The sequence below is a fragment of the Paroedura picta genome, chromosome 1, assembly GCF_049243985.1.
Source record: "Paroedura picta isolate Pp20150507F chromosome 1, Ppicta_v3.0, whole genome shotgun sequence".
In the NCBI taxonomy this organism is placed as follows: Eukaryota; Metazoa; Chordata; class Lepidosauria; order Squamata; family Gekkonidae; genus Paroedura; species Paroedura picta.
The window spans coordinates 3,150,541-3,210,346 of NC_135369.1; the positions used below are offsets into that span (position 1 = coordinate 3,150,541).

General features: G+C 52.4%; 3 protein-coding genes across 5 annotated transcripts; 1 reads left to right on the forward strand and 2 right to left on the reverse strand.

The window, feature by feature from the left end:
* Window positions 1-814: 814 nt before the first annotated feature.
* Window positions 815-7,182, forward strand: LOC143829258 (cortexin-3-like). The gene is made up of 2 exons (XM_077319804.1): window positions 815-970; window positions 3,312-7,182. The coding sequence occupies exon 2, from the start codon at window positions 3,354-3,356 to the stop codon at window positions 3,585-3,587; it is 234 nt and encodes a 77-aa protein (XP_077175919.1). The 5' UTR covers window positions 815-970; window positions 3,312-3,353; the 3' UTR covers window positions 3,588-7,182.
* GABPB2 (GA binding protein transcription factor subunit beta 2) lies at window positions 7,172-28,898 on the reverse strand. Its single transcript, XM_077319791.1, has 9 exons — window positions 28,682-28,898; window positions 26,759-26,898; window positions 25,270-25,437; window positions 23,940-24,134; window positions 21,072-21,201; window positions 20,820-20,933; window positions 19,778-19,939; window positions 15,525-15,655; window positions 7,172-14,751 (listed from the first exon to the last, which is right to left on the reverse strand). The coding sequence occupies exons 2-9, from the start codon at window positions 26,864-26,866 to the stop codon at window positions 14,488-14,490; spliced, it is 1,272 nt and encodes a 423-aa protein (XP_077175906.1). The 5' UTR covers window positions 26,867-26,898; window positions 28,682-28,898; the 3' UTR covers window positions 7,172-14,487.
* Window positions 28,899-32,297: 3,399 nt separating this feature from the next.
* Window positions 32,298-48,236, reverse strand: MLLT11 (MLLT11 transcription factor 7 cofactor). 3 transcript variants are annotated; one of them, XR_013228068.1, is made up of 3 exons: window positions 48,046-48,236; window positions 38,767-39,111; window positions 32,298-38,620 (listed from the first exon to the last, which is right to left on the reverse strand). XR_013228068.1 is itself a non-coding variant. In XM_077319947.1 (2 exons), exon 2 carries the CDS (start codon window positions 39,103-39,105, stop codon window positions 38,833-38,835), a length of 273 nt encoding a protein of 90 aa, XP_077176062.1. In that variant the 5' UTR covers window positions 39,106-39,111; window positions 41,193-41,238; the 3' UTR covers window positions 38,647-38,832. The 3 variants fall into 3 exon arrangements, 2 of the variants coding, with proteins under 2 accessions (XP_077176062.1, XP_077176047.1); XM_077319947.1 differs by lacking the exons at window positions 32,298-38,620; window positions 48,046-48,236 and adding an exon at window positions 41,193-41,238 and having other exon boundaries at window positions 38,647-39,111; XM_077319932.1 differs by lacking the exon at window positions 32,298-38,620 and having other exon boundaries at window positions 38,651-39,111; window positions 48,046-48,235.
* Window positions 48,237-59,806: the final 11,570 nt, after the last annotated feature.

Below are 59,806 nucleotides of genomic sequence, written 5' to 3' on the forward strand. Positions count from 1 at the left end.
TGGCGTTTCTTCCAAATACTCCCCTCCAGCATCACGACAGGCTGAACTGGAGAGGATTCCTGCTCCTTTGGGCAAACCTCCCCCCTGCTTGCCTCCAGAACGGACAGAAGCCCAGAACAGTTAGACAGTCTGTTCCATCTCTTCTCGCTCCCCTTCCTATGCAAGGTTTGTTTCTATAGTTTTATTAAGCGGCTGGAGGGCTTCTTTGCCTATTCAAACTCTGCCCACACAACGAACTGCAATGTCGGGGGATCTCCAGGTCCAGCCTGGAGGTTGGCACCCCTCCCTCCAGGCTCCAGGGCAGAGGGCCTCTGATGGTCAGCAAGGGCCCCTGCCTGGACACTGTCGGGAACAGAGGGCTGGTCTAAACAGCCCTTCCGTCTGATCCAGCAGGACTCCTCTGCGGGTATTTTAAAATTCATTCCCCCCCTCCAGATTTGTTTCTTTAAAATTTAATTTATAAACCACCCATTCCCACAAAAGCGGGATCAGTATGTATCGCAGTTGAGATTCGAACCCAGGACAATGCCAGCCATCGACTCTGCTCCCCCCCCCTTTCACTGACAAGCGCTGTGGGCCTGAAGGACCCCCACGCACCTCCATCCCGCCCCAACGAAACAGCGGCACGGGTTTGCTCCAGGCGTCGCCATGGACACCGGTTGCTAGGGGCAACAGCTTTGCAGCATCTCTCTCTGGGTACCAACGCGGGCAAGGAGGAAGGACCAGCCCCTCCAAAAAAGCCCAATCCCCCTCCCAGTCTGGCTGGGGGGCAAGGAGGGGGCTCCCCTGCCTCAAAGAGGGCCCCTCCTGCACCTCCAGGCCCGACTCTCCTGACTGGAAACGCTTCTCTGCCCCACAAAGCCCAAAGAAGGGGGCAGCGGCTGTAGGGGGATCCTCCCCTCCACCAAATCAGGAGGCTTTCTGCTGCCCAGACACCCGTCTGCCTACTGCTTCAGTGGCTCCAGGGCAGGTGAGGCGTCCTCCGTCCCCCTTCCCAGGGTGGTGCCAGGGGCGAGGGAGCAGAAAAGGTGGGCGGTGGGCACTGAAGGGGGCAAACCCTATTAGCGAGGGGCTCCCACAGAAGTCGGATGCTCCCAAGTTCCGTACTGAGACTCTGAGCGTTGTGCTTGGGCATGCCTGGGGGAGAGCTGCCAACTCACTCCCTGGGGGTTATGGGTGGCGTCCGGGGGAGGGCAGGGGTGGGGGAGCAGAGGGGAGGGTCCTCAAGCAGCTTATGGGGTCCCAGAGGCCGCCCTCCAGAGCAGCCTCTTCTCCCGGGGACTCAAGCTCTGCAGTCAGGAGGCCAATTGTAATTCAGGGAGGTCTCCAGGCCCCATCTGGAGGTTGGCAAATGTATGGAGAGGGAGTGATTCCACTGACCTGGGCTGCCAACTCTGGGGTCAGAAATTCCTGCAGATTGGGAGCAGAGCCTGGGGAGGGGACAGACCTTTGCGGGGCCCAAGGCCAGACAGTCCTCCCCCCCCTCCAAAGCAGCCATTTTATCCCGGGGACCTGATCTCTGTATAGTTACTTTTTATTTATGATTTCATTTATAGCCCGCTACTCCGGTTCAGGACGGCTCATGGCCGGTAATGGGAACAAACCCCACAAGAAAGCAGTAATAACCCCATTACAGCAACCCATCCCAATGGCGGCCTCCCTGCTCAACAGGCCGCATTCTGCATGGGGGGCTTAGGAGGGGCATCCCCATGTACCAGCTGGCTCACCCAAAGACCTGGTGGAAAAGTCCGTGTTGCGGTACTGTGACAGCTCCATCAGGGCCCGCAGCTCTCCCGGGAGCTCATCCCACCAGGTTGGGACCAGGACCGGAAAGGCCCTGGCCCTGGTCACAGCCAGATAACCCTCCCTCAGGCCAGGGATCTAGAGTCAGCTGTCGTTCCAGGAGAGAGCCAAGCTAGCAACCGTATTAAGGGCCTCCCTCAGGAACCTTTCCCTGCCTTCCTCCAAGTGACAAACTTTCAAATACTTAGAAAGAGCCACCCTGTCCCCTCTCCGCCTCCTCTTCTCCAGGCTGAACCTTTCCAGTCCCTCCGCCCTTCCTCACAGGGCTTGGTCCCCAGGCCCTGGCTCATCCTTATCACTCTCCTCTGCCCCCTCTCCGTTTTGCCCACGTCCTTTTGGAAGGGAGGCCTCCAGAACTGCACCTGGGACTCCAGGTGGGCCTGACCAATGCAGTATACAGCACAGGGAGTGTGACATCTTGTGATTTGGATGTGCAGCCTCTGCTGAGACAGCCCAAAACTGCATTGGCCTTCTTTACCGCCGTCTGAGAGCCAGTTTGGTGTAGTGGTTAGGAGTGTGGACTTCTAATCTGGCATGCCAGGTTCGATTCTGCGCTCCCCCACATGCAACCAGCTGGGTGACCTTGGGCTCGCCACGGCACTGATAAAACTGTTCAGACCGGGCAGTGATATCAGTGCTCTCTCAGCCTCACCCACCCCACAGGGTGTCTGTTGTGGGGAGAGGAAAGGGAAGGCGAATGGAAGCCGCTTTGAGACTCCTTTGGGGAGAGAAAAGCGGCATATAAGAACCAACTCTTCTTCTTCTTCTTCAGTAATCTCAGGGCTCTCTTGGCCTCCCCTCCCTCACAGGGTGTCTGTTGTGGGGAGAGGAATAGGAAGGCGACTGTAAGCCGTTTTGAGCCTCCTTCGGGTAGAGAAAAGCGGCATCTAAGAACCAACTCTTCTTCTTCTTCTTCTGCCCCTATTTAGCTTCCGATCCACAAGGACCCCTAGATCTCCTTCACACCCCCTGCCACCTAGAAGTGCATCTCCCACCTAGCATGCCTGCTTCTCACTTGTGTGTTCCAGATGCAGGACTCTGCCCTTCTCCTTATGGGATGGCATCTTGTTCTCACTGGTCCCCTTTCCCAGCATGTTCAGACCTTGTGGAACCTTCTACCTCTGTCCTCTGGGGTGTTTCCTACTTCTCTTTTTAAAGAAAGGCTCCCTCCACCCCTTCGTCCAGGCCACTGATCAAACCGCTGAAAAGTACTGGACTCCCTCTCCTGTCGACTGAGTTTGAACTGGATCTATTGGCCAATATAAGGAGATTTACTGACGGCGTCCAGGATCACACTTCTAGGCCTGGCCAAACTCTCCTTTCTTAGCCAAATATCCCCAAAGCTCTCGGGCACAAAGAAGCCCTTTCCTCCAGGGGAACTGACCCCCTGTAGCCTGGAGGTGAGCTGTCATTCCAGGGAATCCCCAGGCCTCCCCTGGAGTCTGGCATCCCTATGACCACGGGGTGGGAGTGCTCTTTGCTCTAACCAGCCGCTTCTCTCATTGCAGGCCCCCCTCCCACGTAGGAAGACCCCCGTGTCCTCAGCAGCCATGGCAGAAGGTCCCATCGGCTCATTGCCCCCGCTGGCCACTGCCCTGCTGCCCAGCCCGGCCTGGAGCCTGGAGCAGAGGGCTGCCGTGGCCTTCGTCTTCCTCCTCTTCGTCGCCCTGGGCCTGCTGATCGTCCGCTGCTTCCGCATCCTGCTGGACCCCTACCGGAGCACCCCGACCTCCATGTGGACCGACTACATGGAGAAAGACGCCTTCGGGTACCGGCTGGCCTGACGGGCGGGGAGAGGCCTCCAGGCGGAGGGACGGCGGGCCAAAGCTGCTCCGGGGCCTGGGGGGCTAGCTGCAAACAGTGACGTTTTGGGGGGGGGACCACCGAGGAGCAGCCTCAAGGAAGAGGGCCCAGGTGGATTCAGGGACTGAGCCGTAAGGCCCGATCCGCAGGGGGGACGGCAAAGCTGCAACGTGCAGGGTTAGTCTCGGAATTGGGTCGATTAAATATTATATTCCATTATTGATTGACTTCCCTTCTGCCCCGCCTTTCTCCTCAGCGGGGAACCAAACTGCCCTCGTCCTCCCCCCTCACAGCACTCCTGGGGGGTAGATGAGTGCGGGACGGCCACAAGCTCGCCCAGCAATTTTCCGTGGTGGAGTGGGGATTCGAACCTGGGTCTGACACTCTAAGCACGAAGCCACATGACACCACCCCAAGCGGCAGGAGTGTTTATGCAGTTCTGGCCCTGCTGGTGGACCTCTTAGGGGCCCCTGGGTTTGAGACGGAGTGTCGGACTGGAGGGGCCACTGGCCTGATCCAACATGGCTTCTCTTACGTTCTTGGTGTTTGGGAGACAAGAGTGGGAGGGCTTGGAGTCTTGGCCCTGCTGGGGAACCTCCTGATGGCAACTGGGTTTGGGTTGCTACATGTCACCAAGGGCTGGACTGGGTGGGCTACTGGCCTGATCTGGCTTCCCTTACTGTACCGTCCTCCCTTCTAAGAGAGCCAGCCTGGTGTAGTGGTTCTGAGTGCGCACTTCTGGTGAGCCGGGTTTGATGCCGTGCTCCTCCACATGCAGCCAGCTGGGTGACCTTGGGCCAGTCACAGCACTGATCAAGCTGTTCTGACAGCAGTTCTTCTCAGAGCTCTCTCAGCTCCACCTCCCTCACAGGCTGTCTGTTGCGGGGAGAGGAAAGGCAAGGTGATTGGAAGTCGCTTAGAGACTCCTTTGGGTAGAGAAAACAGCATATAAGAACCAACTCTTCTTCTTCCTCAGTAATATCATGAGTCTCTCAGCCTCCCCTCCCCTCCCTCACAGGGTGTCTCTTGTGCAGAGAGGAAAGGGAAGGCGACTGTTAGCCGCTTTGAGACTCCTTTGGGTAGAGAAAAGCGGCATCTAAGAACCAACTTTCTTCTTCAGTAATCTCAGGGCTCTCTCAGCCTCCCCTCCCTCACAGGGTGTCAGTTGTGGGGAGAGGAAGGGAAGGAGAATGTAAGCCGCTTTCAGCCTCCTTCGGGTAGAGAAAAGCGGCATATGAGAACCAACTCTTCTTCTTCTTCAGTAATCTCAGGGCTCTCTCAGCCTCCCCTCCCTCCCAGGGTGTCTGTTGTGGGGAGAGGAAAGGGAAGGGGATAAGGCACAACTCTTCTTCTTCTAAGCAGAACGGTCTAGTCTGCAGGTTATCCCAGCCCATCTCCAGGCCCCATCTGGGGACTGGCAACCCTGTGGCCGAGACGGAAAAGCTGTCCCGGAGCAGGGGCCTGTCCAGAGGGGGAGAGTGGGGCTGAGGGGGGAATTGGCAGCGAGCAAGCATGGCCAGCCCCCTCCCACCCACCCACCCACCCCGCCCGCCTCCCCCTTTTTGACATCTGTCGGCTGTTCTTTTGGAAACGGGATCTGAGACTCCTGCCTCGCCTGCCGGCTGTTTTCTCCGGCTCCTTGAAGCTTTTGCTGGGGAAAAACTAATTACTTCTGCAGTCAGGAGCCCACTAAGCCGTTATAAATCAAAGCCGCGCTCAGCCCGGCAAATCATAACCAACGGCACAAAGTTAGTTATTAGTCAGCGTTTGACGGCGAGGACCGCGACACCCCTGGAATGCTAAAGGAGGCCGCTTAAAAGGGCCCAGCCGAGCCCGGCCTCCACGCACGGGGGGCCAATCGGCAGAGAAAACCATAATTATTTGCACCAGCGCAGAGCAGGGGGGGGGGCATTCTGTCGACTCCCGGAAAGCAATCCCGTTTTCGGCAGAGCTGATCTGCTCCTGGGGTTTCTTCTCTCTCCGCGGGATCTACTGATATCCGAGGCAAGCGGTAATTTTTGCTTAGACCGAGTTCGCCCCTGAACTTGAAAGAAGATCCAGTCTTGCCTTCTCCTCGGCAACCCGTTCAGGGACTCTTGCAGGGTTGCAACAGGAAGCCTCCTCTGGATCTCTTTTTTCAGGGCGCTGCCAGGGCAATGAATGAACGGAGAGTGGAGCGCTTCTGTGCCTGGGCAGAGAACAAGGCAGAAGGCAGGCAAAGTCCTGATGGTTAGTTCTTCAACTTAAAAAACTGAGGCAGTGAAGAAACAGCCCCTGCCATACAACACAGCCTGTCCTAGAGAGGAGACAAATGTCACCACCAAGGACTTCTCCAACTGTGCTTCTTCCCGAAGAGGTGATCTTTGAAATGTTCTGCAACAGTGGGTGAGGGGAACCTCCGTGTTCAGAGGCAGATAGATCACCACTTAATACCCAAGCCAGGAGGCAACATCAGAAGGCCTTGGCCCCTCTGCCCTGTTATTGGCCTCTGGGTGAGACAGGAGGCTGGACTGGAGGGACCCTCCCTGGCCTGACCCAGCAGGGCTCTTCGGAGGGTCTTCTCAGGGGAAGGGCTCGGCCTCTCTGCCCTGTGGCTGGCCCTGCAGAGGAACTGGCTGGCCCCTGGGTGAGACGGGAGTCTGGACTGGAGGGACCCTCCCTGGCCTGACCCAGATGGGAGGCTGGACTGGAGGGACCCTCCCGGGCCTGACCCAGCAGGGCTCTTCTGAGGGTCTTCTCAGGGGAAGGCCTCGGCCTCTCTGCCCTGTGGCTGGCCCTGCAGAGGAACTGGCTGGCCCCTGGGTGAGACAGGAGGCTGGACTGGAGGGACCCTCCCTGGCCTGACCCAGATGGGAGGCTGGACTGGAGGGACCCTCCCGGGCCTGACCCAGCAGGGCTCTTCTGAGGGTCTTCTCAGGGGAAGGCCTCGGCCTCTCTGCCCTGTGGCTGGCCCTGCAGAGGAACTGGCTGGCCCCTGGGTGAGACGGGAGGCTGGACTAGATCCCTTCCTGGACTGATCCTTCCTTGGCCTCCATGTTCTGTTGGATGACGACAAACCCGATATAACCCCAGCTGCCCCTCACCTGCCCTTCCTGAGGATAATCATAGAATCACCGAGTGGGAAGGGACCTCCTGGGTCATCCTCTCTATGACGACTTTCATCCCCATAGAATCAGTTGGAAGGGACCTCCTGGGTCATCTAGTCCAACCCCCTGCACTATGCAGGACACTCACATCCCATTCGCTCATCCACTGTCACCTACCACCCCCTTGAGCCTTCACAGAATCAGCCTCTAGGTCAGATGGCTATTCAGCCTCTGTTTAAAAATCTCCAAAGATGGAGAACCCACCACCTCCCGTGGAAGCCTGTTCCACTGAGGAACCGCTCTAATTGTCAGGAACTTCTTCCGGATGTTGAGACGGAATTTCCTTTGAATTAATTTCATCCCATTCGTTCTGATCTGTCCCTCCGGGGTAGTTTGCTGGTTGAGATATGATTACCAGCATGTTTCTGTCTGAGCCGGGGGGGGGGGGAGACACGGGAGTTACAAAGAACACCATCACAACCATTGACTTTGGTATCTTATTAACCAAACAACAGACGAAAAACCGCACACATCATTGTAAACTGAACATTTTTGGACAAGAAGCCTGGAAATATAAAATATACTTTTAAAAAAGTAACGGGCCTGTCTGCACATAGAGCTCTTTTCTTTTAAAGGACACTTGAAAAGCCAGAGCGTTTTGCTGGATTTGACACGTGCCGTCTTCTCGGTTACCGAAACATGGCATCGAACCTGTGAGGTTGCGGATAAAGAGAAAGGAGGCAGTAGAGAAGGCTGTCCCCCTTTCTTTCCAGGAACAGCTAAGGAGGGGGTGGACAACCCATGGTGCTGGCAGGGGCTTATGGTAATTGTAGTCCATGGACATCTGGCTGCCCCTGCACCAAGGCGAGAGCGAGAGACAGGAGAAGGCACGATTTTGGTTACAAAATGCAGGGAGAGTTTTCAAAAAGGCGATTGCACATTAAATAAAGCAGAGGTATAATTTCTCAAAAGGCTTGTACTTTCTCTTGTCTGGCAGGTGGAAGAGGTCTAAACCAGGGGTAGTCAAAACTGTGGCCCTCCAGAAGTCCATGGACTACAATTCCCAGGAGCCCCTGCCAGCGAATGCTGGCAGGGGCTCCTGGGAATTGTAGTCCATGGACATCTGGAGGGCCGCAGTTTGACTACCTCTGGTCTAAACAAACAAGACAAACAAAATGACGGTCTCCGTGATCAATTCCCGGTGGGGGCTTCTCTGTTTGGCCCCGGATGGGCATCTATCTGCATACACCCCCCGCAAACACGGAGGCCCGTAGCTTGTGCGAGAGATATGCCCGAGCTTTGGCGCACGTCCGGACCTCTCGGTTGGAGCCGTGGCGGAGGGCCCTGTCCGTAATGTGACAAGACACATTTCACAAAATGCACAATCCTTTTAGTGCTCTCCATAGTGTTAATTCCAGGCGGACAGTCGAGTGAGGCAGCTGCGGCAACAGCTAACAGGGGTCTTGGGGAACTTCAGAGACGAACGGTGTTTTATTGCAGCAGGAGCTTTTGTGGATGGAGCCCCATCTACACCCCCCATTTATTTACCTGAATCTCATCCAATTCCCCTCCTTGTGACAGCCGCCATCCACATGGCTTTTGTTCCCAGGCTTCTGATGCAATGAAGTGAGCTTTAAGCCTGGAATGCCACAAAAGCCACGCGAAGGAGCCGGACACTGGAGCAAGACATCAGGGCCTTGAGATTGGAACTGTCTACTCTGCCTGCAGCAGCTCTCCAAGGACTCAGGCAGAAAGGTCTTCCCCATCCCCTCCTGCCTGGTCCTTTCAGCTGGAGATGCTGCCTGGGATTGAACCGGGGACCTCCTGCCTGCCCAGCAGAGGCTCTGCCCCTGAGCTCTGGCCCCTCCCCAGGGCTCTCCAGGGTCTCAGGCAGAGAAAGGTCTTCCCCATCCCCTCCTGCCTGGTCCTTTCAGCTGGAGAAGCTGCCTGGGATTGAACCGGGGACCTCCTGCCTGCCCAGCAGAGGCTCTGCCCCTGAGCTCTGGCCCCTCCCCAGGGCTCTCCGGGGTCTCAGGCAGAGAAAGGTCTTCCCCATCCCCTCCTGCCTGGTCCCTTCAGCTGGAGATGCTGCCTGGGATTGAACCGGGGACCTCCTGCCTGCCAAGCAGAGGCTCTGCCCCTGAGCTCTGGCCCCTCCCCAGGGCTCTCCAGGGTCTCAGGCAGAGAAAGGTCTTCCCCATCCCCTCCTGCCTGGTCCTTTCAGCTGGAGATGCTGCCTGGGATTGAACCAGGGATCTTTTGCATACAAAGCAGATGCTCTTCCAGGGAGCCACACCCCTCCCCGCTGTTTTATTTTAGGGCTGTGATATTCCTTGGAGTAGATAAAACAGGAGTTCTGCAAACATTAAATTTCTTATCAACAAAGTGTTGGCTTCATCAGCACCTTCCAAAACCAACAAGATGTTCAGGTGAAGATGGGTAGCTATGTTAGTATGTAGCAGAGAGTTCAGTAGCACCTTAAAAGACTACAAAAAAATTGTTCGGGTGTGCAGCTGTGCTGGTTTGGAACAGCAGATCAAAGTTTAAGACCAAGCAAGTTTCATTCGAGGTCAAACTCTTGCTGGTCTTCAAGGTGTCACTGGCTTCAAACTCTGTTCTAACTGGGTTTATGGCAGGGCAGGAGCTTTTGGGAGCCTCTGCTCACGTGTTCAGAGTCCAGGAGCACCTGGCAAGACTGACGTTTGTGGCAGGGGTCATGGCTCACTTCTTCCGACTGATGAAATTTTCAGGGTGCTTTTGAGAAAAAGGTACCCAACATATAGAGCTTGGGCTCCAGAATGCTCCTTCCCTGAAAATTCAGAAAACCAGAGGACAGCTGGTCACTTCTCAAGGAAGCTTAGCCCTCTGGGCATCTGCTCTTACTGCTTAGCCAAGAACTGTTTGGATTTAGCACTTCAACCCTGCTGGTCTGGTCCGACCTTCTGGGGCAACAGAAGAGAACTATGCTCCATCCTCTCTATGACGACTTTCATCCCCATAGAATCAGTTGGAAGGGACCTCCTGGGTCATCTAGTCTCTGGCTCTCCAGCCTCTGTTTAGAAATCTCCAAAAATGGAGAACCCACCACCTCCCGAGGAAGCCCGTTCCACTGAGGAACCACTCTGACTGTCAGGAACTTCTTCCGGAGGTTTAGACGGAATTTTGAATCATAGAGTTGGGAGGGACCTCCAGGGTCATCTAGAACAGTGGTCTCCAACCTTTTTATCACTGGGGACCAGTCAACGCTTGACAATTTTACTGAGGCCCGGGGGGGGGGTAGTCTTTTGCTAAGGGACGTCACTGCTGCTGCCTGAGCCCCTGCTCTGCTTGCTTTCCCGCCGGTGCCCCTGACTTCCCACCGCCGGCTGGGGGGTGCTGCCAGTAGCAGCTGTGCAGTGCCACGCCGAGGCGGAGCCCCAGCCATGGTGGCCGGTGGAGAGCACCAAAGATGAGCTGGCGGCAGAGTGGCAGGGCAGCCCCCGAGGCAGCAGCCGGGGAGGAGCCGCGGCCCGGTACCGACTGATCCACGGATCGGCACCGGTCCCCGGACCAGGGGTTGTGGACCACTGATCTAGAACAACGCCCCACACAATGCAGGAACTTACAACTACCTGTCCACCCACAGTGATCCCAATTTCATGCCCAAGTGATCCCTCCACCGAAAATCTCCAGAATGCAGCCCGGCCTGCAGGAAATTCACCTCCCATCCCACAGTGGTGTTCAGCAATTCCCTGGGTCTGCAAGAAACGGCCACAAGAGACAAACCCTGGCACATCCCTTCCTGCCCATCCCCTCCCTATCTGCCTAAGCTCATAAAATCAGCATTTCTGTCAGATGACTATCTATCCTCTGCTTAAAAACTTCCAAAGAAGGAGAACCCAGCATCTCCCGAGGAAGCCTGTTCCACTGAGGAACCACTCTAACCGTCAGGAACTTCTTCCGGAGGTTGAGACGGAATTCCCTTTGCATTAATTTCAACCCACTGGTTCTGGTCCGACCCTCGGGGGCAACAGAAAACAACTCAGCTCAATCTTCTCTCTGACAGCCCTTCAAGTATTTGGTTATCCTATCACTTCTTAGTCGGCTTCTCTCCAGGCTAAACAGACCAAACTTCCTCAACCTTTCCTCGTATGACGTGGTCTCCAAACCCCTCACAGACATGTCACAAAATGCAGAAGACAAGGCCAGGGTTGGTGGGACTAAACCAGATTAAAATATTTTACTCTTTACTCTTCTTTGAAGAACTACTGAAACATGAACAGAATTCTCCAATGAAGCTTCTTGGCAAAATACGTAAGGAATTTTTGGAGACTTAAGCAAGTAGTGAAATATTTTTATCTTATCTTGCACCATCTTTTATTTTATATTGGGCTTGTTTTTTCTGTTCTTACAGACAGATCCACGGAGGATACGCAATGGCTACTGGCCAAGGTGATTGAGGGGAACCTCCGCGTTCAGAGGCACTAGATCTCTCAATCCCAGAGCCTAGGAACCCACATTAGGGGAAAGCCTCAGATGGGCCCTCCCTAGTCTGACCCAGCAGGGCTCATATCATAAACACCTTGGCCTCTGTGCAGTCTTATTGGTCCTCAAAGGAATTGGCTGGCCCCTGTGTGAGACTGGACTGGGAGGCTGGACTGGAGGGACCCTCCCTGGCCTGACCCAGCAGGGCTCTTTTGAGGATCTTCTCAGGGGAAGGCCTCGGCCTCCCTGCCCTGTGGCTGGCCCTGCAGAGGAACTGGCTGGCCCCTGGGGGAGACGGGAGGCTGGACTGGAGGGACCCTCCCTGGCCTGACCCAGCAGGGCTCTTCTGAGGGTCTTCTCAGGGGAAAGCCTCGGCCTCTCTGCCCTGTGGCTGGCCCTGCAGAGGAACTGGCTGGCCCCTGGGGGAGACGGGAGGCTGGACTGGAGGGTCCCTCCCTGGCCTGACCCAGCAGGGCTCTTCTGAGGGTCTTCTCAGGGGAAGGCCTCGGCCTCTCTGCCCTGTGGCTGGCCCTGCAGAGGAACTGGCTGGCCCCTGGGTGAGACGGGAGGCTGGACTGGAGGGACCCTCCCTGGCCTGACCCAGCAGGGCTCTTCTGAGGGTCTTCTCAGGGGAAGGCCTCGGCCTCTCTGCCCTGTGGCTGGCCCTGCAGAGGAACTGGCTGGCCCCTGGGTGAGACAGGAGGCTGGACTGGAGGGACCAGTGGCCTGATCCAGCAAGGGCTCTTCTGGTATTCCTATGACTTCTGACCCGGATCCCTCCCCAGAAAGAGGCGTGAAAGAAATTGGCTTCTGCACACCGGCTAATAACCCCCTAACAGTGCCTCATTTCCCATTCCACCAGTCCCAATCGCGCAGAGCTGCCTGGAGAGCCACCCCTACTTAGAGGAAGGACATGAGCCAGATCCGAGGGGGGACGATGGACAACTTAAAGAACGGGGATCTCGAGGATGCCACGTGCAGAACGGGGATGACCCAGAATGCCAAAAACCCCAACGCAGACCAGATTAAGTACTGTGACTGTCTCACAGCAGCCTCCGTGACTCGCAGAGAGGGTAATTTAACAGCAGGAAGGGATGGAGGAGATTCTCCCCTGGATTCAGGCCCCGGCGAATAAAAGGGCGCCTGACTGTATCGCTCAATATCCGAAATGAGCTTTTCTCGCTCCCAACAGGTGTCAAATTAACAGCCTCTCCTCAGCTTAGTTCCGCTGGCACTGAGCGCGCCCGGCAGCTGACGGCCACTGTTCACCTTGAACGCTTTTCGGCTTGGCGGAGAAAGGCCGCCAGAGAGATCTGTCATGTTTTGCCAGCTTTCAACTTCACCCCAGGGCGTCTTGTCCCCCCTGGCTACGGATGACGTCCTCGCCGTGCCTGTGGAATCCAGCTCCTCTACGGCATGGATGCTCTGTCTTCTTGGTGCCAGGGGAGGCAAGGGGGGCATTCTGGAATTGTGGCCCTGCTGGTGGACCTCCTGATGGCCCCTAGGCTTTGGCTGCTTTGTGGCACAGAATTGAGACAGGATTGGCCGTTGGCCTCATCCCACATGGCTTCTCTTGTGTTCTGGAGTGGTGACAGCCTGTCTTCTGGGTGCTTGGGGGCCAAGAGTGGGAGGACTTCTGGAGTCCTGGCCCTCCTGGTGGGCCCCCTGGGGGTCCCTCGGTTTGGGCCACTGTGTGACCCAGAGTATTGGACTGGAGGGGCCACTGGCCTGACCCAACGTGGCTTCTCTTATGTTCTTATGCCTGGGGCAGGGATGTGCTGTCTCCTTGGTACGTAGGGGGCAACTGTGGGAAGGCTACTGGAGTCCTGGCCCTCCAGGTGGACCTCCTGGGGGGCCCTGGGTTTGGGCTACTATGTGACCCAGAATGTGGGACTGGAGGGGCCACTGGCCTGCCGCTCGCAATGAGGGCAAGCAGGGGAAAGTGAAACCTTGCAGGCCTCTGACAACTCCCACGTCCCTTGGCTGAGGAGCTGATAAGAATCTGGGTTGCAAAAGAGGTTTTCTGGCTTTTAAGGGTTCCAAGCTTTTGGAGCAGCCGCAAACAGCCAGCCAGAGGAAGTGCCCTGTGGTGAAGTGGGCAGAGTTTTGAACTAGGACTCTGGGAGACATCGGATCAAATCCCCACTTCTGCCTCTCCCTGCGTGATCTTGGGCCCCTTGCAAATTCCCAACCTGGCCCTACCCCGCAGGGTGGTGTAGTGAAAACAGAGGGGTGAACAGTATCCTAGAGCCATATACATAAATAAATGCAAAGACACATTCCAGGAGCCCCGGAAACTTCTCGAGATGGTTGCCTAGCGACGAGGTGCCGGCGAAAGGCTTCCTCCCGCCCTGAAGGGCTCCAGGAATGACCGTGAGTCGGAATTAATTGATGGGCATAAGGTGCTTCTTTTTGGTGGCCAACTAGAGGGTGGCCTGCAAACATCCCTTCCACCCCTTAGCCCCTTGTGAGGGCCGCAACCACCAATGACCCCCGACCAGGACTCCAGCCCCGGAATGAGGACAGACGCACACCCTGGCAGTATCTGAAGAAGTGAGCTGCAACGCACAAAAGCACACCCCGTGTCACAGAAGGCTTTCCTGAATTCTGGCTCTTTTCTCCTATACTAGAAAAGAATCCGCGTTCCGCTCAGCCCCTAAAAAGCAGATCTGCAAAAACAAAGAGCGGAATGCAAACCTCAAATCCGCCTCCCTTCCTGCACCGACAAACCAGAAGGCGTTCAGTCAAAGGAACTTTTTAAGAATCAGACCTGGACTCTCCTCTGAGCTCTGCTCGAAGATCTCCAGGACGATCGGTATCCACGGCGGCACTGAGGGAGAGGACCCCCCGGCCCTCGACGGCCCGTTTTTAAGGCACAGCTAACTAAATTGTCCGGACCGCCTCCCCCTGCACCCATTTCTGCTGGCATAACACTTTTGGTGCATCGGCAAGGCACTGCTGGTATCCTCCGCAGAGATCCGGTTCAGCGCCTATGAGCAGAGAGCCACCCGTCTCCAGAGAAGGCCGACAGAGGCTCCTCGTCTTACGAAGAAGGGCTTCCACGTTCCCTGCTGGCTCTCCTGAAGGCACCTGGCATCTCCGTTTACAAAAATATCTCTCTGAATGGGGCACGGTTATAACAATCGGGGCCTGTCCTGCTTCAGAGCCACGTTCGGAAAGGCGAAGTGAAGTGGTGGGCCACGAACGGTGCGCAAACAGGACCTGGGGTTCCACCGGCGCTGGCCCACGTGAGAGCTCTGCTGGCCCCTGGGTGTCGCTCGAGCCCACGAGCGTCATTCGGTTTCTCTCGTTTCTTCCCCCCACTCGGAGGTCACAACGTCACCGTCTCTGCTACGAGGCCGGCCGACGGTGCTGCTTCCGCCGGGGATGCTTCTCCCGAAGACGCCTCGGCCGGACCTGCCTCTGCTCCCTCCTCGGCCTCCGAACCGCTGGCCTGCTGCCCGGCCATCGCTTCCAGCTTCTGCCGGCACGCCTCGGCCTCCCGCTCCTTCGTCAGGAGCCGCCTGCGGTACTCCTGGGCTTTGCGGTTGGCCTCCTGGAGCTGCAGCTGCAAGAACTCTCGGGCGCTGTCGTCCTGCGGAGATAAAGACGCCTCTGTCACTGGGGGCAGCCGGGGGGGGGAGAGAAGGGAGTACCTTTCTTGTGCCCTGCAGCCAGCTGGAAGTGACGACTGAGGAGTGACACAACAGAGGCTTACACAACTGGGCCTGGGAGAGAGAAGGCAGGGACGTGAGGGCTTCTCTCCCTTTCCCACAATCCTCGTGGGCACTCCATGATACGAATGAGCAGGAGGCTGAGAGCAGATCCAAGGAAATCCTTCCTACAGCCAAAGAGTCGTTCACAGGTGAGATTCTGAAGGAGAGGGGGGGGGGTTGACACTCAACGCCCAAAGGGGCTTCCAATCGCCTTCCTTTCCTCTCCCCCCAACAGACGCCTGGTAAGGTTGGTGATATATAAATAAAATGGACAGAAGGATGGATGGATGGATGGATGGATGGATGGATGGATGGATGGACAAAGAGAGAGAGAGAGACAGAGACAGAGAGAGAGACAGAGAGAGAGAGACAGAGAGAGAGAGAGACAGAGAGAGAGAGAGAGAGAGAGACGGAGATGGAGACAAAGAGAGAGACAGAGAGACACAGAGAGAGAGACAGAGAGAGACAGACAGACAGACAGACAGACGAATGCAAGATTAGCCTCGTGGAGCTGCTCTGTGGGAGGAGCCATGCCTGAGTCAGGGGTTTTGTGCACAGAAAGGCCACGGATCCTTCACCTCCCATGTTGGCAGAGCCTCATCTCTGCTGGAGACCCTGCTGAGCCAGGCAGATCTGCCCTCCTGTTTTTTACCTGGCTTTCCTCAGAGTCTTCCATTTTTATTCTCTTGGCCGGGGGCTCTTCTTCCGCTGCTATGTGATTCTCTTCGCTTTGCTCCTCGACAACCATCTCCTCTGCCACCTGGCCAGCAGGTACAGTAAGAACTGTCAGGGAAGGAAAAGGGGGCATTAAGTAGAAGAAGAGTTCGGTTTTATATCCCACTTTTCACTGCCTGGAGGTGTTTCAACACGGCTTCCAATGGCCTTCCCTTCCTCTCCCCACCACAGACACCCTGTGAGGGAGGGGAGGCAGAGAGAGCTCTGAGATTACTGAAGAAGAAGAGTTTGTTCTTATATGCCGCTTTTCTCTACTCGGAGGCTCAAAGGGGCTTACAGTCGCCTTCCCATTCCTCTCCCCACAACAGACACCCTGTGAGGGAGAGGAGGCTGAGGGAGCCCTGATTAGAAGTCCACACTCCTAACCACTACACCAAACTGACAAGCAACCCCATAGGGTTGTCAAGGCAAGAAGAAGAAGAAAAGCTGGCTTGTTATACCTGCCTTTTCCCTACCCAAAGTGGTCCCAAAGTGGCTTACAAATCCCTTTCCCTTCCTCTCTCCTGCAAGGTGGGTGGGGCTGAGAAAGCTCTAAGGGAACTGCTCGAGAGAACTGTGACTAGCCCAAGGTCATATCGCTGGCTGCAGGTGGAAGAGTGGGGAATCCACCGGTCCCAACAGCTACACCCGGCTGGTGAACAGAGGTAAATAAAGCCAGAGTGGTGGTGGGGGGGGGGGGGGGGTTAAGAGCAACGAAGTCTAGTCTGCAGATGCAGCCAGCTGGGCGACCTTGGGTCAGCCACAGTCCCCTTAGAGCTGTCCTCCTTACAGCACTTCAGAGCTCTCTCAGCCTTGCCTGCTTCATTGGGTGTCTGTTGCGGGGAGAGGAAGGGAAAGGAGCTCGTAAGTCGCTATGGGAAAAGCAGGGCTCAAAAAACAGCTCTTCTTCATAGGATCATAGACTCCCAGAATCCTAGAGTGGGAAGGGGCCATACAGGTCATCTAGTCCAACCCCCTGCTCAATGCAGGATCAGCCAAAGGCATCCTAAAGCTTCTTCCTCCGACAACCAGAGACGTGGGTTAAGCCGGAACTGGTCCAAGGTAACCCTGCAAGCTTCCATGGCAGAGTGGGGATTTGAACTCAGTACTTTCAGACCTTCATCCGACTAGATCATACTCTGACCCAGGATTTCTCAACCGGGGGGGTCATGAAACTTCATGGCCCTGGAAAGGTTTCCAGGAAGGGTGGGGAGTTAAAGGATTTTTAATATTTTTTAAAACTTGCTAAACATTGATTGTGCCATGACCCTATATGGTCGTGCTGACCCACTCATCCACCCCCCCTCACACAATGGCAGATGAGGGGCCTGGAGGGGGTGGCAAGGGGAGGGGCCTGGAGGGCGTGGCAAGGGGAGGGGCCCTGGGTGGGCGTGTCCACAGCTCTGCTTCCCAGCCCTATTCTGCACGATCTGCCATTTCTGGGTTTTCTGGAAGCCTGAGGAATGTTTCAGGGGTTTCTCAACGGTAAACAGGTTGAGACCAACACTCCATACTGGATCTCATTTCTCCTGCATCGCCTTCCCCACCCCTCTTGGCTTTTCCTTTCCCTTCTTCTTAGCAGCCCCTGATCTCTCTTTTCCCGGCTTCCTTCTCTCCTCCCTCCCGTCACCCGACCTTCCGCAGTCTTCTCTCACGCTCACAAGCCTCTCCCCTGCAGCCTCTCCCCCTTTCTCCCCTGCCCATTCCTGCTTCCCCCATCAGTTTCAAACCCCCCTTCCCCTTTTCCTCTGCTGATTTACCTGTTTTTCAGTCTCTCCCACACACACACATTCACAAAAGGACACACACTGAGGAACAGAAGCAGATACCTAGCAACCCCAAATCCCCAAAACAGCCACCGAGATCTCATTACAATGTCTCATGAGATTGCAGTGCTGATCTTGGTAAATTGTGACCGGGGACAGGAGGGTCATCTCCAATTTCTTTGCTTTTCTTTCAGTCTGGGTTTTTTCTACAAACCAGGGACCTCCTCCACGTTTGTTCAGAAATCCCCCCTATCAGTTCCTGGCCCTCTGGTATGGATTTTATTCTCCAGTTCAGAATTAGATATTATATAAACGAAAACACAGCAGCTGGCAAGGATCCTGACCGAAAGCTAGTGGTCAAGATGTCACAGTTCCACGTCTGGAGGACTGAGTGTCGTTTAGGAGGCCTCGTTACAGAAAGGAGGTGGGCAGAATGGGACAGGGCGACGAAGGCATTTGGGGGCCTGGAGATCAAGCCCTGCAGAGAAAGGCCAAGGGACTTGGGAACACTTGGTCTGGAGGAGGCTGAAGGGGGACACGATGGGTCTCTAGAAGCCTTTGAAAGGCCGTCAGAGGAGGAACCAAAATGTCATTGTTTACATTTTTTTGTTTACATTTTTTGCCTCACATGGAAGTCTCTCGGAGGGCAGGGAGTGGATCCTGCTGGCAGCAGAGGACTCACAGTAAGGGCTTCAAATGAAGGGTGGAACTGGTATTAGGGGAAAGAATTTACACACTTGGAGTACTTCAGCATTGGAATGGGCTGCCTAAGGAGATGGGGAGCTACCCTTCACTGGCTGTCTTCAAGCAGCGGCTGGACAGATCATAGAATCATAGAGTTGGAAGGGGCCATACAGGCCATCTAGTCCAACCCCCTGCTCAACGCAGGATCAGCCCAAAGCATCCTAAAGCAAAGATCCTAAGATCCTTCTCCTGGATGCTTGAGACTGATCCTGCACTGAGCAGGGGATGGACTGGATGGCCTGCATGGCCCCTTCCCCCTCTAGGATTCTAGGAGTCTAGTTAAGCAGTGGAAGGGGCTGCCTAAGGAGGTGGGGAGCTCCCCCTCACTGGCCGTCTTCAAGCAGTGGCTGGACAGATCCTTCTCCTGGATGCTTGAGGCTGATCCTGCATTGAGCAGGGGGTGGGTCTAGATGGCCTGCATGGCTCCTTCCCAATCCAGGATTCTAGGAGTCTAGTTCAACAGTGGGATGAGCTGCCTGAGGAGGTGGGGAGCTCCCCCTCACTGGCTGTCTTCAAGCAGAGGCTGGACAGAGACTTATTGATTGATTTCCCACCACTCTCAACATGCAGCTCTTGGGGGGTTACAAAACCGATGCCCAATTACAATGTAACCCCCAATAAAATCGATGCTTGAGGCTGATCCTGCATTGAGCAGGGGGTGGGACTAGATGGCCTCTTCAAACCAGTGTGGTGTCGCAGTTAAGAGCGATGGGCTCTAATCTGGGGGGCTGGTTTGGATTCCCCATGCCTCCGCCTGCAGCCAATTGGGTGACCTTGGGCTAGTCACAGTCCTGTTAGAGCTGTTCTCACAGAGCAGTTCTGTCAGCGCTCTCTTAAATGTATAAAAAACAAAATTTAAAATCACAGATTCAGGAGTGCTAGTAATGTATTTTGTTTGTTTGTTTGTTTGTTTCCTGCTGCTATCAGAAACCATCTTCAGCAGGTTGCAGTCATAATGCATAAAACCCACGTAATTTAATCAAATTCATCATAAGTTGGATAAGGCGATTCCCCACCCCCACTCCATCAGGACTCCTAGCCAGGAAACCTGAAACCCTTGTCAGTGTTGGGTGTGCCATGACCAGCGGGAGAGGACCAGGTAGGAGGAGAGGAAGAGTTGGTATTTACGCCCTGCTTTCCCCTACCTGAAAGAGTCTCAAAGTGGCTTATAATCCTCTCCCCACAACAGACCATCTGTGAGGTAAGTGGGGCTGAGAGAGTTCTAGAAGAACTGCTCTGTGAGAACAGCACTATCAGGCCTGTGACTAGCCCAAGGTCACCCAGCTGGCTACATGTGAGGGAGCAGGGAATCAAACCTGGCTCACCAGATTAGAAGCTGCTGTTCTAAACCATTGAACAAACCTGGCAGAGAGGCCAAGGCCTTCCCCGGGTGTTTCCTCCTGCCACAGGATATGACGTCCTCTAAATATGTAGGTACCCTTTATTTAAGGTGGCTATCAGCCACAGACAGACCTCTGGGAATCGACCTTTTCTCCTTTGCCTGCCCCTGCTAGTGTTTTACAAGAAGGTGGAAAAGCCCTCTTTGTCCACCCTCTTCACAGACAATACAAGGCCTCACCAGAAGCCCCACTTGCAAGCAGGGCAGCCCCAGGGAGGGATGCAGTCCAGCTCCGTGCCCCCTTCCAGCCAGAGAAGAGGAGAGAGGCTCTGGCCGCCCTACCTTGCTGCCCGTTTGGCATGGTGATGAGGAACTGCTGGGTGTGGCCGCTGGCCGGGATGGCCATCCGGAGGCTGTTCGGTAGGACGCCCTCCGTCACAATGGTGATCACCCGCTGCAGGGGAGAATCCGCTGGATGGGCCTCCGCTCTTTCCCCGGAGACGGCTGCAGAATTCAACGGAAAGGTGTGTTTAAAAAAAAATGGGTTGCAGGGGGAGAGAAAGGGCTGAATCAGGAGGCACAAGGACCGAAGGGTGGTGGAACAGAGCATTTGCTTCCTACGAAGAGCTGGTTCTTCGCCCAAGCAAAGGATAACCTTCCTCTATCTTTCCTCCATGAGCCTCTTGTGGCGCAGGGTGGTAAGGCAGCTGACATGCTGTCTGAAGCTGTCTGCCCATGAGGCTGGGAGTTCGGTCCCAGCAGCCAGCTCAAGGTCGACTCAGCCTTCCATCCTTCCGAGGTCGGTAAAATGAGTACCCAGCTTGCTGGGGGGTAAACGGTAATGACTGGGGAAGGCCCTGGCAAACCACCCTGTATTGAGTCTGCCATGAAAACGCTGGAGGGCGTCACCCCGAGGGTCAGACATGACTCGGTGCTTGCACAGGGGATACCTTTACCTTTTACCTTATCATGCCTCCACCCAGAGGAACTGGTCAGCCACTGTGTGAGACGGGAGATGGAGCCCCAAACTGATCCAACAGGGCTCTTCTGAGGTTCTTCTCAGGGGACGGCCTTGGCCTCTATGCCAAGGCCAACCAGTGGCCAACCGGTTCCTCTGGGTGGCCAAGAAGGTTTCTGTTTATACCCCATCTTTCTCCACGAGAAAACTGCTCCACTGCTCACCTCCCACAACGAAAGCACAGAGGACTAGGACTCCTCCCATGAGCCAGTCAAGGGTCCATCGTCTTGATCAAACCCCAAATTGGGATCCTGATAGAGGTGCTGGACAGCAAACCCCGGGAACAGGAGGAGGAGGAGGAGATCAGCCCGAGCATGTGCAGGAGATGATCCCGGCTGGCCAGGGTCAAGATCCCACCTGACTTACCTGGAGGCCTGTTTGAACTGGAAAGGGGCCCAGAGGCTTCTGCGATGGCTGCCAGCGTGGCCAGAACGGAGGTGGTGGAGTTGGGAAACCTCACAGCGGAGATGTGGGAATCACCTGTTCGGGGGGGGGGGGAGCATTACGGAGGGTCCCTCTGGAGGAGGCTGATGCATCCCACACCTCCCCCAGCATCATCGACAGACAGAAATCAGAAGACGGAGGGAATACCGAGGCTTTGTGTGCCCAGCTTCCTACCTGGGGTCGTTTTGGTGGGGGCGGAAGAGACGATGCTGGCTAAGGTCAGGACTTCTCCTGAGGTCAAGAGAAAGGGCTGGCCCACCTTGACGGAGCCCGGGTGGGGGCTGGCCTGGCTTCCCATCGCCTCCTGGGGAAAAGAACATCGTTACTCAGACAGAAAGTGGAGCACAGCTTCTCAGGGTCTGGATGGAACCATTATGTGCCCTTGCTACTGTTGGCAAGATCAGGGGGCAGGGGATGCATCTGCAAATTTCATGGAGCTGATACCTCATTAATTAATTAATTAATTAATTAATTAATTCATTCATTCATAGAATCATAGAGTTGGAAGGGGCCATACAGGCCATCTAGTCCAACCCCCTGCTCAACGCAGGATCAGCCCTAAGCATCCTAAAGCATCCAAGAAAAATGTGTATCCAGCCTTTGCTTGAAGACTGCCAGTGAGGGGGAGCTCACCACCTCCTTAGGCAGCCTATTCCACTGCTGAACTACTCTGACTGTGGAAAAATTTTTCCTGATATCTAGCCTATATCGTTGTACTTGAAGTTTAAACCCATTATTGCGTGTCCTCTCCTCTGCAGCCAGCAGAAACAGCATCCTGCCCTCCTCCAAGTGACAACCTTTCAAATACTTAAAGAGGGCTATCATGTCCCCTCTCAACCTCCTTTTCTCCAGGCTGAACATTCCCAAGTCCCTCAACCTATCTTCATAGGGCTTGGTCCCTTGGCCCCAGATCATCCTCGTCGCTCTCCTCTGTACCCTTTCAATTTTATCGACGTCCTTCTTGAAGTGAGGCCTCCAGAACTGCACACAGTACTCCAGGTGTGGTCTGACCAGTGCCGTATACAATGGGACTATGACATCTTGTGATTTTGATGTGATGCCTCTGTCATGTACAGCTTGGAAATGGCATTCGTTCGTTCGTTCGTTCGTTCGTTCATTCAACCAACCGCCCTGAGCCTCAGGGGAGGGCGTTATATACATATAATATATATAAAATTCATTCATTCATTCATTCATTCATTCATTCAACTGCCCTAAAATACAGGGGAGGGCGGTACATAAATATAATAATTAAATAAAATTCATTCATTCAGTAATGGGTTTAAACTTCAAGTACAACGATATAGGCTAGATATCAGGAAAAAGTTTTTCACAATCAGAGTAGTTCAGCAGTGGAATAGGCTGCCTAAGGAGGTGGTGAGCTCCCCCTCACTGGCCGTCTTCAAGCAAAGGTTGGATACACACTTTTCTTGGATGCTTTAAGATGCTTAGGGCTGATCCTGTGTTGAGCAGGGGGTTGGACTAGATGGCCTCTATGACCCCTTCCAACTCTATGATTCTATGATTCAATTCATACACTGAACATCACTGCGATGTCTCAGGGCCGTCGACCTTCCTCAGCTTTTGAAATGCTGATGTGCTGGAGGCAGAGCAAGCTACGGAACTTCTGTAGTGACTTACCTTCGTCACATAGCGAAAACCCTTGGACTGTAGAGGCAACTGCTTCTGAAGCAACTTTTTAAATAAGCCTGCCCAGCCAATCAGATGTGCCAATCAGAAGTCCTGCCAGGCGAGAGCCCTCCCTGGCCCCACCCACTTGCTAACGAAACTTGGCGGGGGCCAGGAAAAGTGACGCCGGACGCCGTGGGGCTCATGGGCACCGTGATGGGGAACCCCCAGTGTGGCGCTGAGGATGTCTGCCTGGGAGCTGGAAGACCTGAATTCAGATCGCCCGTGGTGCCCTCGAGCCAGTCATGTGCTCTCACCCTAACTAACCTTGTAAGAGGGTAAAGTTGGTGCAAGGCTGCGAGGGAGGGCCAAGCTGTTGGAATGTGCAAAATGTGCCCCGTGCAGAATTCAAAACATATATGAAGAATGTCCTAACGGGGCACCAGTGGAGATTTGGAGATACCATCTTTAGATTAGGAACTCCCTGATGATTTCCAGATCATCTCCCCCTGTGTCCTGATTGGCTCTGAGGAGTCTTCCTGCTCCTCAGAGCACACTTCTTCCCTGACTGCCTCCAGAAGAACAGTTAGACAGTTAGGACTGTCTCTCTCCTCTCTTTCTTTTTCTGCTATCCTGAGCACCTTGGGAGTTAAAAATGTGTGTGAGAGAGGAGGAAGGGAGCTGAGTCTTATTCAGGGCTGAAAAGATAATGTTGACTCTCATTAACCTCATGCCCCAGAAACCTCCTTGGTCTCTAAAGCTGCTACCGGCCTCGAATCCGGTTGAGGCAAAGAGGCTCCTTCAAGCCCCTCTTACTGCAAAAGGTGCAAAAGGAAGTCTCTGCTCGGGGAATCTGAATAGGGTGATGATCCCTGGCCTGCGGGAGTGCACCTGGCCTCGGCCTGGCCCCAACCTGGTGGAAAGAACTCCCGGAAGAGCTCAGGGCCCTGTCGGAGCTGACTCCGTTCTGCATGGCCTGCAAGATGGAGCTCTTCCACCAGGCATTTGGTTGAGGCCAGGGCAAAGAAGATCAGATGGGTCCCTCCTCCGAGCACCCCAAGGCGTCCACTGAGTCAATCGGGGGGAGAATTGTCGTTGAGGAGGGTTTACAGGGACTGTCAGGGCTTTATTGTATTTTATTTTAACTTGTTGTAAACTGCCGCAAGCCGGCCGGACTGAGAATGGCAGACAATAAATATAATACCTATAATTAATTGATAAAGTCAGCTTGAGTGGAGTGTAGGTAAATACACTGCAACTGCCCGAGCTGCTGACCTAGACCCCCAGGAGGAAGAAGAAGAGAGAGCCTGACAGCGCCAGCAGCTCATTCTGGCTTTTAGAATCATAGAACCATAGAATTAGAATTTTGGCAGGCCGGGAGACCGCAGGCAAGATGTGAAGAGCCTGCCTCACCTGCAGCACCGTCAGGGTTTCCGGGTTGTTCTTCTCCAAGGCGATGTCGAAGGCGGACTTATCGAACTTGCTGAAGGCGTGGACGTCGGCTCCGTGTTTGAGCAGCAACTCGATGACGTCCCGGTGGCTGTGCTCCGTCGCCCAGTGCAGGGCGGTCATCTTCAGCATGTCCTTTGCGTTGATGTCGGCACCATTCTGAGGACAGAAAAACGAAAGGATGGTAGAAACTCAACCCCTCCATGGTACAAAGGAAGAGAGACGGAGAGAGAGGGAGAGAGGGAGGGAGGGAGGGAGGTGTGGTTTTTTCATCCCCCGCTTTTCACTACCTGAAAGAGTCTCAAAGTGGCTGACAATCGCCTTCCCTTTCCTCTCCCCACAACAGACAACCTGTGAGGGAGGGGAGGCTGAGAGAGCCCTGAGATTACTGAAGAAGAAGAAGAAGAGTTGGTTCTTAGATGCTGCTTTTCTCTACCCGAAGGAGTCTCAAAGTGGCTTACAATCGCCTTCCCTTTCCTCTCCCCACAACAGACACCCTGTGAGGGAGGGGAGGCTGAGAGAGCCCTGAGATTACTGAAGAAGAAGAAGAGTTGGTTCTTATATGCCGCTTTTCCCTACACGAAGGAGGCTCAAAGCAGCTTCCAGTCGCCTTCCCTTTCCTCTCCCCACAACAGACCCCCTGTGAGGGAGGGGAGGCTGAGAGAGCCCTGAGATTACTGAAGAAGAAGAAGAATTGGTTCTTAGATGCCGCTTTTCTCTACCCGAAGGAGACTCAAGGCGGCTTACAATCGCCTTCCCTTTCCTCTCCCCACAACAGACACCCTGTGAGGGAGGGGAGGCTGAGAGAGCCCTGAGGTTACTGAAGAAGAAGAAGAAGAGTTGTTTCTTAGATGCCGCTTTTCTCTCCCCGAAGGAGTCTCAAAGCGGCTTCCAGTCGCCTTCCCTTTCCTCTCCCCACAACAGACACCCTGTGAGGTGGGTGAGGCTGAGAGAGCCCTGATATCACTGCCCGGTCAGAACAGTTTTATCAGTGCCGTGGTGAGCCCAAGGTCACCCAGCTGGCTGCATGTGGCGGAGCGCAGAATCGAAGCTGGCATGCCAGAATAGAAGTCCACACTCCTAACCACTACACCAAACATAACCAGCATTCAGTACAGTAAAATTCGTGACAATAACAACTGACAATAAAATTTAACACTTAACAGGCTCTTCTTCGGGCCTGCTCAGGGGAAGGCCTCAGCCTCCACCCCACCCCCACCCCACCCCCGTCCTCACCCAGCAGGGCTCTTCTCGCATCCTTAAGCAGCCCCCTTCCCAACAGAGCCTGGCGTACCCTGATCAGCAGCTCGACGATGTGCGGGTGTCCGTCGGCAGCCGCCATGTGCAGCGGGGTCCTGTCTACTTTGGTCCGAGCGTCCCGGCTCACCCCGGCCCGGAGCAGAACTTCCGCGGTGGAATAATGGCCATGCTGAGCCGCGAGGTGAAGGGGGGATGTTCCCAGCTGCCAAGCGGTTAAGCAGAAAAAGTCAGTTGCTGAAAACGTGTCGAAGCTCTTGGCTCAAAATCCCGAGAAAAGTTCAGGAAGAGGAGAACTGCAAGCATTCAATCGCCATGGAAACCTTTGCACATTTTAAAAGAAAAGTTCTACCAAAAACCAAAGCATTCTGCAACAGCCACAACACACAACAGTAACCCCCCCCTCAATAAAAGCAGAGAGGAAAGCAAAAACTAGAATAACAAGCAGAAGGAATCCCTCCTTCCCGCGCTCAGCTTTCACTGTGATTTATGTACATGTGTATTAGAGTCTGCAATATTTATTTATTTAGCGATTTAGGTAAAGTGTGAGGACGAAATTAACATAAAGCATCATAAAGTTAGATTCAAGTGGGTCGCTGTGTTGGTCCGAAGCAGCACAACAAAACAAAATCAGAGTCCAGGGGCACCTTTAAGACCAACAAAGATTTAATCAAGGCATGAACTTTCGAGTGCTTGCACAGGGCTTGTAAGCTGCCAAGCTTCTGGATGAGGCCAGGATAAGTGGACATAGAATCATAGAGTTGGAAGGGTCCTCCGGGGTCATCTAGTCCAACCCCCTGCACAATGCAGGACACTCACAACCCTCTCACTCACCCCCTTGAGCCTTCCCAGAATCAGCCTCTCCGTCAGATGGCTCTCCAGCCTCTGCTTAAAAACCTCCAAAGATGGAGAACCCACCACCTCCCGAGGAAGCCTGTTCCACTGAGGAACCGCTCTGCCTGTCAGGAACTTCTTCCAGAGGTTTAGATGGAATTTAGAATCACAGAGTTGGAAGGGACCTCCCGGGTCATCTAGTCCAACCCCCTGCACAATGCAGGACACTCACAACCCTCTCGCTCATCCACTGCCACCTGCCACCCCCTTGAGCCTTCACAGAATCAGCCTCTCCATCAGATGGCTCTCCAGCCTCTGTTTTAAAATCTCCAAAGATGGAGAACCCACCACGTCCTGAGAAAGCCTGTTCCACTGAGGAACCGCTCTAACTGTCAGGAACTTCTTCCGGATGTTTAGACGTAATTTCTAAATCTTGGGTCCCTCCTCTAATGTCCCCCTATGTCCCCATTTGGGTAATATCTACTTCCAGCTGGGTGTTCGCAGCTGGGGGATTCTAGGGGTGGGGGAATCTTATGTTATTTTTACGGTATTATATCTTGGTTAGTAACTTTTCAACTTTGTATTTCAGATATGTGGTCAACCACCACAAGTCTATAAATGTGATGTAATCAAATAAACAACTGTACGTCAGTCGGCCATTTCCTGTGCCATTTTCCCTGCTCGGCACGTACCCAATCCGTGGTGAAGGGCGCTCCGTTCGCCATTAGCATTCTTACTTCGTCATCTTGGCCTCTGCGAGCCGCTTCCAGCAGCCTCTTCCCCAGATCCACCAAGGACATCTTCAGACATGGGAATGGAGCGATTTGAAAAGCTGGGTTTTGGAGAAGAAAGGGAGAAAGGGAGGAAAAATGAGCTGAACCTCCTGGTTGGATGGGAAGGTGGGTCAAACTCTGTATTGTTTGGGTCTCCAGGGGTCACACACAATCCATGTGTGTGGCATTTCATAGAATCATAGAGTTGGAAGGGACCTCCTGGGTCATCTAGTCCAACCCCCTACACTGTGCAGGACACTCACAACTCTGTTGCTCATCCACTGTTGCCTGCCACCCCCTGGAAATGACCCCTGGAGGTAGTTGTGAATTTCCTGCATTGTGGAAGGGGTTGGACTAGATGACCCTTGAGGAACCCTTCCAGAATTCCCCAGCCAGGATGTTGACTGAGGTGGGGCACAGGGGCCATATAATTCCAATCTTGCCCCACATATACTCAAGTCTTTCTGGAGGGAGGAGAGCTGAGTAACAAAGGTTTGTTTTTAGGTTGCCAACTTGGGAAATCCCTGGAGATTTGCAGGACGGAGCCCAGGGAAGGTGGGGCCTGAGACAGGCAGGGACCTCAGTGAGGCCCAAGGCCATCTAGTTCCCCTTGCAAAGCTGCCATTTACTCCAGTGGGACTGATCTCTGTCAACAGCAGTAGTGGAAGATCTCCAGGTGCCACCTGGAGTTTGGCAATTGTAAGCACGGTGTAAAATGATGTGACGCATTTGTGGGCATCAGATCGTAGAGCTGGAAGGGACCTCCAGGGTCATCTAGTCCAAAGCCCTGCACAATGAAGGAAACTCAAAATCATCTCCCCCCCACCAGTGACTTCAATTCCATGTCCAGATGATGCCGTCTCCCCAAATCAGTATGAAAGCTCTTATTTGAACAAACATCATTGTTAGTCTTGTTTTTGTGTGAGGAGAGACAATTGCAGGTGATGAACCAGCCCTTGCCACCCCAATACACAGCTCACCAAATGCATAAGATCAGAAGACCCCTGCGAGGGTCCCTCCAGTCCAGCCTCAGTCTCACCCAGTGGCAAACCAGCTCCTCTGCAGGGCCAGCCACAGGGCAGAGAGGCCAATCCCCCCACCCCACTCCTGATGTTGCCCCCTGGCTCTGGGGCTGAGAGCATTCGTGGATCTACATGCAGAGGTTCCTTTTAGTCACCATTGCATCCTCTTTTCTGGCCTTCACTCCACCTCCTCCTGGCAGCACATCCCACATTTTCATCACTGTTAAGGTGACCGGATTTTAACATTGGTAAAGCGGGACACCATTGACCAGGGGGGTTCTTGATTTAAAATTTGGTCTATATGGAGCAACAAAAAGTTTCATAGAACGCATAGAACGCAAAAATTGCATTGTAATATATATATAATTTCAACATAAGTGCAATTTGCCAGGTACCCCCAGACATCCCTCCAAAAGCGAGACAATCTGGTCACCTTATGTAAAGTGGTCTTTCCTTCCACCCATCCTGAACCTACTGCCCATTCGCTCCTTTTTGCATAGGGAGGGTGGAAATCCTCCTTCCCCAATTCCTGCACACCAGGCACCCTTTTAACAACCTCCCCCCTGTCCCAAACGTGTGTGTGTGTGTGGGGGGGGGTTATCAACCCTCTTCCTCGTCGCTAATCAAAGGGGGGGGGGCTGCCAAAATTTTGCACTTCCAAATCTCTTCATCCCCCCCCCAAATCCCAGGGGAGCAATCTGATGCCTCCCCCTCCCAAGCCCCCTGAATCCCTCCCACAATTGCAAGCCCCCCCTCCATGACCCCCCCTCCATCCCCCCCTCCCCCACAGCCAGCCCCTCCCCCACAGCCCCAGACTCACCCCTGGGAGGCGGAGGGAGTGGCCGACGGGGGCGGCGCCAGCTTGGGTTTAAGGGGGGGGGGCTTCCTTGGTTCCTCTTATTGGTTAACACGAAGGCCGTCCGGGCCCCTGCTGGGATTATGATTCCTTTTTATTTATGTGTATCTTTATTATTGGAGGTGATTTAATGGGTGGCGCCCCTCCCCCCTTCACTCAGCCCAAGCGGAAGGAGGGAAACAAAATGGCGGAGCCGGAAGTGCAGGAGCGCCGGGCACCATCGAGGGAGGTAGAGGGGCCCCCCTCTCTAGGCCTCTTTCAGCGACTTCCGGTCTGAAACGGAAGCGATTTCCCCCCTCGTTTCCGGGGTCTGTTTACAGTGAGGCTAGAGAGGAAGGACTCTGTGGTACCGCAAGGGATTGTGGGTAATGGCCGCTTTCTTTTTTATTTTGCCGGAAGTTGGGGATCTGTTTGCATCGCTCTTCAGCGCCTCGGGAGGCGGAGGGGTTCGCGGGGAAGGCGAGCGGTGATGCGGCTCGTGAGGCTGCGCGCTGCAGGGACGTATCACGTCTTTCTCTTTTTTTGCTTCCTCCGCTTGTTGGGGCAAGAGAAATAGTGTCCACCCTGCTGGCCTAGAAAAAAAAATTAATTATAAGGAAAAGTTTAATGAGTTAGGAGGGTCCTTTTCACATATAATATACTAAGTAAATGCAATAGGTGTTTGGTATAAAGGGAAAGAGTTTTTAAAAATGGATAACTAGTTATTTTTCTCAGTATATGGCTCCTTGGGTGGGTTTTTATTTATTATTTATGTTATAATTCTTTTTTAATATTTTCATAGAATAAAATGAACAGGAAAAAGAGAAAGCCATAGATCATGAACACCATAAACATCGCCATACAACTTCTTAAAAATATCACCTAATCTACTACAAATAAAAAATTCTACTTAATATAATGGATGAGCGAGAGGGTTATGAGTGTCCTGCATACTGCAGGGGGTTGGACTAGATGACCCAGGAGGTCCCTCCCAACTCTTGTGATTCTAAGATTCTAAATTCCGTCTAAACATCCGGAAAAAGTTCCTGGCAGTCAGAGCGGTTCCTCAGTGGAACAGGCTTCCTCGGGAGGTGGTGGGTTCTCCATCTTTGGAAATTTTTAAGCAGAGGCTGGATAGCCATCTGACGAAGAGGCTGATTCTGAAGGCTCAAGGGGGTGGCAGGTGACAGTGGGTGAGCGAGAGGGATGTGAGTGTCCTGCATAGTGCAGGGGGTTGGACTAGATGACCCAGGAGGTCCCTCCCAACTCTTGTGATTCTAAGATTCTAAATTCCGTCTAAACCTCTGGAAGAAGTTCCTGAGGGTTAGAGCGGTTTCTCAGTGGAACAGGCTTCCTCGGGAGGTGGTGGGTTCTCCATCTTTGGAAAATTTTAAACAGAGGCTGGAGAGCCACCTGTCAGAATCCTGTGGTTTCTGCCGTTATTTAGGGCAGGGGTCCCCAACCTTTTGGCACACGGGGGCCACATTAGTGTGCCCAATGCCTACAGAGGGCCACATCTTAAACCAAAACGTAACACAATTATTAACCTACCTATTTCGATCAAAAGTAAACATTCAAAGGTCAATGAAGAAATGTGAACTTTAATGCAATCCACTTGGCCTTCCTTATGTACATACATAGCTTCAACAGGGTAATTCATGGTGAGGGGGAGTTAAAAAGTTGAGTGGGATGGGTGCCTGAGCTTTGCTGGCTAGCAAAACACCTAGAATGGCCAAAATGCTACTATACTGAGGATAAGAACAAGAGGAGGCTGACAGAAGGAGCCAGGGAGACCAGAACAAACCATGTTCACAAGATGTCACAGTCCCATTGTATACGGCACTGGTCAGACCACACCTGGAGTACTGTGTGCAGTTCTGGAGGCCTCACTTCAAGAAGGACGTAGATAATATTGAAAGGGTACAGAGGAGAGCGACGAAGATGATCTGGGGCCAAGGGACCAAGCCCTATGAAGATAGGTTGAGGGACTTGGGAATGTTCAGCCTGGAGAAAAGGAGGTTGAGAGGGGACGTGATAGCCCTCTTTAAGTATTTGAAAGGTTGTCACTTGGAGGAGGGCAGGATGCTGTTCCCATTGGCTGCAGAGGAGAGGACACGCAGTAATGGGTTTAAACTTCAAGTACAACGATATAGGCTAGATATCAGGAAAAAGTTTTTCACAGTCAGAGTAGTTCAGCAGTGGAATAGGCTGCCTAAGGAGGTGGTGAGCTCCCCCTCACTGGAAGTCTTCAAGCAAAGGTTGGATGCACTCTTTTCTTGGATGCTTTAGGATGCTTAGGGCTGATCCTGCGTTGAGCAGGGGGTGGGACTAGATGGCCTGGATGGCCCCTTCCCACTCTAGGATTCTAGGAGTCTAGTTCAGCAGTGGAAGGGGCTGCCTGAGGAGGTGGGGAGCTCCCCCCCACTGGCCGTCTTCAAGCAGCGGCTGGACAGATCCTTCTCCTGGATGCCTGAGGCTGATCCTGCCCTGAGCAGGGGGTGGGACTAGATGGCCTGCATGGCCCCTTCCCACTCTAGGATTCTAGGAGTCTAGTTCAGCAGTGGAATAGGCTGCCTAAGGAGGTGGTGAGCTCCCCCTCACTGGCCGTCTTCAAGCAAAACCACCTCACAGAAATGCTGATTTGATGAACCTAGGCAGATGGAGAGTGGGTGGGAAGGAGGGATCGTGTCCCTGCTTGGCTTTTGTGGCCCTTCCTTGCAGACCCAGGGAAATGCGGATGGCCACTGTGGGATAATAAGTGACTTTCCTCCAGGCGAAGGCTGGATTGTAGAGATTTTTGGTGGGGTGGGAGGATCACTTGGGCATGAAATTGGAGTCACTGTGGGTGGGCAGGTAGTTGTGGTTTCCTGCATTTTGCAGAGGGTTGGACTACATGACCCTGGAGGTCCCCTTTTCGTCCGTCTTAATTCACAAGAGAAATTGAGGCTCACCAGAAAAGGCAATCAACGGTGGTTCTGTCGTGTTTGTATACTATTTGTTTTATTATCTTGACTGGTTTTTAATGATCATTTTTATATTGTGCTTTATGACATTGTTTCATTTTTTAATTCGTTTGATTTTTTAGGTCACCCCCTCACCCAAAGTGCCTGGCAGTTACTTACAGAATTAAAGGCAAAGGTAAAAATCTGTGAACGTGCCCACCTGTGTCCCCTCCCCTTCCCACCCTCTCCAGGCCCCTGATTGGCATGGCATTTCATAGAATCACAGAGTGGGAAGGGACCTCCTGGGTCATCTAGTCCAACCCCCTGCACTATGCAGGACGCTCACAACGCTCTCGCTCCTCCAGTGTCACCTGCCACACCCTTGAACGTGAACCTTCACAGAACCTGGTTTTCATGAAATCCCGGTTGACAAAGCCTGCTCTAAATTAATGCTCACTTCTGGCTTCCCGTGTCCCTATAAATTAACGTACTTCCAAATATCCACTTGGAAGCAGGGTCCAGGGAGAGCAAATCTCAGTTAGGTCTGTACAAGTGCCTACCCAAAGATCTGGAACGACAAGGGGTGGAAGGAAAACATACCACAGAGTTCTGTCGAGTTCTCTCCCAGAGCGGTCTGATGGATGTTAACTGAAGCACGCTTTTATGTTTTGAAATTCTTTATTCACATGTATTCCAGGACTATTCCAATCAAGCAGCAGTGACAACAAACAGCGTGATCAGCGGATCGTACAATTTTATGGGTTTTTAAAATATTCACCAAAGAAACACCCATGGGTTTTGCCGGTTTTGGAATTGGAATCGGTACACGGAGGCAGTGCAGCCGCTGAACCGACAAGGCTATCAAGGCACCCTCTTTCGAACAAAGCAGCCGATTGCGAGGTCTCCCCCCCCCCGGCGGGATTTGCATCCTACAAAGTATAAATGCTTAACAACATTGCGTGATAAACCATCGTAATATCCCCACTTGGCTCTCTCTCGGAGAGATCTGTACATAATGGAATTCTCAGGCGGTTAAGGTCTGATTCCAGAGAACAGAAGACACACACAAATTGCCGTGTAGTTTAATTTCTCAGCAGGGTAAATTATGCAACATTAAATTATCTTTCAGTTACGGATCCCTCTGACTTTGACCTTCCCCCCCCCCCCACACCCGAACAGATCTGTTCCAACAATGACTGTGCTGTCCTCAGCCTTCCCTTAACACAAAAGATCCCTGCCCCATGCCTATGCCTACAGCACCTAAACATTGGGAAGGAAACCAGTGTTCAGTGCCACCTTCCCTTTTTTCTCCACATTCTTGTGTATCTCTGTTGCTTGGTAGAGTGGCGCTTGTTCCTTTTCTGCGCATTTGTTCCCTCTAGTGGTTGATTCAAGAGTACATCACTGTATGCCCAGCATAAATGCTATGTCTTGCTCCCTCTAGTGGTTGATTCAAGAGTACATCAATGTATGCCCAGCATAAATGCTATGTCTTGCTCCCTCTAGTGGTTGATTCAAGAGTACATCAATGTATGCCCAGCATAAATGATATATTTTGCACCCTCTAGTGGTGGATTCAGTAGAACATGAGATGCTTGACATACTGCAATATTAGACCGGTACTGCACTGACTCCCAGTTGAGTTCTGGGTTCGCTTCAAAGTTTTGGCTCTTACCTTTAAGGCCATACGTGGTTGAGGCCTTGATTATCTAAGAGACCACCTATCGGAATCTGTCCCCCAGAAGGCATCCCACCCCGCGGCTGCAAATTGCCTGGTAATCCCCAGTCCAAAAGAGGTCCAACTGACCTCAACCAGGCCCTGGCCTGGTGGAATGAGCTCCACGATGACAGCAGGGCCCTAATGGAACTCATGCAGTTCTGCTGGGCCTGCAAGATGGAGCTCTTCAACTGGTCTTATGATTGAGACCAGTTCCGACGGATAAAACAATACAGCCCTGCCGTACTGCAACCTAATAGCTCATTGCCTGCTCCAGTCAGAAGAACTATGGGGGATCACCAATCGCCTGGTAAATTAACTGGCTACTCTAATAACCTGCTTTAACTGAGTTTAACGGTATTGCAATTTAACTGTATTGTATTTTAACATTATTGTAAACAGCCCCAAGACAACTGTGCTGGTAGGGGCGGCCTAGAAATGTAAGAATAAATGAACAAATAAATAAAATGAACAAATCAACAAACAAATAAATAATATACGATCAAATCAACCACTAGGGGAAGGGAACCGGTTTGGAAGGTTCGGAAACACAGGAATCTTAGAGACCACATTCAATTTGTCTCCTTCTCTAATGTCTGTTCTCAGTGACCAACCAGGGTTTGCTTGTCACAAAATTGTTGGGCCAGCCCAGGGAGAGAATGGAGATATTTTAACGTCTGCTTGGAGAGTACCTTGGATCGCTCCCCACGGCGTAGCTGATAGCCTTGGAAGTTTGCTCCCCTTTGCCTCTGATCGTCTGATTCGTAACCTCACCTTCCTCACTTCTTTAAGGCACTTGGGCTGAATGTTAAGCGATTTGGCCTAGGACAAGAGTTCTGCTATGCCTGGTGCTCACAGGTTTAGATAGTCGAAGATGTGAAGCTCTGGATCTGTCGGTTGTGTCTCCAGTTCTCAAAGAGAACTAGTTTTTGGCCAGGCAAACAGAATCATAGAATCAGAGAGTTGAAAGGGAACTCCGGGGTCATCTAGTCCAACCCCCTGCAGAAGGCAGGAAATTCACACCAACCTACCCACCCACAGTGACCCGAATTCCACAGCGAACCCAACCACTTTTTTCTGCCCGCCTTCTCCTCGCAGTTTCTGTTCCTGGTATCCCCAAATTGTGAAGGAAGATGACTGAACATCTCATGAGCATGGGTCAATGAGGGAGTGGGGGGTAGATGAGAATATCTTGCATTGTTCATGGGGTTGGACTACATGACCTTTGGGGTATCTTCTGGCTTTACGTTCCAATCAATCACGGTACGGGGGGATACGCAGCACACCACTTTCTGTTCTCCAGGATGACTTCTTTCCCTTAGCGGTAGAAAATTTGGACATAGTAGAAAAGAGCCAGAGTCCAGGAGCACCTTGAAGACTAACACAATTTGTGGCAGGGAAGGAGCTTTCGGGAGTCACAGCACCCTTCTTTAGGTGCCATTGGGCTACAGACCGGACAGCGTGGCTACCCACCTTGAACATCTGGATGCAGATTGGATTCCTACATGAGCCCCTTCCAGTCTGCTATGAGGGGCCAGGGAAATCCCTGAAGCCTTGGGGGTGGATCATGTAGATGAGGGAAATCTGGGAATGAATTTCACCTAGAATCAATGATATACCATAGAGCAGGGGTGGCCAAACTGTGCCTCTCCAGATGTCCATGGACTACAATTCCCAATTCCTGCACAGCTGCAGTTTGCTCCAGATCCCTGCTCTCTGCAATCTGGCTCTCAGTTGCATTTCCAGAACTTTGGGCCCTACCTGGAGGTTGGCAGCCAGGCTACTCTACGCAGCAAAAGCAGTCTTTCGACCTCCGTCCTGCAAATCTGTAGACAGTCATAACATTCCCCAAAGTGTCTGGTAGCCTGGGAGAGACAGAATCATCTGAAGTCCAGAAGGACCTTGCAGCCCAAGAAGGTTATCGAGATCTAAGCTTTTGAAACTCAGAAGAGCCCTGCTGGATCAGACCAGTGAGGGTCCATCCAGTTCCTCTGCAGGGCCAGCAACAGGGCAGGGAGGCCGAGGCCTTCCCCTGAGAAGACCCTACTGGGTCAGACCAGTAAAGGTCAATTCAGTATCACACAGTACCCAGCCTGTTTCTTTTCAGGGCCACCAACAGGGCAGAGAGGCTGAGGCCTTCAAAAGACCATCACTAGAGTCCTGCTGGATCAGACCAGTGTAGGTTCATCTAGTTCAGCCTCTTGTCTCACACACTGGCCAACTGGTTCCTCTGGAGAGTCAACAACAGGGCAGAGAGGCCGAGGCCTTCCCCTGTTAAGAACCTCAGAAGAGCCCTCATGGGTCAGACCAGGGAGGGTCCATCTAGACCAGCATAACCTGTCCTATTCTGTGGCCAACCAGTTCCCCTGGAGGGCCAGCAACAGGGCAAAGAGGCCTCAGCCTTCAGAAGAACCTCAGAAGAGCCCTGCTGGATCACACCAGTGAGGGCCCATCTCGTCTAGCCTCTTGTCTCGCATACTGGCCAACCAGTTCCTCTGGAGGGCCAACAACAGGGCAGACAAGCCAAGGCCGTCCCCTGCCGTTGCCTCCTAGTTCTGGGATTCAGAAGATCAGTGCCTCTGAACATGGAGCTTCCCCTCAACCACCGTGGCCAGCAACCACTGAGAGACTTATCCTCCACTCCCCTGTTCAAGCTTCCTGTGGCCATCACTACCTCCTCTGGTAGCGAAGTCCCTACCTGAATCCCTCTCCGTGTCAATTTGTCTTTCGTTTTGTCCCTCACCAGCCCTTCTCCTTTACAAGCCTCGCTCTTGGCTGTTTCCCTGGGCCCTTCGATAAAGGGGAGGGGAGTTGGCCAGTTCCTAGCAGGCGCTATGAACCGCTCAGCTTGTTCCAACATTGAAGGGCACCTGGTCTCGATCCGAGGCAGGGCCTTCTCTGCCCCGGCTCCAGCCTGGAGGGATGAGATGCCAGCAGAGATGGTCAAAGGCCTGGGTGGTGAAATCCAAGCCACCTGGCCCCAGGTCGTGGTGACGGAGAATGTTCTGAGAGGGTTATTTTAACAGATATGATCTTAAATGGAAATGGTTCTATTCTGATACGAAATTTTAAACTTGGGGCTTGCCCAAGGCTGCTTCTGCAGGGGAGCAGCCTAGAAATATAAACATCAACAAACTCCCTTCTTCAGATCACCCCGAACACACACAGACCTCCCAATCAAGGGCAGACTGGCGACCTGGCTTAGGGGGAAGATTCCCCACTAGACCCACCCTCTGGAGGGCTGTGACACCAAACATAGCGGGGCTGGAGTAAGAAGAGTTTGATTTTATACCCTGCTTTTCACTCCCCGAAGGAGTCTCAAAAGCAGCTTCCAATCGCCTTCCCTTCCTCTCCCCACAACAGACACCCTGTGAGGGGAAGGGAGGCCGAGAGAGCTCTGAGAGAACAGCTCTAACAAGACTGTGACTGGCCCAAGATCACCCTGCTGCCTGCACGCGGAGGAGGAGCGAGGAATCAAACCCGGCTCGCCAGATTCGAGGCCGCCCTTCTTAACCGCTACAACCATGCCTGCTCTGCTCCATAATGTTTCATGCTATTGTTCTATTGCGTTTTAAAAAGTCGTTCCCCGGCCCGAGCCCCAGGGGAAGGGCAGACGATAAATTACATTTCATTATTATTCGTCCTCTGGCTGGCTTGTCCCCAAGCCGTTTGGGCTTCCCAGCGGGAAGAAGATCCAAAGCTCGGCTCTTGTGGCCCTTCCTTACACGGCCAGGGCAATGCCGTTTGCCTCTTTGGGGCCTGGAAGAAATTTTCCTCCGCTGGATTAGCCCCAAGGGTCCGGGAAGGGTTTTCTTCCCCTTCCTCTGAGCACAGGCGAGAACCAAAAAGGTTAGGGATGAAATCAGTTACAGAAAAAGAAGATAAACCATGTATTATCAGAGCTCAAATGTTTAAAAACATAAAAGAGTATCTATTTGGCACACACAAAACATTTACGGGAGTACACAAGTAAAGACAAAAGGGACAGACGTTGTCCTAATGCATTTCCGTCTTACAGATCTCCATCTGAGGTCCAGTATGCAGATGCACAAATAAAAAACTTATTTGGACCTTTCCTCAGAGAAACACACAGGGGGATTCTCCAATACCCAGCGGGGAATAAGAATTATTTGCTGGCTGAGGATTCTGCTAACATGAACACCTTGTAGGACCGGAACTGGCCAGAACAGACCGGATCATTTCCCCCCCCACACACACCCCTGTGAAAATTGTAAAAAAAATTAATTTACATCTGTGCACATCTGTATAATTGACCTCTTATGAAGATCTGTAAGATATGTTTTCTTTTGTGCTTTTAAACATTTGAGCTCTAATAATTAATGGTTTATATTTTACTACAATTGTGATTTTATCCCTAAACCTTTTGGTTCTCGCCTGCTTCTCAGGTTGGGTTTTTGTTTCCTTTTATGTTCCTTGTTCCTCTGAGCACAGACCAGAGATTCCTGCGGGAGTGACGGGGGGGGGGAGAGTGTTGTGATTTTTCTGCATTATGTTAGGGGGGCTGGACTAGATGACCATTGAGGTCCCTCCTGGCTCCAGGTGTCTTTGCCCACAGCTGCTTCTTTGCAACTCCACATTCCGAAACAGACCTTGGAAGAACCCTGCTGCGGCCCTGCTTTCCCTAAATTTTTGTCTCTCTCGCTGTATTTGTCGTGTATGTTGTGTATGTGTGTGTGTGGGGGGGGGTCGCTCTTCTGATAAGATCAGACTAGCCTGGTCAAGGCAAGAGACATCCAGAGGTGGCATGCCGTCCCCTGCCTCTGCACAGCCACCCTGGACTTCCTTTGGTGGTCTCCCGTCCACAAACACCAACCCTCCGCTGCAGTCCAACCAGGCAGTTCCAGCCGCATCCCAGGGACGAGCAGGGACGGACAACCGTGTGCTCCTGGCCTCTTCCGGCCCTGGGAGCTGGCGGCACGGGCCAGGATGGTGGTCCTCCATCAGCTGCGTGTTCCTAGGCCCCCCTCTTGTCGACCGTGCTGGTTCACGGTTCCCCGGCTGGCAGTAGTGACAGAACCTTGAGTGAGGAGCGAGACGGTGCGTGAAGAAGACAACAGAACATCTCAGGAGCTGTGGTAGGATAAATAAGTGTGATCATGCTGCTTGAGAAGAAGACACCACCAAGGAGAACAAACTGAGCACAGACGGGCGGACGGATGGACGAACGGACGGACGGAAGGAAGGAAGGAAGGAAGGAAGGAAGGAAGGAAGGAAGGAAGGAAGGAAGGAAGGAGAGAGAGGCAGGGAAGGAAGGAAGGAAGGAAGGAAGGAAGGAAGGAAGATCAGTCCAGGGTTAAAAGAAGGAAGGAAGGAAGGAAGGAAGGAAGGAAGGAAGGAAGGAAGGAAGGAAGGAAGGAAGGAAGGAAGGAAGGAAGGAAGGAAGGAAGGAAGGAAGGAAGGAAGGAAGGACCTTCTTTCTCATCAGAGCGACAAACAGGAGCCCAAACGGCGTGGCATTAGAGAAGGTCAAAATCTAAAGCAGTGATCTGGGCTACGGGGGCCCTCCAGAAATTGAAGCTGTTGAACTGAAGGAGGGTGTCTTTCTCGACTCCATCTTCTAAGGCGCCCTGCTTCTTCCGGTCTCCCGACAGGATGCCGTAGCCCCCCTTCGGCTTGTAGACCGCCCTGTCGGTCAGCTGCAGGCATTCCAGCTCGGACAGGTCCAGTTCCGGAATGGGCATCCTCCAGTAGAGGAAAGAGTTGTACTGGGAGTTGACGGTGTCCCTCATGGCTCACTGGGAAGGAAAGGGGAAGGGGACGCTGTTAGGGACGGTAGCTGCGGCCGATAGCAGAGACAAGAGAAACTTGTCAAATCCAGTAAGTCCTTTAGAGATCAGTAAGATTTGGGGAGTGTGAACTTAATGTTGGAGTAACAACAAAACTACAGTCCAAAAGCACCTTTAAGACCAACAAAGATTTATTCAAGGCGTGAGCCTTTAAGTGCAAGCACTCTTCCTCAGTCTAATGCAGGGGTAGTCAACCTGTGGTCCTCCAGATGTCCATGGACTACAATTCCCATGAGCCCCTGCCAGCAAACGCTGGCAGGGGCTCATGGGAATTGTAGTCCATGGACATCTGGAGGACCACAGGTTGACTACCCCAGGTCTAATGAACAACCATTGTAACAGTGGAGATATAAGGCAAAAGCTAATTATGGCAAATTAGTAAAGGGTGTCACAACATCCAAATTAAGCCCTATGAAGCCATGTGATAATTCTTTGCCAAAACAGCCGGTCAGTCCCCTTGAGTTCAATTGTGGTTCACAAAAACATTGGAGAAATAAAACTGTCTATGTTAGTAATAAATGTCAGACACTTTCCCAGTTCTCGCTGGCCTCCTCCGTCTCCACCCAAGCGTGGAAACAACCCTGCAAGTGACAAACTGTGCGGGCAGCTATCTTGTCCAGAGACCAGAGAGTTAAATTCAAAATTACATTACATATTACTAACATCCCATTACAGTCACGTTGCCCCAAATAAAATAAATTAAAAAGGAGAGAGGATTGTAAGGAATGTGGTTATAAGAGTTGAACAAGGTTAGCATGCCTAGTGAGATAAGAAACCCATGTCCTTGTTGAGTCCAGGGTATGCCATTGTTTTGAGTGTTGGAGTGAATGATTCACCATGCCTGGACAACTGGAGGCGCTACATCATTCTAAGGGTAATTAAGAAGAAGAAGAAGAAGAAGAAGAAGAATTGGTTCTTATATGCTGGTTTTCCCTACCCGAAGGAGGCTCAAAGGGGCTTACAGTCGCCTTCCCTCTCCTCTCCCCACAACAGACACCCTGTGAGGGAGGGGAGGCTGAGAGAGCCCTGAGATTACTGAAGAAGAAGAAGAGTTGGTTCTTATATGCCGCTTTTCTCTACCCGAAGGAGTCTCAAAGCGGCTTACAGTTTCCTTCCCTTTCCTCTCCTCACAACAGACACCCTGTGGGGTGGGTGAGGCTGAGAGAGCCCTGATATCACTGCCCGGTCAGAACGGTTTTCTCAGTGCCGTGGTGAGCCCAAGGTTACCCAGCTGGTTGCATGTGGGGGAGCGCCGAATCGAACCCGGCATGCCAGATTAGAAGTCCGCACTCCTAACCACTGCACCAAACTGGCTCTTAAGATGTTATCTCCTCAAATGGGATGCCTCTCCTGGTCTTGATCTGAGAGCTGCCCGCTAATTCCTCCACTCTCTTTGTCCTCTCCCTCCCTGCACCTGGCCTTCCACAGAGGCACACATCTCCGCAGCTGTCTCCTGTAGAAACTGTGTCCTGTCCCAAATGTGAACTGGATCGACCTGAATAAATGTAAGTTGAGCTTTTTTTGCAATACGCTTCTTGGGAGTTTTATTTACCGCACCTAGGGTCCCACTTCTGTAACGGAGAAAACTCTGCTGTACTAACCAAACATCCCAAAACCTCCAAGAGTGAACCAATGAGGTTTTGGGCCTATGAACGGTCACAGACCCCCACGCTCCCAAAACCGTGCTCATCTATAAGGTGCCCTTGGGACTCAGAAATCACCCTCTTCTGCAGATCAGCATGATGATTTTGACAGGATTAGGGATGCCAACCTCCCAGTGGGACCTGGAGACCCCTGGAATTACAGCTCATCTCCCGTGGAGAAAAGGTCCTCTTGAGAGGGTGGACTTTGGAGGGCACTGTACACTCCCCCCCCACCAAGGTCCCTTTCTTCCCCAGGGTCCCTCCCCAAATTTCTCCCCAAAGCTTGAATTTGGCAGCCCTACCCCCTCATCCCCTGCCAGTGGTCAGTAGGATGTTACAATACCCCTCAGAGCAGTAGAGTCCCGCTTTCCTGGAATTGACACCCACCTTAAGCACCCAAGCCTCCTACCGCTTGGGAATTGTGTGCTGCAGACAAATGACATCATAATCACCGTGGAATCATTATAGAATCATTGGATGGGACCTCCAGGGTCATCTAGTCCAGCCCCCTGCAGACTGCAGGAAATTCACATGAATTCACGCGTTCCCCATGCCTGGGCGGGGTGCAATTAACACCTGCACCAGCGGCCAGGAATTTGGACGTGACCTTTGATGCTTCCCTTTCAATGGAGGCTGAGGTCATGAACGTAGCCCAGACGGCATTTTTCTACCTGCGCCAAGCCCGGCTACTAGTGCCCTACCTGTCTCCGGAACACCTGGAGGGCCCTACCTGTCCCCGGAACACCTGGAGATCCCATATCCAGCCTGTGCTGCAACAGCTGCACTGTGGTTACCTGTCTGCTTCCGGATCAAGTTCAAGGTTCTGGTTTTAACCTTTAAGGTTATACGCGGCCTGGGCCCTGCCTCTCTGAGGGACTACTTGTCTGCCCATGTCCCCCATAAGGCACTTTGTTCTGTGGATATGAATCTCCTGGTCCCAGCCTGGTCGAACGAGCTCCAGAAGAGCTGAGGGCCCTGACGGAGCTGTCAACATTCTGCAGGGCACTCTTCCCCCAGGCATCTGGTTAATGCTGGGGGAGATACCGGGGTTCGATCTATGCACTCATATAGTGCTGGCTCACTATATGAGCTCACGCCCTGAATAAATCTTCCTTGGTCTTAAAGGTGCTACTGGACTCTGATTTTATTTTTTCTGGGTTTGTTCTGCTTCCGTCATTTGGCCAGTTTGTTTGTTTGACCTCCAGGTGGCAAAGATCAGGTCCCCTGGAGCACATGGCCACCTTGAGGTCTCCTCCCCGATGCTGTTTTAACATCTACGTGGCAGAGAGAGAGAGAGACAGACAGAGAAGGAACAGAAAACAAAAAACCTACCTGGAATGAGCTGGGACCTGAAAATCTGGGGGTCTGTGCCATTTAGGCCACAGGTGACAAAAATATATGAACAGTTATTGCATGCAGCTTAAAAAATATTCTTTCAGGTTAAAAACACACACAAAACCCATCGGCCCTTATTAGAAAATTGCACTATGCACCATACAATCTTAGGCCTGCTTCAGGAGGTGTGTAATGGAAACATGGGGACCTGTGAACTCCCTCCAAGAAGTTGCCCAGAGGGACGGAGCAGAACCAATGGGATGAAATGAATTCAAAAGAATTTTTGGCTCAACACCTGGAAGAAGCACGGCTTTCTCGAGAACAAGTCATGTCAGACTCACCTTATCTCCTTTTTTGAGAAAGTGACTACCTTGCTAGATTAGGGGGGTGCTGTGAACACAGTTTACCTTGATTTCAGTAAGTCTTTGGATAAGGTTCCATGAGAAATTCTTCTTGGTAAGTTGGTAAAATGTGGTATGAATCCTATTAGAATCATAGAATCATAGAGTTGGAAGGGGCCATAGAGGCCATCTAGTCCAACCCCCAGCTCAACGCAGGATTAGCCCTAAGCATCCAAGAAAAGTGTGTATCCAGCCTTTGCTTGAAGACTGCCAGTGAGGGGGAGCTCACCACCTCCTTAGGCAGCCTATTCCACTGCTGAACTACTCTGACTGTGAAAATACTTTTCCTGATATCTAGCCTATATTGTTGTACTTGAAGCTTAAACCCATTACTGCGTGTCCTCTCCTCTGCAGCCAGCAGAAACAGCATCCTGCCCTCCTCCAAGTGACAACCTTTCAAATACTTAAAGAGGGCTATCATGTCCCCTCTCAACCTCCTTTTCTCCAGGCTGAACATTCCCAAGTCCCTCAACCTATCTTCATAGGGCTTGGTCCCTTGGCCCCAGATCATCTTCGTCGCTCTTCTCTGTACCCTTTCAATTTTGTCTACGTCCTTCTTGAAGTGAGGCCTCCAGAACTGCACACAGTACTCCAGGTGTGGTCTGACCAGTGCCGTATACAATGGGACTATGACATCTTGTGATTTTGATGTGATGCCTCTGTTGATACAGCCCAAAATGGCATTTGCCTTTTTTACCGCTGCATCACACTATCTGCTCATGTTTAGTTTACAATCCACAAGTACCCCAAGGTCTCGTTCACACACGCCTAGCTTAGGTGGATTTTTTACTGTTAGGTGGATCAAGAACTGGTTGACAGATTGCACCCAAAGGGGGCTTGGAAATGGTTCGTCATCTTCTTGGGGAGGAGGGACTTGTGGAGTTCCCCAAGGATCTGTCCTGGGGCCTGTGTTGTTCAACGTGTTCATAAATGATTTGGATGAGGGATTAGAGGGGATACTTATTAAATTTGCAGACGATACTAAACTGGGAGGGGGAGCAAACACAACTGAAGACAGCAACAGAATACAGGATGATCTTGATAGGCTCGAGAAGTGGGCTAAACGGAATAAAATGAAGTTCAATAGGGACAAATGTAAAGTTCTGCATTTAGGTAGGAAGAACCAAATACACCAATATAAGATGGGGGAGACTTGTCTTGGCAGTAGCATGTGCAAAAAGGATCTAGGAGTCTTAGTAGGCCAGACATTGAACATGAGTCAGCAGTGTGACTCGGTGGCTAATAAGGCAAATGGGATTTGGGGCTGTATCCGACGGAGTATCGTGTCCAGATCACGGGAGGTGATGGTACCGCTTTACTCTGCTCTGGTTCGGCCTCACTTGGAGTCCTGTGTTCAGTTTTGGGCACCCCAGTTGAAGAGGGATGTAGACAAACTGGAGCGTGGCCAGAGGAGGGCAACAAAGATGGTGAGGGGTTTGGAGACCAAGACGTAGGAGGAAAGGTTGGGGGAGCTTGGTCTGTTTAGCCTGGAGAGTAGAAGACTGAAAGGGGATCTGATAAACATCTTCAAGTAGTTCAAAGGCTGCCATATGGAGGATGGAGCAGAGTTGTTCTCTCTTGCCCTGGAGGGATGGACCAGAACCAATGGGATGCAATTAATCCAAAAGAAATTCTGTCTAAACATCTGGAAGACGTTCCTGATGGTTAGAGCGGCTTCTCAGTGGAACAGGCTTCCTCGGGAGGTGGTGGGTTCTCCATCTTTGGAGATTTTTAAGCAGAGGCTGGAGAGCCATCTGATGGAGAGGCTGATTCTGTGAAGGCTCAAGGGGGTGGCAGGTGACAGTGGAGAAGCAAGAGGGTTGTGAGTGTCCTGCATAGTGCAGGGGGTTGGACTAGATGACCCAGGAGGTCCCTTCCAACTCTATGATGCTATGATTCCATTACTTTGAAGCTGGCAGCGGTGCTTGTCATACTCCCTTGCCACAGAAATGCTAGTCCAGGGCCAGGCAGGGAGCCTGGCAACCAGCTCCTGCCCTGGGAGCATACCCTGCAGCTAAATGACCCCGTTGCAGCCAGAGCCCTGACCAGCAGGTGGTCCAGAGGCTGAGCCTCAGTGGGAAGGGGAGGGAAGCTGGACGTCTGGGCCTCTCAGTGGGAATCCCGCCTAACGACCAGTGGTGGCAGTGAGTGACCCAGAGAGATTACATTTATTTCAGAACATGTAAGTTGGCCTTTATTTTGCCAAATACGTCTTGGGAGAGTTATTTCTTGCACTCAGGATCATGTTTCTAAGGTTGGGCCAACTGTACTATATTAACCAAGTATCCCACTACCTGGAGGAGGAGGAGGAGGAGGAAGAAGAAGAAGAGTTGGTTCTTATATGCTGCTTTTCTCTACATGAAGGAGGCTCAAAGCAGCTTCCAATCGCCTTCCCTTTCCTCTCCCCACAACAGACACCCTGTGAGGGAGGGGAGGCTGAGAGAGCCCTGAGATTACTGAAGAAGAAGAAGAGTTGGTTCTCATATGCCGCTTTTCTCTACCCAAAGGAGTCTCAAAGAGGCTTACAGTCGCCTTCCCATTCCTCTCCCCACAACAGACACCCTGTGGGGTGGGTGAGGCTGAGAGAGCCCTGAGATTACTGAAGAAGAAGAAGAGTTGGTTCTTATATGCCGCTTTTCCCTACCCGAAGGAGGCTCAAAGCGGCTTACAGTCGCCTCCCCTTTCCTCTCCCCACAACAGACACCCTGTGGGGTGGGTGAGGCTGAGAGAGCCCTGATATTCCTGCTCGGTCAGAACAGTTTTATCAGTGCTGTGGGGAGCCCAAGGTCACCCAGCTGGTTGCATGTGGGAGAGTGCAGAATCGAACCCGGCATGCCAGATTAGAAGTCCACACTCCTAACTACTACACCAAAGGGGTTGCGTTCTTCCCAATGTAACACATTTGTAGTTTTGGGGGGTGTCAGACTGCCAGCTCAGGTCTCCCTCAGCCACAAGGCACCTGTTAACAGATTTGGGTGACATGCTGGCATAGAGCTATTCCTCGAAAAGTGTGATTTGGGTGTGGCGATCAATGGTCTGATCTCAGGCTAGATTACTGTAATCCGCTCTGAATGGGCTGCCCTTGGAAACTGTCTGGAAATTTCCTTTGCTCCAAAATGCAGTAGCCAGATGACATAGGGGAAATCACATGAGCCCATCTGCTGAAAGTTCTGTTCTGGCTGTCCATCAGTTTCTGGACACTATTGAAGGTGACAGTTTTTATCTTCAAGGCTCTGGACACCTTGGGGTCAGACCCAGAGTTGGCATCCCAGTCAGGAGACCCCCTTGCTTTACCCTTGCTATCAGGGTGGGTGTCTACTTGCATCCCTGTTCTTTACAGTGGCGCCTAGAAGTTGTCAACATCGCCCCATTCTCCTCCCCTTCCCAGTTCATAAGACCCTCTGAAGAGCCCTGCTGGATCAAGCCTGTGAATGTCCATCCAGCCTCCTGTCATGCACAATCGTCAACCAGCTCTTCTGGAGGGCCAACAACAGGGAATGGAGGCCAAGGCCTTCATAAGAACCTCAGAAGAGCCTTACTGGATCAAACCAGTGAAGGTCCATCTAATCCAATCTCCTGCACCACCCAGTGGCCAGCCAGTTCCTCTGCAGGGCCAGCCACAGGGCAGGGAGGCCGAGGCCTTCCCCTGAGAAGACCCTCAGAAGAGCCCTGCTGGGTCAGGCCAGGGAGGGTCCCTCCAGTCCAGCCTCCCGTCTCACCCAGGGGCCAGCCAGGTCCTCTGCAGGGCCAGCCACAGGGCAGAGAGGCCGAGGCCTCCCCCTGAGAAGACCCTCAGAAGAGCCCTGCTGGGTCAGGCCAGGGAGGGTCCCTCCAGTCCAGCCTCCCGTCTCACCCAGGGGCCAGCCAGTTCCTCTGCAGGGCCAGCCACAGGGCAGAGAGGCCGAGGCCTTCCCTTGAGAAGACCCTCAGAAGAGCCCTGCTGGGTCAGGCCAGGGAGGGTCCCTCCAGTCCAGCCTCCCGTCTCACCCAGGGGCCAGCCAGTTCCTCTGCAGGGCCAGCCACAGGGCAGAGGGGCCAAGGCCTTCGAAAGAACCTCAAAAGGGCCCTGCTGGGTCAGATCACTGAGGGCCCATCGTGTCCAGCCTCCCGTCTGACCAGTTCCTCTGAATTCCACCAACAGGGCTCGGAGCAGAGGCCTTCCCATGATAATTCCTCTCGGTGCTGGAATTCATAGGTCTAGTGCCTCTGAATGTGGCTGTTCCCCTCAGCCACCCTGGCGAGTGGCCATCGATACGCTAGTCCCCCATGAATCTATCCAATCCCAGTTTCAAGCTCTTTGTTCCTGTGGCCCTCCCCACCTCCTCTGGCAGCCAATTCCGCATTTTGCTCCCTCCCTGTGTAAAGCTGTCTTTCCTTTTGCCCACCCTGAACCTACTGCCCATCGGCTGCACTGGACATCCTCGAATTCTAGTCTTTCCAGAGAGCGAGAGAAAGTTCCCTTTGTCTTCTGTCTCCACCCCATGCCTCACTTTATCAACCTCTCTCCTGTCACCACCCTTCAAGCCTTTCCTCTTCCTTTCCTTCCACATGGCTCCTCACAAAAGCCCATCCAGCTCTGTGCCGACCGGCATTATGAACACAGGGGGTTCCGCCCTGGGCGTTATTTCAGCCGCATTTATCCTCCCATCTGGGTCCAGCTGTCAGCAGGTGTATCTGCGTTCTCCCTGGCCCCTGCTCTTTGGCCGGCCTGATAGCTGTGCCAGCTTTGCTATTCCCCTGGCAATTCCCTTCTGCCCGATAAACCCCCTTCCACCCCTGCTCTGAGAGGGAGACCATGCTCTGCCTTTGGGAATAAGCCACCCCGCCATCTTCCTTCAGGAAGATGCCTGGTCATTCATGATCCATGCGGGCGCACGGGATGGCCTCTGTCTCTGTGCATTTCTGCAAAAATCATATCGCTTCCGACTTCACGGACCAGCTGCCAGGAAAGTCCGTTTGCGGCGCACCCCGCAATGAAAGGGAAATCTGTGTTCTAAAATAGCATCTCCCTCATCGGGATGCATGAATAGACATTTATGCGCACCCATGCGCGCCTATTTCCGGAGGTCTCGCTCCTCTCTCTCCTTTTTTTGCCCGATGACTGGCGTAATTTAAAATTAACACGAGAGGAGCAGTGACGGACTTAATTTATATATAGCGAGGAAACCGGGCGGACGGCAGATTAAAATTTTAAAACCTTGTTCTATAGGGGCTTTTATCGAGCACTCTTCGCCCTTTCCTTTTTAAAAAGAAGCCACCTGCTAAATGCTTAAGCATCCGGGAGGGTCTATTTATTACGGGGTTTAAATGACCAGATATAGAAAGCTTTACACAGGAGAAGTTCGTGACCGACCCGGGTCCGTTTAATCCCTCTCTGCAAGTGGACAAGAGTCAAGGGGCAGGAGCGGAAGCAAATGAACCGGACCCTTCCCCTGAGAAATGATCCCTCTTTTTAGCAAACAAATCAGAGCAAAGCACGGAATATATTTCTCCCATTCTCTTACCTTATGGAGGAAGAACTGGGGGAGCTGCTGGCTGCTAGAACAACGGAGAGGAGCGTCTTTGTGCCAAAGGAGCCCGCTGGTCCAGCCGTGTACAGATGGTCTATGCGCTGTTCTTCCCTGCTTTTGTCTGGGCGTGTATGCGCTGCGCACACTCTCTCTCCTACACCCCCTCCTACTCTCTCTCTGCTGCAATGCAGCCCCTCCTAAAGAGGCAGCTGAATTACCCCCTCCTTGACAAGGCTTCGAGACCCGTGAATCAGTTATAGGAATAATTTTTTTCTATTTACAGTCATGGGGAGGGAGGGGAGAAGCCGGCAGATGACAGCGGGATATTATTGTATGCGCTCAGAGGGCGTGCTCGCTAGCCAGGGACAGGAGAGAACCCTCCAGGAAAAAGGAGAAGGAAATAATTAATTTGTATTCGCCGAAAATTATTAGTGTTAATTAGAATTAGTTGGTGATTCATTCATTTCTGTTGTACCCAAATCTGGTCTTCTAGGTGCAAGGTGCAGCGTTAGAATGCATTTGCTTTTTGGGGGAGATCACTACTCCCCAGCGCTCCAGCTGAAATTTAATTCCCATCCTGCCACGATTGAGGTGCCAACTCTGGGCTGTGAAATTCCTGGAGATTTGAGAGGTTGGTATTTGGTGACAGGAGGGACCTCAAGGGGCTATAATGCCCTAGAGCAGGGATAGTCAACCTGCGGTCCTCCAGATGTTCATGGACTACAATTCCCATGAGCCCCTGCCAGCGTTTGCTGGAGGTTGACTACCCCTGCTCTAGAGGGTACCCTCCAAAGCAGCCACAATCTCCAAGAAAACTGATTTTTGTGGCTGTAGTAAGTCCACAAGATCGCCAGGCCTCACCTGGAGGTTGGCAGCACTGCACCATGAGTGCAAGCCACACCCACCCAGCCACGCCCCTGCAGTTTCCTTGTGCTTTCATGGCAGGTTCAGTTTGCTTCCTCTGTTAATGGAAAGAGCGGTTCTTCCAGAATTTGCTTAATTGTACCGGAAAGCCATTTTAAGAGCTGGAACGGAGGAGGAACTGGCAGAATTTGGCTGGCATCTCTCCATACAAATTTGATGGTCAGTTTTACCGTAAGAATTTTCAGTTCTGGCTCGACTGAAATCTAGCAGCAGTGCTGGAGACCCACAAGGTTTTTCGGGGCTGGAGCTTTCAAGAGCCCCTCGCCCTTCCTTGGAGCTTCTACGGTGTTTTCCGTGTTTTATTCCTCCCTGGGAAGAATTCCAGCCGCTCCAAGGAGAGGAAACTTCAAGGTATTTTAAAAGGCTGCCATATTGAGGATGGAGCAGAGTTGTTCTCTCTTGCCTTGGAGGGACAGACCAGAACGAATGGGATGAAATTAATTCCAAAGAAATTCCATCTCAACCTCCGGAAGAAGTTCCTGTCAGTCAGAGCGGTTCCTCAGTGGAACAGGCTTCCTCGGGAGGTGGTGGGTTCTCCATCTTTGGAGATTTTTCAACAGAGGCTGGAGAGCCATCTGACGGAGAGGCTGATTCTGTGAAGGCTCAAGGGGGTGGCAGGTGACAGGGGAGGAGCGAGAGGGTTGTGAGTGTCCTGCATAGTGCAGGGGGTTGGACTAGATGACCCAGGAGGTCCCTTCCAACTCTGTTATTATTCTATGATGCTATGATTCTAAGGTAGGGATGCCGCCGTCCAGGTGGTAGCTGAGGATCCCCATAATTCCAGCTTCTCACCAAACTACAGAGGTCAGTTCTTCTGGAGAAAATGGGTGCTTTGAAGGGGGGGAACTCTGTGGTATTGAACCCTACCAAGGTCCCTGTCCCCCCCGACCCACTGCCAAGCTCCACCCTGGATCTGGCCAATTTACCTCCATCCCTCACAGGTGGCCAATGGGGGACCTGACCACCCGAATTCAAGGTGCTGCTGGTAGACCTTCCATTCTGGATGTGAAGACTACATTTCTTCATTTCTTCACATTCTGTAACTTCCTCTATCCTGACCCGGAAATTGCAGCTGGTACAGAATGCAGCTGCCAGGGTCCTCACAGGAACATCTTGGAGGGCCCATGTCCAGCCTGGGCTGAGGCAGCTCCATTGGTTGCTGGTGGTGGTCCAGATTAGGTTCAAGGTCATGGTGTTGACCTTTAAGGCCCTTCATAGTTTGGGACCCACATATCTGGGCAGAAGACAGTCTGTGCTCTGCAGGTACTAACTTGTTGATCATTCCTGGCCCCAGAGATGCTCACCTGGCCTCGACCAGGGCCAGGGCCTTTTTGGTCTTGGCCCCTACCTGGGGGAATGAGCTCCCGGAGGAGCTGTGGGCTCTTAGAGAGCTTCCGGCTTTCTTTAGGGCCTGCAAGACAGAGTTCTTCCGCCAGGTTTATGGTCGGGACCAGTGCTAGAGCAGGTGCTATGGGTCGCCCTTGGCATTGGTGCCTGTCCATCTTGGCACCATCTTGGGGGCCATCTTGGGAAGGCACCATCTTGGGGCCTTCCTGTTAGGGAGATTCTATGGATTTTTCCTATCTGTTGGGATTTATGTATTGCATTATTGGGGTTTTTAATGGGTTTTATTGTCTTTTTGTTTGGATTGTGACCAGCCGTGAGTCGGTTTCCGAGACCAGCGGGCTATAAAAGCCAATTGTAAATAATAATAATAAATAAATAATAATTTTCCTGTCTTACTTTCTCTTCTTTTATAAGGATTGGGTTGCCAAGCTCCAGGTGAAGGCTGGACAGTCCCCTGGGATTACCACTGTTCTCCAGCCTACAAAGATCAGTTCTCCTGGGGAAAATCCCTGTCTCTGTTTTTTCAGGCTTAGCTATCCAAGCACTGCTCCTTTCCTCCTCTGGGGATGGCTTTTCACCAGAGCTGTCTTTAGGGGGCGATGAAGGTCTATTGCAGGGGTAGTCAAACTGCGGCCCTCCAGATGTCAGTGGACTACAATTCCCAGGAGCCCCTGCCAGCATTCGCTGGCAGAGGCTCCTGGGAATTGTAGTCCACGGACATCTGGAGGGCCGCAGTTTGACTACCCCTGGTCTATTGTATTATGGCCTATTGCAGGGGTAGTCAAACTGCAGCCCTCCAGATGTCCGTGGACTACAATTCCCAGGAGCCTCTGCCAGCGAATGCTGGCAGGGGCTCCTGGGAATTGTAGTCCACGGACATCTGGAGGGCCGCAGTTTGACTACCCCTGGCCTATTGTTTTATCTGCAGGCTCCACAGGCTTATTTGGGGGGGGGGTGTGCCCCGAATTACCCCTTACGGACCCACGTTCTCTTGCGTTGGGCAGAGCTTGATTCCAATGGGTCCTTTCTGCCGGCTGCTTTTTTTCCTGCCAGGGGTACTGTGTTCCTGGTAAGGGTTGCCAACCTCCAAGGGAGATCTTCTGAAATTACAGCAGATCTCCAGATGACAGAGATCAGTTCCCCTGGAGAGAATAGCTGCTATTGAGGGTGGGATCTTACCCTGCTTTGTCCCCCCTTCTCCAACTCCCCCCCCTCCTCAGGTTCCACCCCTAACTCTCCAGGAAAGCCCCAAGCAAGAGTTGGCAAGCCTACGGTAATCCTGGCCACTGTGCGAGACAGGATGGACCACTGGGCTCATCCAGCAGGGCTTTTCTTAGATTCTTAGGACCTAGAATCATAGAATCACAGAATCATAGAGTTGGAAGGGGCCATACAGGCCATCTAGTCCAACCCCCTGCTCATCGCAGGATCGGCCCTAAGCAGCCTAAAGCATCCAAGAAAAGTGTGTATCCAACCTTTGCTTGAAGACTGGCAGTGAGGGGGAGCTCACCACCTCCTTAGGCAGCCTATTCCACTGCTGAACTACTCTGACTGTGAAAAACGTTTTCCTGATATCTAGCCTATATCGTTGTACTTGTAGTTTAAACCCATTACTGCGTGTCCTCTCCACTGCAGCCAGCAGAAACAGCATCCTGCCCTCCTCCAAGTGACAACCTTTCAAATACTTAAAGAGGGCTATCATGTCCCCTCTCAACCTCCTTTTCTCCAGGCTGAACATTCCCAAGTCCCTCAACCTATCTTCCTAGGGCTTGGTCCCTTGGCCCCAGATCATCTTCGTCGCTCTCCTCTGTACCCTTTCAATTTTATCGACGTCCTTCTTGAAGTGAGGCCTCCAGAACTGCACACAGTACTCCAGGGGTGGTCTGACCAGTGCCGTATACAATGGGACTATGACATCTTGTGATTTTGATGTGATTTTGATGTGATGCCCCTGTCATGTACAGCTTGGAAATGACAGAGCTCTGAGAGAACTGTGACTGGCCCAAGGTCACCTAGCTAGCTGCATGTGGCAGACTGGGGAATCCAACCAGGCTCCACAGATTAAAAGCCCATCTAGTCAAGCATCCTGTCTCACACAGCGGCTGGCCTTTTTCCTCTGGACAGCCAACAACAGGGCATACAAGAAGAAGAGTTAGTTTTTTTTAATACCACGCTTTTCACTGCCCAAAGGAGTCCCAAATTGGCTTATAATCACCTTTCCCTTCCTCTCTCCACAACAGACATCCTGTGAGGTTATGTGGGGCCGAGAGAGCTCTGAGAGAACTGTTCTGCATGAATATCTCTAACAGGTCTGTGACTGGCCCAAGGTCACCCAGCTGGCTGAATGGGGAGGAGGAGCAGGGAATCAAACCCAGCTCTCCAGATTAGATGCCACTGATTTTAACCACTATGCCAAATTGGCTCTTGTGAACCTTGTAAGGTGAGGCTGCATTATCACCTGAAGCCCAGTAACCGGAAAGGTGCAGGAGAAAAAGGCCTCCAGGTATATGCTTGGCAGGTGAGGCTGAATTCCCTCATTCTGCCAGGTAAACCTAGTACTGGGCAAGAAGGCTGCTCTTATTGATTTATTGCTTATATATATATATATTTATATAGCGGCCTCCCTTGCAGCTCAGGGCGGTTTACATAGAACTTAGAAAACACAGAAATAAGTACAGCAGGAAGGGATGTGTCAGTGTGTGTCTCTTGTGGCCCTTCCTTGCAGATCTAGGGAACTGCTGTCCACCCCCGTGGGATGGTGAATAGGGACAGCCATTCTGGGAATAAATAATATAAATAAAAATAAAATTGTGTGGCTGTCTCCACCTCCCGTGGCAGCCATTTTGTGTCTGGCTCCACCTCCTGGGGCAGCCATTTTTGGCGGCTCCTCCTCCTGGGGCCGCCATTTTGTGGCAGCCTCCTCCTCCTGTGGCCGCCATTTTGTTGCTACACCCACCATGCTAGGCCAGAATTCCAAAGGGGCCCACAGGCTCAAAAAAGGTTGCGGACCCCTGAACTAGGTCATGAGGTATAGGTCTGGTTTTAGTTCCGTAAAAGAAAGGATTCTGCACAGGAATTGGCTCAGGTGGCTGCTGGTCTTCACACCTGAGGGCAAACTATAAGCAATTCTTTCTTCCGTCTGGCCAGCCGCCCGGCAGAGATCTCTGGCAACTACATTTAGGGCTGATCCTGCGTTGAGCAGGGGGTTGGACTAGATGGCCTGTATGGCCCCTTCCAACTCTTTGATTCTATGATTCTACATTTGCTCTCCAGACCTCAGAGACCAGTTCCCCTGGAGAACATGGCCGCTTTCAAAGGCGGGGCCTGTGGCCTTGTGCCCTCCCCTCCCCAAAGCCTGACTTTTCCAGGCTAACCCATCCCTCCTCCCCGAAATCTCCAGGGATTTTTCAACCCAGAGCTGGCTGCCTCTTTGGCTTTCTGCATCCTTCTCTCCCACTTTCTCGTGAGCCGTTTCTGCCTCCACCATGCAGATGATCCAACATTCATTGCGGAATCAGAGTGTGATCTGAAGACCCTGATAAAGAGACTAAAAGAAGAAAGTGAAAAGATGGGACTATGCCTAAATATCAAAAAGACCAAGATCGTGACAACTACTGGAGCACCAAAGTCACGATTGAAAACGAGAACGTTGAATGTATTGATGATTTCATCTTTCTTGGCTCTAGGATCAATCAAAGTAGTGAAATTCAGCCGTGAAATCAAGCGGCAAATAAAACTGGACCGGAACGCGATGTTAGGTATGAACCGAATATGGAAAGATACGGATATCAGCCTTAATACAAAAGTGCCAGCTAGTCAATGCTATTCCCCATAACAAGCTATGGATGTGAAAGACGGAAGGAAGGAAGACGGGAGGGGAATAGAGGCTTTCAAATTATGGTGTTGGAGACGAAGGCTGCAAATCCCACGGACAGCCAAAGTTACCAACCAGACAGTTTTGGAGAGGAGCAAACCAACGGTGTCATTAAAAGGCAAGATATTACGACTCAAGCCCACTTACTTTGGACGCATCATGTGCCCAAACTCGCTTGAAAAATCATTAATGCTCGGCACAGTCAGCGGCAAAAGGAAACGGGGTCGCCAAAAGATCTGCTGGCTCAACACGATCAAAGCCGATACAGGGATGACCATGAACCAACTAAAAGAAGCAGTCAGAGACAGGGACGCATGGCGAAGACTTTCCTACAGAACCGCCAAGGATCGGACACGACTGAACGGATAACATCATCATCAGAGCCAGTTTGGTGTGGTGGTTAGGAGTGCGGACTTCTAATCTGGCATGCCAGGTTCGATTCCCCGCTCCCCCACATGCAGCCAGCTGGGTGACCTTGGGCTGGCCACGGCACTGATAAAACTGTTCTGACCGAGCAGGAATATCAGGGCTCTCTCAGCCTCACCCACCCCACAGGGTGTCTGTTGTGGGGAGAGGAAAGGGAAGGCGACTGTAAGCCACTTTGAGCCTCCTTCGGGTAGGGAAAAGCGGCATATAAGAACCAACTCTTCTTCTTCTTCAGTAATCTCAGGGCTCTCTCAGCCTCCCCTCCCTCACAGGGTGTCTGTTGTGGGGAGAGGAAAGGGAAGGCGACTGTAAGCCACTTTGAGCCTCCTTCGGGTAGGGAAAAGCGGCATATAAGAACCAACTCTTCTTCTTCTTCAGTAATCTCAGGGCTCTCTCAGCCTCACCCACCCCACAGGGTGTCTGTTGTGGGGAGAGGAAAGGGAAGGCGATTGGAAGCTGCTTTGAGACTCCTTCAGGAAGGGAAAAGCGTCATATAAGAACCAACTCTTCTGCTTCTTCTTCTTTATCAAGTCAGGCTGAGAGCGGCTCGGAGGCAATGCAATTCTCGCCCGTGGAATTAAAACCCGTGGAGGCCTTAATGGGATCAGCAAACGCGAGAGCTGCGTTCCTGTTAAAAAAACGTCCCCCCACCCGGTTTTGGCATAAAGGTGGGGGGAAGTAAGGATTGCGGAGGGAGAGAGGGAGGGAGGGAAGGACCCATTGCAAGGAGCCTCTCTCTCTCTCTCACTTTCGGAGATGGTCCCAGCACCCTCCAGGCCGCCAGGCATGCTATTAATTATGGTGACGAGGTTTTCAAAAAGGGGGACAATAGAGGCCTTGTGAGGCGCCCGGACTTCAATGAGGAATGGGTGGGGGAAAGGGCGGCTTTTGTGGGTGCAAACCAGAGCCCACGATTCCTTTCCCGTGGCTTTGACGTCGGTGGGGGCTCTTTGGAATGGGTTCTTGCTTAATTCTTTTTATTTTGGATGACGAGTTTCTAGGCCAGGGGTAGTCAAACTGCGGCCCTCCAGATGGCCATGGACTACAATTCCCAGGAGCCCCTGCCAGCATTCGCTGGCAGGGGCTTCTGGGAATTGTATTCCATGGACATCTGGAGGACCGCAGTTTGACTATCCCTGTTCTAGGCCGTCTCCCGGATGTCAGGGAAAAGGCGCACACAGGACGCGAAATGCAAAGCCAGCCGCTGAAAATCTATTGGCTCATCGAATGTGTCCTGAAGACGACAGCCATGGACCAAACCCTCCAGGCCACGCAAGGCAGATTTCCTTCCACAGGCCGGAGAAACCTGCTATGTTGTTGTTGTTACGTGCGAAGTCGTGTCCGACCCATCGCGACCCCATGGACAATGATCCTCCAGGGCGTCCTGTCCTCTACCATTCCCTGGAGTCCATTTAAGTTTGCACCGACTGCTTCAGTGACTCCATCCAGCCGCCTCATTCTCTGTCGTCCCCTTCTTCTTTTGCCCTCCATCGCTCCCAGCATTAGGCTCTTCTCCAGGGAGTCCTTCCTTCTCATGAGGTGGCCAAAGGATTTGAGTTTCCTCTTCAGGATCTGGCCTTCTAAGGAGCAGGCAGGGCTGATCTCCTCTAGGACTGACCGGTTTGTTTGCCTTGCAGTCCAAGGGACTCGCAAGAGTCTTCTCCAGCACCAGAGTTCAAAAGCCTCAATTCTTTGACGCTCGGCCTTCCTTATGGTCCAACTTTCGCAGCCACACATTGCAACTGGGAAGACCATAGCCTTGACTAAACGCACTTTTGTTGGCAGGGCGATGTCTCTGCTTTTTAGGATGCTGTCTAGATTTGCCATAGCTTTCCTCCCCATGAACAAGCGTCTTTTAATTTCTTTAATCTGCAGGGATCTTGGAGCCCAGGAAAATAAAATCTGTCACTAGCTCCATTTCTTCTCCATCTATTTGCCAGGAATTAAGAGGGCCGGATGCCATGATCTTCGTTTTCTTGATGTTGAGTTTCAGGCCAACTTTTGCACTCTCCTCCTTCACCCGCATCAACAGGCTCTTTAATTCCTCTTCACTTTCTTCACTTTCCTCTTCACTTTCTTCACTTTCTTCACTTTCTGCCATTAGAAACCTGCTATAGGAAACGCTATTTCGCTCCAGATTTTCACTCTGTTATCGTGGTGCACAAAACCTACGGTTGTCCCTCGCAAACTGATTGTCTGTGCAGATTTTTTTGTGTCCAGGGGCACTTTTAAGACCGACAAAGCTGTATTCAAGGTATAAGCTTGCGTGTGCAAGCACGCTTCTCGCACACAACAGCTTACACCTTGAGTAAGACTTTGTTGGTCTTAAAGGTACCCCTCAACTCAAACTTTGTTCTGCTGCTTTAAACCAACATGGCCGCCCACCTGAATCGAATGTCACGAAACACTGCTTGGCCAGCATCTGCCCCCAAACAACACAAAAGAACTTCACCTCAGAGCCAGTTTAGTGTCCGGTTAAGAGCAGCAGCTTCTAATCTGGAGAACCAGGATTGATTCCCCACTCCTCCTCCACATGCAGCCAACTGGGCTAGTCGCAGAACTTTTAGAGCAGTTCTCTCAGAGCTCTCTCAGCCCCAGCTACCTCACAGGTCCGTTGTGGGAAGGGAAGGTAACTGTGAACCACTTTGAGACACATGAGGCCTTGTGGGTGAGCTTGGGCTGGTCACAGTTCTCTCAAAGCTCTCTCAAAGGTCTCTCAGCCCCAGCTACCTCACAAGAGGTTCATTGTAGGGAGAGGAAGGGAAGGTGATGAGACACATGAGGCCTGCTGGGTGAGCTTGGGCCCATCACAGTTCTCTCAGAGCTCTCTCGGCCCCAGCTACCTCACAGGAGGTCCGTTGTAGCTCCCTACAAGGAGAGGAAGGGAAGGTGATGAGACACGTGAGGCCTGCTGGGTGAGCTTGGGCCCATCACAGTTCTCTCAGAGCTCTCTCGGCCCCAGCTACCTCACAGGAGGTCCGTTGTAGCTCCCTACAAGGAGAGGAAGGGAAGGTGATGAGACACATGAGGCCTGCTGGGTGAGCTGGAGCCAATCAGGATACGGAAGGAGATAATTTGAAAGCCATCAGGAAGTTCCTGATCAAACTATGCTGAAGAAACATCTTGTCCGATGCCCTCTACAGGACACTCTTCACATAACCTCCCAATCATGCACACAGTAGATTTCGTATCATTTGAAAAATAGGAAGGGGGGATTTAAAAAGAGATCTGATCACTTGGGGAATATGCCCTCTTTTTTTGCCTTTCAAAACACGGCAACCCTCTTGAACGGCTCAAGGGGTGATCCTCCGCTAAGCTACCTCCATTGGAACCAATGGGATTACGCTGGAGTAACCCTGCCTAGGATTGCAGTGAGATCTCTCAGCTGCCAGGGCTTACCTAAACTGCCTGGAAGAGGGAGGCTCCTGAGCAATTTCGCTCCGTTTCCACTTGCTAATTCAATTAATTTTTCATAGGGCCATTGCTTTTTACGGGGGTGGGAATGAATTAGGGAGCATTATGAATTATAGAGCACGCTTATGTAACCCCCTCCTGTCTTCTGTCCTCTTTGCCAGTTGTTTATGCGCACGCAGCCCATTTCCCATAAGATGCATAAATGGTCTTCCTAGAGTTGCCAACCTCCAGGTGATGGCAGGAGATCTCCCGGAATTTAACGGCCTTGGGGCTTTAGAGGTCAGATCCTCTCAATGAAACAGCCGCTTTATGGCACAGATGGCCAAACTCTGGCTCTCCAGATGTGCGTGGACTACAATTCCCATGAATCCCTGCCAGCAATTTGGCCACCCCTGCTGTGTGGCCTTATACCCCACTCCACCTTATACCCCACTGGAGTCCCTCCCCTCCCCAAACCTCCCCTCCTCAGGCTCCACCCCTCCACCCTCCTCCCGCTCTCAGATTTATGTAACCTCCTCATCAACTTGCAAACTTTGTGGTTTTGAATGGAATAGCCAGAAGTATCTCTCACTAGCACCAAGGTCCCGACCTTTTCGAGCCTCTGGGCAGCTTTGGGACTCTGGCATAGCATGGCCACAAAATGGCCACCGCAGGAGGCGGAGCCAGGCACAAAATGGCTGCTGCGGGAGGTGGAGTCTAGAGACAACATGGCCGCCACCGTTACCCACCAGTCACGCCACTGAAGATACTTGTGCCGAGGTGGCAGGTGCCACCTAAAGAACATTATAATAAATCTGCCCTGCCAATCAGAAGACAAGAGTTGGGTGGACCGACATTTTGGCTCTGTGGACAAATACTCACTTCAGAGCAGAAGGTCGCCGATTCAGTCACCGTTGTCTCTGACTAATGGAAGCCAGAGGGCAGGTCTTTGGGACGGGCTTTCTCTGCCCGAAATCCCAGAGCTCTACTTGCCAGCTGGAGAAGATATTGGAGCTACCGTGACCAGCGCTAGCCCTTCTGGTGGACCTCTTGATGCCCCCTGAGGTTTGGCCACTGTTTGACATAAGAGTGTTGGACTGGATGGGCCATGGGCCTGATCCAGCATGGCTTCCTTTATGTCTGGGGCAGGGATGCTCTGTCTTCTTGGTGCTTGGGGTGGGTGGGTGGGTGGGGGGCAACAGATGGAGGGCTCCTGGAGTCCTGGCCCTGCTGGGGGACCTCTTGATGCGCCCTGGGTTTTGGCACCTGTGTGCCGCAGAGTTTTGGACTGGTTGGGCCAGTGACTGGACCCAGTTCTTGTGGTCTGATTCAAGGTCGGAGCACAGAGTTACTTTGTGGGCCCCTGCACAAAGCCGATTCCTGGAGTGGCGGGGAATAATAATAATTATTATTATTATTAATAATAATAATATTAATAATAATAATAATAATAATATTAATTTCCTCCCAGGATCTCTGCAGTGTGGAGACCAGGTGGAATTCTGGGAGAGCGTTCAATGCTCCCAGAGAAGACGGCTGCTTGGAGGGGGGGCCCTCTTGCCTCCTAAGGTCCCTGCCCCCCCTCCCTGGGAATTTCTCCCCCACGTGCTGCAGTTCCTTGGAGGAAAGAGCTAGTCTGGAGGGGGGGGGGGCTCCACGGCATGAATCCCTTCTCAAAATCTGCCCTCCACAGCCCCCGCCTCCAAAAAAAATCTCTACTAATTTTTCCAGCTCAGAGTTGGCATCCAGGGCGGAGTAGCATTCAGGCTGTCAGACTTAAAGGCTTGGGTT

Coding starts and splice junctions, on each gene's coding strand:
- LOC143829258 (XM_077319804.1), top strand. CDS start 3,354: ATGGCAGAAGGTCCCATCGGCTCATTGCCCCCGCTGGCCACTGCCCTG.
- GABPB2 (XM_077319791.1), bottom strand. CDS start 26,866: ATGTCCTTGGTGGATCTGGGGAAGAGGCTGCTGGAAGCGGCTCGCAGA. Junction 21,202..23,939: donor AAACCCTGACGGTGCTGCAG/GTGAGGCAGGCT, acceptor TCTTTTCCCCAG/GAGGCGATGGGAAGCCAGGC. Junction 15,656..19,777: donor CATGCCAAACGGGCAGCAAG/GTAGGGCGGCCA, acceptor CTTCCCTGACAG/TTCTTACTGTACCTGCTGGC.
- MLLT11 (XM_077319947.1), bottom strand. CDS start 39,105: ATGAGGGACACCGTCAACTCCCAGTACAACTCTTTCCTCTACTGGAGG.